Raw genomic sequence first — 53758 nt, forward strand, 5'->3', positions numbered from 1 at the left:
TTTTTGTATCTCAATCACTCTATTTCACTCTAGAAGTGGTAATAACTTGGATCGTGAGCCCCACCTAATCACTTAGAGAAACATAATTTAAAAAGAAAATAAAAACATAAGTGAAAAGGACTCAACCAGATATGGAGAAACTATCATGTTATTTCTAACACCTGAGCTCTGTGCTTTTATGAATAGACTCTTATAGATGTTTCCATCTACTCATATTTGTTTCTCAACTCCTACAAACAAGATGCTTTCATCCACTTAGATTGGTTAGTGCCAACCTTAATAAGCATAAATTTCTAGGCTCTGGAGTTTATTTATTGCAACTAAAAGCTAACAAAAAGTTTCTACCCCACCCCCAAACTTAAATCTAACATTGTCCTCAATGTTTCTAATTAAAGAACAATATAAAAAGAAAAAGTAACACGAGGATTTAGTAAAGAGAGAAGTCAGAAAAAAAGTACATGGGTGAAGTATAACCAAAAACCTACAAAAATAATATACAACATACAAAACTGCCCTCGATGGTCAATCAAGGTAAACAGGGTCCTCCAGAGGGACCTCCTCAACATCACCTATAGGAAAAGTCTCTAAAAAAGGCTTCAAGGTTAACCTTTGAAGAACTATTACCGTCTGGTGTCTCAATCTCAACAACGCCATGAGGAAAAACAATACGAACCACAAAAGGACCGGTGGCAGGCTTTGAAAAGGGTATAGAAATTATCCCCGGCCAAAAGGTTGGTGGGCCCGGAGATATGTATAAAATTATGCGCAATGAAACGGGGGCCTACAGTAATACCGCAAGTGCACGGTCGTCGGTTGTAGCTCGTGCAAGTACGGGTCGATCCACAGAGATCGGGTGTGTTTTGGAGTTTTCTAGCTATTTTGGGTTCTAGTTGCTAATGGGCTATGAAGCCTTTTGGCTTAGATTGGGCTTTGAATACTAATGGGTTTGATAACAATAAAATGAACTGAGCTTGGGCTCAGTTTGGTTTTTGAAGTACAAATGGGCTTTGGCCTTAAACTTAGGCTTTTGATTAAGCCTGAATTGGATTGGGCCTTAATAAACTGGGCTTGTGGTCTTTCAACAATTTACAATGGGCTTTTGGTCTTAGAAACTGGGCTTGGTTTAACTAGGCCTTTGGGCCTTTGAGGAACTGAACTTGAGCTTTGAACTGGACTGATGGGCTTTTGCTTGGCTGCAGGCTTGGCAGCAACAACAGCAGAGGCAACTTGACAGCAGCAACAGCAGCAGCATCTTGGCAGAGGCAACACAGCAGCACTAGAAAGGAATGCAGCAGCAGCACAAGTGCTGCACAGCAGCTGCAGGGCAGTGGAATAAGAGAAGCAACAGAGTTGCAGCAAGCCAAAAAAAGTAGCAGCAATAGAGGTAAATCAGCAAATGACAGAAAACAGTGCAAGATGAATGCACAAGCAACAGAATGTACAAGCAATGAGTAGCAGGGAAGTGAAGAAAATGCACAACAGGAGAAAATAGCAAACAAAAGCAACACATGGCAAAAACAAGGAACAAAGCAAGTGAACCAAGGCCTAAGGCCAAGGGCAGGGATGTGGAGAAACTGAAAGTGAGGAAAACTAAGGCAAGAATACAGGCATACTAAAAGAATGGGAAGAGAATTAGCTTGCTATGAGCACTAATTTCTCCCAATGCTCAATCAACAGTGCAACCTAAGCATACACAAGGAATGGCAAGATAATCAGCTTGCTATGAGCACTGATTTCTTCCATTGCACAATCAAATCAAAGCTTCAAATGTATCTAGCCTAGCATTCCATTAAACTAACAGTGCACAAACTTAACACTAAACTAGACATGGCACTAACAGTGACAAAGCAATGAGGATAACTATCAACAGGAACATCACACATTAACAGTGAACAACACTAACAGGAATTGAAAACAAGAAATTAAAACATACACATTTAACATAAGCACATTAACAGGAAAATAACACTTTTAACATATGCAGTGAAACTAAAATTGAACATTAACAGGAGAACCTTAACAGAACATAGTTAACATGAACATGAAACTGAACTGAAACATGAACATTTAACAGGACATGAAAGTCCTGGATGTCGGCTACTCCAAGCATACTCTCTCACACACACCCATAGTCCCAATTTATACCCAATTACATCATTAGGGTTTTCCCCAATTTTCCCCCAAAATCAGTGAAATTAGGTTTTGCAAATTACCTAATTTTATGGCACAATTTCTCCCCCATGCGTCGACCCATTCTTCCTCTGACTCTCCTGCTCCATTCCCACGCGCCAATTGCTACTCTAGACTCGCCTAATCGATTGATTTTTCTTCTAGGGTTTCAGAGAAAGGTGAGAAGAAAAAACAATCAAATAGGGGGCTAGAAAGAGGGGGGTGATGATAGTAGTGATGGGTTTAGGTTTAGGGTTGGTTTGGTGGTGTTTGGTGGCGGTGTGGTGGTGGCAGTGGAGGTGAAGAAGGTGGTGGTACGGTTGCAGGGTAATGGTGGTTTGCAGCAGGGTAATGTGGAGAAGAAAGGGGCTCGATGGTTTGGGAGAAGGGTGGTGTTTGGTTAGCTGGTATAGGTTCGGTTGCTAGAGTGTTGAGCGAATCTATCGAGTCTTGATGTTCTGTGACTCTGAGCTGCGAGATGCGAAGCTGGTAGGTGGATCGGATGGCTCCTCCTGATGAGGTTGGTAGCGACCGTCAGATTTTTTGATACAACGAAGTTAACGGCTCTAGATGGGGTTAGGTGTTGTAGTGTAAGGCGGAGATATCAAACGTTGATGAACAGCAAGGGAGCGACCGTTGGATTCAACTACCATCTAATCTGAAGGCTTGGAATTTCAGCGCTGTGGTGCTTGGCAGAGGCTTCAGATTTTGATGCTCTATGAAGGAGCGACCGTCGGATGCTTCTGAGAACTGATCTGATGGCTGAGAACGGAGGCGCTTTTGTGTGTAGAAAATGAGGTTGTGCGCACCATTCTTCGTGGTTTCCTTGCGTGATTTCTCCCGGCTTTTCACTACTTTTCTGCTCTTTTCGCTCCGCGACTCACCCGAACTTTATTTATTACCTAAAAATGCAAAATTAATTAATAAAAATATTTATTCTTGAAAACAATGAAAATACAGAATGTGGGATAAAATGTAGAATTAATGCATAAAAGATGAGTTAAAATGCCAACAAAAAGGGATAAATATATACAATATTTGGCACTCATCAACCGGTCCACCGACAACGCAACTTACCCGGGAATAGATGCAAACGAGTGTCATACATAAGAACTTTTTGACCTAGAGAAAATGACGTTCGTAAAATATTCTTAGCATGCACAAGTTTCATTTTGTTCTTATACTCCTTAGCACTATCATAAGCATCTCTACGAATCTCGTCCAACTCATTGAGCAGGGGATTTCTGTGAGCTCCTGCCTTGTCAAGTGAAAAGTTTAGTTTCTTAATAGCCTAATAGGATATATGCTCTAACTCAACAGGAAGGTGACATTCCTTGCCAAATAGTAATCGATAAGGTGACATTCCAATGGGTGTCTTAAATGAAGTACGGTAAGCCCATAAGGCATCAGTAAGCCACGACGACCAGTCTTTCCCATAAGGATTAACTGTTTTCTCTAGAATACGCTTAATTTCCCTTATGGAAACCTCTACCGGACCACTAGTCTGTGGGTGATATGGGGTAGTTACATTGTGGGTAATACCATATTGTTTCATTAAAAGAGCAAACAATCTATTACAAAAATGTGACCCTTCATCACTAATTATAGCTCGCGGTGTACCAAAACATGTAAGTATATTCTCTTTCAAAAACTGGACTATGACCCTGTGGTCATTTGTTTTTCACGGAACCGCCTCAACCCACTCAGACACATAGTCTACAGCGACAAGTATGTAAAGATAACCCAAAGAAATAGGAAATGGACCCATAAAATCAATGCCACACACATCAAAGACTTCAATCACTAAAATAGGGTTCAAAGGCATCATATTTGTATGGTAAATGGTTCCTAACCTATGGAAACGCTCACAAGAAACACAATGACTATGGGAGCCTTTAAACAACGAAGGCCAGTAAAATCCACACTGCAATATCTTAGCAGCAGTCTTCTTAGCACTAAAATGACCCTCACATGCATGTTCATGATAAAAGGAGATAATACTGGACTGGTCACTCTCAGGTGTACATCTCCTAATAATCTGGTCTGGACAATACTTAAACAGATAAGGATCGTCCCAAAATAAATGCTTAGCCTCGGCTAAAAACCTATAACGATCTTTTTTACCCCAATGCTGAGGCATTCGACCAGTAACAAGATAATTTACTATATTTGCATACCAAGGTGATTGGGAAACAAAGAACAATTGTTCATCAGGAAAGCTATCCCATATAGGAAGGGAATCATTAGGGAAACTAACAACTATCCTAGACAACTGGTCTGCTACTACATTTTATGCACCCTTTTTGTCTCTAATGTCTGGACAAAATTCTTGTAATATAAGGATCCATCTAATCAATCTTGGTTTGGTATCCTTCTTAGACAAAAGTTATTTCAAAGAAACATGATCAGTATATATTACGACCTTAGAACCTAAGAGATGGGGTCTAAACTTGTCTAAGGCAAACAAAATGACCAACAGTTCCTTCTCCGTAGTGGTATAGTTCAACTGGGCATCATTCAGTATTTTGATGGCATAGTAAATCACATTAAGTAATTTGTTTTGTCGCTGATATATAAACTTGTCGACCTCAATAAGAACATTCTCGATCACACCACGAGGAATTTTGACGGACCTATCATCTAACTGAAGTGTTATCTGGGTAGGTTTCATTTCACCAAGTCCTAGCTTACGGTACACATGATATGGTAGAAAGTTCACACTGGCTCTTAAGTCAAGCAACACTTTCTAAACACGGTATTTACCTATTGTGCAAGAAATGGTAGGGGATCCCGGGTCTTTATACTTAGGAGTAGTGGTATTCTGAACAATAGAACTCATATGACTAGCTAAAGTCCTTTTATTGTACACTATGTTTTCACTTTCGCGTACACAAATCCTTAAGAAACTTGGTTTAAGAGGGAATCTGCTTAATTGCATCTAATAATGGAAGGTTGATAGTCACCTGCTTAAAAACCTCCAAAATATGATTAAAGCTGGATTCTCTCTTAGTTGAAATCAGCAGCTGAGGGAGTGGGGTCTGGGAACAACATGACCCTCATTGGTATCTTTAGAGACTCAATCAGTCTCTTCATTCTCTGGCTTAGAAGGGTGAACTACATCATGTTCACTATCATGCTTGGCAACCTTGTTGTCTACCATTTTACCGCTCCTAAGGGTTGTTATCGAGTTCACATGGTTTGATGATTTCTCACCAGCTAAAGATATTTGATGGACTCCCCTAGGATTGGGTTGTGGTTGACTAGGAAAACTTCCATTATCTCTCTCATTTAGAATCTTAGCAATTTGGCCAACTTGAAGTTCTAAGTTAGCAAGATTCTTGGCATTATGTTGAAAATTCTGCTTGGTTTCCTCTTGAAAACTAGCCTGTTTCTTTAGTAACATTTCTTGGGTTTGTGCGAACATGTCCTGTCTCTTTCTTAATATACTAAGAGATTCCTCTAAGCTAGTTATTTAATTATCAAAAGTGTATGGAACAGGGCTTGACCTGAAGAGTTCTTATTATAACCAAAACCTGGGGGAGGATGAGAATTACTAGATTGACCTTGATTCTAGCCTTTAGACAAGAGAAATTAGGATGGTTTCTCCAACCAGGGTTGTAGGTCTCTGAGTATGAGTCAAACTCCTGACGGTTTTGAAACCTGGAGTTTTTATCGATAGCACGGAATTTCTCTTCACTAACCTAACCTTTCCTAAACGAGTTATTGGGTTCTATTCCATAACTACAGACTTCAGAGGCTTTAATTCTATCATTAGGTTCAACAAGGGACCTATTTTTAGACTGACCCATTTCCAAAGCTTCTAACCTTCTAGACAAAGCAACAAACTTAGCATCTGACTTAAAACTCGTATCTACCACATTGGTGCTACTTCTATTAACAAGGATTCTTTAGGGGGTTCAACACAAGACTCTTACTGTTGGGATTTTTCAGCTACATCTTCTAACAAAAAAAGATTCATTATCGTTTTTACTCGTGAACCTATCAGCGCACATAGACTCGACCATGGATTTTGTCGAATAGTCTAAACCCTCATAATGAATTTCAACTAGTTTCATTTTCTCGAACCCATGGTGAGGACATTGCGACAAAAGATCATTAAATATCTCTAAAAACTTATAAAGAGATTCTCCTTATTGTTGTATATTGGCACTAATTTTCTGCCTAACAGATGCAGTTCTATGCTTAGGGAAAAACTTCTAGTAGAAAGCAGCGGTAAGTTCGTCCCATGTTTCTATAGACTCAGATGGTAGGTTATGCAGCCATGACTTGGCTTTATCTCTCAAGGAAAAGGGGAACATCCTAAGTTTCAAGACTTCATCACTATGGTCTTTAATCTTAGTTGTTCCGCAAATTTCTTCAAAGTCCCTAACATGAAAATAAGGGTTTTCATCGTCTTTTCCTAAGAATATAGGGATCATCTGAAGGATACCAGGTTTGAACTCATAATTAGCCGTAGAGGCTGGCAATTTAATGCACGAAGCTCGATTGGTCCTAGTTGGGTACATGTAATCTTTCAAAGTAGCCATTGTTGTCATAGCTAAACTACTAGGGTATTTTCTTCACGAAGAGATAGATTCTCAAAACTAAAGTTTCCGAAAACAGGGATCTCAAAAGAAGAGTCTTCAAGCTCCCCGCTTCCACAATAAGAACTACTAGGTTTTTCGCTAATCAATCGACCTAGAGTATCTATTTTCCAAGCCTGCTCTCTAATAACCTCGGGTATACACTAGAAAAACAAAAAAAAAAGAAAAGTCCTAAGGAAGTGAGGTTCTAAGCAAACACACGACAGTGAATCCACCAAAGCAAACCTAAAGATTCCTAGCAAACAACAAGCATGATGGCTTCACTTAAATTGCTTCTAGACCAGCTTCTACTTTTTCGAAAGGGAATTCGTTACAATCTAAACAAACCTCTCTAGAATCAATTTGAATAAAGTGAGTCGAAGAGAAGTAGGGGAAGCTCAGAGGAGCTTTGATACCCTTTGGCAACACTTCCTTGGGTTACAAGGCGGCTCTAATCGATTTACAGTAATCTTCCTGAACTTCAAAGTATGCTTAAAAGAGCAACCAATATTTTTCGAACTACTTTCCTATTAAGCTCGTTATCCTATAGGTCTCGTTCTAGTCAATATTTTAAGCTTGGGTTCGCGTTTGGTATTTTTTTCCTAAGACGGGCAAGAAGAGAACGATGATGAAATCCGAACCCTTACCTTGTATGGCTAGTCCTTGCCCTTTACTAGGAAATTAATATCCGTATTCAGTACGCAACATATATTCACCTTAAGGCAGACAGTAAACCCGCTGACAGGGGATTCGCGGGTGTTTCGAAAAACTTACCTCCCTTACCAGACGGACGAAGAACCGTTGTAGTCGACTCGGGCCACGAATCCCATGTAATGTACGAACCCGAGGGGTTGAGACAATATCGTAATCGTCGTCCTTCTATGCAAACAGTTTAATATCTAAAACTACCCTTCCATAGGGTTTAAAATAAAAGAATAATTTCCCAAAATCCACAGTCCAAAGTCCAAAAATAAAATGCAAAAGAAAAAGAAAAGTACAAGAATATAAGATATCCTAATACAATCTAAAAAAGAAATAAAAACTAAAAATAAAATATAATAACGGGCCCTACTTAGCTGGTCATCCCCGTTCCCCAAAGTTTGATGCTTTCCAGGAGGTCCCAGGTTCAAGTCTCCAATGACGTAATATTGCAGGAATTAACATGGAAGGTAGAGTTGGCATGCCCCCCTTGTGACACAATCTCGCCCCCCATCCCGCCGTTTCGGCTCCCCTTGGAAAGGTTACCCATGAGGCCCGCTGGTAGGCTAGCACAGCAACCTGTTCAATTAATGTAATAGTATGTCGTTGGAGCCTAGCTTGTTAGGCTTCCACCTAGTTTCATGTAATAATCATTATCCATAATGAAGGACGATGTAATTTTAAAAACCTAATAATAAAATGCTTTGTCTTTCTTTTCCTTTTCTTTTAGCCTTTATCTTTGGCTCCTAATCTCTTCGTCACCAAAGTCTTTGGCTTAAATTCTTTTCGGTCCAAACTCCAAACCTGTAGCACAAAGAAATGTACCCAAAGAAACTTAAAATAGAACAAAGAGAAAATAAAAATATAAAAAATAATAAATCTAAAAACTCTAACTTAAAAATAAGTCCGCATCGGCGGCGCCAAAAATTCATATGATTTTAAAGTATTGTAGTAAAAGATTCGTTGAAACTTGTGAAAGAAATAGATTTTAGATTTATCAAAACTAAAGAAAACTCAATCAAAAGTTGATTTCAGGATTTCAAATAGACCAAGGCTCAGGATTCCACTATTCTTTCTAGTTGATTGGTTTAACAATATTATTTCTAGAATTATTATTAAGCTCTTTTTTTTTCATTAATTCACTATTAATCCATAAGATGTCCAAATATTAAATTGTAATCCCTAAGTATGAATTATCAAAGAAATAAATCTAAGCATAACACGTCAAATTGATTAAAAACTAATTAAGAAAACCATTTTTTCTTCTTTTATGTTGATCTTAGTGAATTAAATAAAATAAATAATTAAAGAAATTGTAAAAAGAAATTACCAACCAAGCATGAATGAATAGTTTGCTCTGTTGCCTCGATCACCTGGTACTTAGCCTCTCATCATGTTGAAAAACCTCTCAAAATAATTCATTGATACTCACAAATGTTTTACAATTAATGAAAAGGATAAAAAATGTTGAAAATCGGGTTTTGTAACAATTATAATTGTTACACAGAACGATAATTGGAAAGTATTGTTGTTACTGTAGCGTATACGACTTCCCCCAACTTTCGCATTCGATGTAGCAGTTACGAGAGTTCGTTGGCGTCTTATGTTCTTCGTTTTCTTGGAGAGCAGCAGCAGCAGAAATGTCTGCAACTTGATTTTCTCGACTTTGTGATGTTCCTAACTCTATCCTATCGACCCCAAACTCTCGGTACACCGTATTCAACATCCCAGCAACCTATTTATACCCATATCACGCATTGAATCTCGTCATAACTTCAAAATATTTTCACTTTATTATTTTTATTCTCACGGCAATAATTTGCATTTTTTTATATTCAACGTGTTCTCGGCTTTCAAACCTTCCTTGTTTATCTTCTTCACGTTCCAGAAAAACCTTCCTTGTTTTTCTGCAACTTGATTTCCAATCGTGGGAATAGACTTTTTTGGACCCTTACAAATGCTTAGTCCAGGTTAGATTTGATGATATTTCTTGTCAATTACCTATATGGTGCGTCAATGGGCCATTGCTTTATCGGAGTGTCTTAGCGATTGTTCGTTGAACATACAAAATACGGGTGAAATTTGGTAACTGTGTTTTTCACTACTGTTATCAGTTTTTGGTTTACATTTTCCCTTCAGTTTCCCCACCTTTTCGCCCCTTTGGCTCTATGAACTATGGAGGTGAACTACAGAAGGATTCATACAGGTTCTGTGGCAATATAGTTAGGTTTCCACTGTCTTGGATTTTTGACAAAGTAACAAACTACAATGTACCATATATTGAGCAGTGCAGGTGTGTAAAACCAGTTGGAGTGTGGCTGTGTTGAGAGAACTACAATGTACCATATATTGAGAGACAAGCAGTTGGAGTGTGGCTGTGTTGAGAGAACTCAAAAACCAGTTCTCCTTGCAATTTCCAAAATCAGATGGAGGGTTATGATTGGAGGTTTAGCTTACACATAGCTTGGAGATCAAAGAGAAAGAGATGAACATCTTTGAAATTGTGTATCATAATGACTTCTCCTCTAAAATGTAAATTATTTTTTCTTTGCTTTAGGACCAAAGCAGGTGTGTAAAATAATATTCATTTGTTGCATTAGTTGAACTTCAAAAAGGGATCCTGACTTTTACAATCAAAACTTCGTATCATTTGTTGGGAGTTTGCTACATTGATCACATGCTAAAACTGTTGAAATAGTAGATCTGAAGAAAATTTGAGGATCTTATACTCCCTCCGTTCTTTTTTAATAGGTCAGTTTCTATAAATAAAAGTTCCAAATAGGCCAGTTTCCTAATTGGGAAAGTCAAATGTTATTTTAATTTTTGGGGACCAATTTTCTCTTAACTTCTTTTGATGACAAGTGTCATGTGGACCACTTCACTTTACTTCTTTTGCTAACAAGTGTCATGGGGACCATTTCACTTCACTTCTTTTATTGACAAGTGTCATGAGGACCACTTTCAATGATTAGTTCTCTTAATTTCCTTAAATTTCGTTAAAAACAAAACTGGTCTATTAAAAAAGAACGGAGGGAGTATTAAATTAGAAATGTTTTAATTAAGTTGTTAGTTTGTTCAAAGCATCAATTCCTATTAGGATGTAAATGACGCAAAATATGTAATTGGATTTGGCTGGAGAAAAATAAAAATGGAGCTTACATTTCAATATTGCTAGTGAATATTTTCTAATTATGGGGGTGAATGTGGTGATCTTAGAATGTGTCACGACCAACACATTACTCAGAATTTTCAGATATTGTAGTCAATTTTGTTGTAATCCCCTATTTCACCAGAGTTTATCCACTTTATTTTCTTTCAAATTTATACTCTGACAATGTGACTCTATCTTTCCTACCCATTGGACATTCTTAGGGTATGTCCAGAATTTCCCTGCATAAAATCGATCAATGTTGATACTACATACCTATGGAACTGAGGTATTTCATCCCCATCTCTACCCGGATAGCTGCAGATGTAGAGATCATCAATGAAAATTCATCACTAGTACTGCGTAGTTTACAACATTGCTTCTGATAGAGCCATGTTTGTGCTCCTTAAGCTGATGCTTGAACCCTTAATAAACAATGGAAAGAGAAGCTCTTGATATGTTAGTTGAAGAGTGGAAGGGTGTGGTTTTATAGGTCAACTTCTTTCCCTGTTGCCAACAAGTTCATCGACATGCTAGGAAGTGTATTCATTGCATAGACTATTATTATTTAAGCTTGTTCCACCAAAAGCTGCAATAAGAACACAAAACTGGCACCATAATCCAGTCTTTCCTGTACACAGCCATAAAGGACCATAGGCAATGGAAATTTCAATTACCAGGCTTGCGACATTGGGTTGAAATTAAGGGCATTCTAGTAAATGCCCCAAATTTCCTTCTAAAATCAACACAGCCCTAGAATTTCAGTAAAATTTTTATATAGAAACTGAGAGTGTGAGTAAATCAGATGAGGGGTTGTGATGAGATTCCTTGTCTGATGAGGGAAGCTTTACACATAGCTTGGAGATGTACACAGATCCTTGAAAATCAACACAATGATTTCTCCTCTCAGATTTAAATAGTGATTTCCTCGATTGTACAAGATGTTTTCCCCATGATTATTAGCCGTTAGATTTTCTGTTGGCAACCCTAGCAAGCATTAAAGGTGAACTTAAAACCCTACATATCCCTTGGTTTCCTTTATATATTCTCGCTTCACTTCCAACCAGCCCACCAACTTATTGAACCCTAGCCGTCACTTCACTCGCAACTGCCTTATCCCGTATAACCAGAACCACTAGAAGATATATCTTGTTACAACAAGAAAAAGAAATACAAATGGAAGGAAATCTAGTCGATCGAATCAGCATGTTAGACAACAACACTCTCAATCACATTCTTTCACTTACAGACACTAAATCAGCAGTTCGAACATCTGCGTTGTCAAAGAAATGGGTGGGTTTATGGAAGGATCAGCACAAGTTAGAGTTCTATTCAAGCATGTTTCCTACTGATTTGTCGTTCTTTGCGTTCGTGAACAAGGTGCTTCAAGATCGACAGCATTAAGGTTGTTTACAACGGCGGCTCAGCCTCATTTCCTGATCAAGTTTGTGTAACATCGTCGACGGCATCACCCATATCTCCTCATTTGTTCGCTGTTCTCCCCATGTCCAGTTTCTCAGGGTAAAACTTTATAAGCAGGTCAGTTTGATCACTTGTATTTAGAAATTGAAAAAGAGATGTCATTTGTTGCATAAATCAAGATATGTTGTTACACAATTTTTTGAAAAATAGCCTTTTCCAGTATCATTGATGTTTTCCTAATTCCAATTACTTATGATTGTCATATGCAAAATCATTCCAGTTGCAGGACCCACATTTGGAGGCGGATGACTTAGTTATTCCAGATTTTGGAGCAATGTGAAACCTGAAATATGTGGTGATTGAGAACCTACATGGGCGGGCCTCTGAAATTGCTTTTATCAAGTTTTTGGTTGGGAATGTCTTTGTCTTGGAGAACATATGTCTGAAATATGCACCAGCTGCTGCTAGAGTTGGAATTGAGACTATTCATTCCTTTCACCGGGATTTGAAGCACCTTTATCTTTTCCCACCCAGTTCACCTTTTCCAACATCTAGTTTCTGTTTTCATGACCTATAAGGCTTACTGTATTATCTTATGTACTTTTGAGATGCACTTTTCACCTGTGGTGTAACTTATTATGAATGTAGTGAAGTTGTCGAACTCCACATGAATATTATTAGAGGTTGGTTTATTTGGCATGTCTTGTTTTTTATCATTTCTTTCCCTCTCATGTGATTTTCACATTTATATTTGCGCAAATCAAACTCTGTTTATTTTTTCATCCCCTCCAACGACAACAAACAAGATCACAGCTTGAACTGTGGCCGGTAAGCTGATTAGTCAGTGGCAGTCACTGTAAAGAGTCTTAAGGACGGCTAGCTATGGGTAATCTGGAGTTGAAATTAGATATAATTGGAGTTCTCTCGAATAATTTGACCAGTAATGTGATGTATAGCTGTGGATTCATATATATTGAGAGTGCTGAATGGTGTACGAATGTAGGTTTGTTTTAGAAAATCGAAATTGCAGGGAAGATGAAGTAAAAACCGTAGGCAAATTCAGGAAAAGAGATATCTCCTCATAAACACTGGGAAGCATACAAAATGTTCGACAAAAAGCCTCACAGAAACAGCCCCAACCCTCCATCATTAACTCGTCTGAACTCCACCTCAATTTTTAGTAAATTACACCAGCATCAGTTTGGGTTGACCAATTGTTAGATTTCACCTTCTCTTGTGGAATACCCACGAACTGGTGTCGTGAACTTGTTTAGAGTGGCAATGGCGCAATGCCATGTTGAGTTTTGCAAATGCCCTCCAATAAAGGAGGTAACTCTAACCGAAATATGATGTTAACCAAAATCGTTACTTGACTTGTTTGACTAATGGGTCAACCACCCAAACTCAAAGATGGACAACCTTAGAACCCAAATCCTAAGAGATATCAAAAATCTACAACCCAAACACTAATTTACACTTCACATTGGTTTATCCAAAATTTTAGCTATGCATAACTGGCTTTGATAAATCGAGTCTAAATCTGTACCATTTTCAAAATAGAAAAATCTAATTTGAGTGACCAGAGAGTTAGAACACAAGAGAATATTAGGGGCATTCAAGTAAATTTTAAGAAAATTCCTATATAATGAATCAAACCCTAGAATTTCAATAGAAGGTGAGGGAGGAGGCCGTGTTGAGGGAAAAACCTGGAAACCGGAGTTCTGCTTGAAATTTCCAAAATCAGATGGGGTGTTTATGATCAAATCTATTGTTTGATGTGGGAATCTTTACACATAGCTTGAGGATCTAAGACAAGAGATATCACAGATCTTTGAAATCGGCACCATGACAAATTTAAATTTTAGTATCTTATGGAACAACCTGATTTCGGAAGCAGTACCCATTCATCAAGTAAGTTCTGTAAAATAATGGAGTTTTGATATATTTTCCGGTATGTTAGCCCAGCGTATTATTAACTATCATGTTTGGTTTTGCTACGCAGGGTTGTTCTAATATTCATACGAGATATTGGGTTGGGTCTATCAGGTGTAAAGGGCTGCTGACCTTACCACCAGAATTGATACTTTGAACGGTTGAAATGTTAGATCTGTAAAAATGTTTTAAGTTGTTTGTTAAGTATCAATTTGTATATAGTTTTATAAGCAGTAGGATTTCTACTTGTAGCCTTGGCTCGTCTAAACATAACATGATCAGCTCCGAGACTGGAATTATGATGATGATTGATGATAGTTAGATTACACACATGTCCTGGTGCTTGATAGAAAACTTTGATCAAACTAATCTCATCCAAGTGATGATAATGCTTGTCAATTACCTGCAAAGAAGACTTAAGTTGGTGCAGATCATTTTCTGAATGTTGCATCTTATTTTTTGTAATTGTATACTGCTGTAGCTCGTACGCAACCATGCTTCTTGCCTTAGTATTTTGTCAATGTTTTACCGACTGTAGATATGTTAAACTTTTTGCTATTCTTACTTTTTTTATGAATTCTTTTCATCAACGTATCCATGCACAAAATGAATTTAGGATTTGTTGCAGCTTATCCCTCTAAAGATTATGGTCCAAGATTCCATGTAGTTTTAAATATTAGTTTCTTGGGATGATTCCATGTAGTTTTAAATATTAGTTTCTTGGGATGCATTGAGACCTGAAATAATGGATGCTCGATTCCTCGGCCTTGGACAAAGTTTAGTTTACCCCTCAAGACCACACTTTGGGCTGTCTCGCAGCATTTTGGTTGATTTCAATTTGTGTCCATTGGTCAAATCTTACTCAAGGCACTATATTGTTGTCTTAACTTGAAGAAGAGTAATTCTTAGGCTTTTAATCTCATTATCAAGATTAGGAAATCCTTGAAACTATAGGCAGTACCTGTAGTCAGATACCGGAGACGCTTATTATATATTCAGGTAGATGTAAAGGGTCGGGCTTCTTCGGGCCAGTGATCTTACGCTCTAGACTTTAGTACATTTTAAATTCCATCTGTTCAGAGAAGGAAGAAAAGTGCGTGCTGCTCTAGACCTTCCAATCTATTCAGTGGAGCATATTTTAGCTTTGTCCTGCTCTGAATCTTTCACACTAGTTCAGCAAAGGAATTTCAACTGTTGCTATTTGGATAGTGCTACTACCGCTTTCTTCACTTGATCCAAAAATAGACTGACACCACAACAAAAATGGTAAAGCTGAATCACTCATATAGTACTGCCTACATTTAAGTCAGAACCTAGAAGCATTTGCATCAATTATAACAAAGCAACGCGATAGAAATAGAGCAAAAGAAAATGAATTCCAGCAGAGCATAGATATAAATTAGAACTCCACTTCATTGGGATAAATGGTAGGTCGTATGCACTGCCGAAAAGAAACAATAAATAACAAAAACTGCCAGTGCAAGAACTACTCACAGTATTAACATCCATTTCATTCAGTATGTCTCTCACTGTATAGTGCGCATCTCTTCTCAGATAGGTTCTTCCTTCAGCTTAGTGCTTGCTTTGCCTTTTCCTGGAGCAAAAAACAAAGGGACACTATGTATTAGATGAGACGATTTAGAAATAGTGCACCTTCGTTTTAAACATATTCAATTGCAATTTAACAAAGTATTCAACATTTCATTAAAACAAATGAAATCTAGGACAGACAAAGTAAATCCAGTAAAACTTCTCAAACATTTTTATGTGTTGGAAAATCGGACAAACTCCACTGATATCAGTGCGTATCCATTAAGATCCATTCAAAGTAGAAAGGAAATATGCCCAAGTATGGTTAGACAGACAGTCTAACAGCCTAAAAACTATTCAACTATGCTTTCGTACATTAACCATAGTGGGATTTGTGTAGACACTAGCAAAAATGTTTAACGTGAGCAATAACCACCTGAAAGAACCCAATAAGGCCATGACCAAATCAACAAATCAAAATCATTATGCTCCATTTTCCTGAAATTGAAAATGAATGACTTCCCATTAGCAAATTGACAGAACACCAGAAAACCGAATGCTAAAAACTTGGTTATATTAAAAATACATATTGAAATTCTTTGACATAGTAGACCAGAATGGCATATTGAAATAATGATGCTACAATTGGACTAGTGTACTCCCTGATTTCAGTAAATGGTACAGCCACAGACAACATCAACCTTAACCACTGAAAGTTTTCAAATAAAACTAGCCTTTGCTCTTTCATTTTCGGAAAAAAGGAACTCTCCATATTGAGAGGCAATAGGACCTCTCTTGTTCCATAACCATGCCCGTGCAGTCATAGATTTGTAAATTGCAAATTAATCAGATAACATTTCAAACTATCCAATCAGATAAATTTTACACTCAATTCCTAACAAAATTTCAATCACAGACTAATTTTGATTGCAATCATCTCAGATAAAATGCGTATTTTTTTTGCATGTATTTTTTTCAGAGACTAATTTCAGCTGCTGATGGATACCTAAGCATCCAAATCCTTCAAAGAAACCAAAACCCACGCCTAATTCCAACAAAACGAAAATTAGCAAATCAATTTATTTCCTTGGATCATTTCTGAGAAATTAATGGGATTCATAACAAAATTGAAAGACAAAGATGTGAACCGACACCAAAGCTTCAAAAGATTGAATCTGCATAAAACGTATTTGAAGTGAATAGGTGAACATATCAAATTTACTTACCGGATTAACGGAATTTTACAGTTACAATATGATTTCCTCCGTTAGATCGGAAAATTGTAATCTGCAAATGATTTGACTACGAAAACATTTTATGGGTAATGCATTAATCTGAAGCCAGATTCCAAATCGGATTAAAAGATTTGACAGGAAAATAGAATTCTTTTTTGGGTTGTTTATGGGAAGAAACTTGTTGCTGTCGCTCTTCTTGATGATGATTCGTTTTGTCGAACAAAAATCATAAAAATGAATGATTCGAAGATGGGTTTTGGTTTAGGGTAGATTAATCACTCGAAGAAGTTTTGGGGTTTTTGATTTTAGAGAGAGAAAATTATTAATTTTCTTTTGATTTTAATATCAAGTTCTGTTTGTGGGTTTTGTTACAAGTCCAGAAAACGAAGAAGAAACATTATAAGCACACATGCGGCTAGGGTTTCAGGGGAGGGAAAAGAATTTTAATGAAATTTTTGTTGAAAATTTAGTACGCCAAAACTTAGTTATTCCCGATTGCAATTACGAAACATCTTCACGAGTGCATACGGATCAGTGAGCTGTCATAGTCTGTTGTCGTTAGATTTGAAAGACCAGGTGTAAAAACATGCGGAGGAGATTGGATTTTGCGTGAAAAAAATTTGGTGGGAATTTAGAGCGCCCAAATTATCACGGCAATGGACAAGTGGGGAAGCGACACGTCATATCGTGAGGGAAAGTTTTTTTTTATACTAGCTACTAGTCCAGCCTGCCAAACAGACCTAACAAGCTAGACTAACCCCACTACTAATATAACCATCGTCCCATTAACAAAACCCATTCTCAACTCTATCCGGGAGGAAATTGGTAAACATGGGATCCAACCTTTCTGAATAGAAATAGATATATTTATATGTGACTCTCATTATGGACGAGAGGGGTTCCTTTACTACTATATTAGACATTTGCATTCAACTTTCATTGAGGGATGTTTTGGGGTAAAAAATGGGATGGGAAGAATTTTCCGTAAAAATGGACCATAGTGTATGCACATGTCAATGATATGTGTTCCCCACGTTTATAACTCGGACAAGAGAATTGTATCATTTGTAATCGATCGATCAAAGGGAGACCTTCCATATGGTGGGTTGAATTGCAAATGTAAGTCACGCTCTCTCCACATGACACATATCATTTTAATCTTTTTTTTTTATTTTGTTTCCAATTTACTTCAATTTCATTAAATTGGAATCGTTTTTCCAAAATTGAGTTCATAATCGAACATTGTTGGATCCTAAATGTTCTTAGAAAACATAAAATCAATCAAAATAGGTCATTATCGCTTTCAGCTGCATCGAATTAAAATTGAATAATGAAATCGAATAATTGTTGCTCAAGACCGTTGCAAAATTTGAGTTTTCGGTCGACCTCTTTATGTGCAAACAGTCATGCGGCAAGAAAGAAATCAGTATAATATTCACATGAAATTGAGCAAATTCGAGCAACACTGGATGAAATTGGTTAATTGCACACAGTTGGTGGCACAGATGGTCAAGGAAGTAAGGTGCAAGCTTCAGGTCCTGAGTTCGAATCTTACTTCTTGCACATATTTTATGTGTGTCGTCGTTTCTCCTCTTTGCTCAAGTAATTTTTCCACCCATTCCATGAACTCCCTGGCCACAAACTATGTTATGTTGGAGCGTGATTCTGTTTTATGGCACTGCAACCAAACAAACACATGCCTGAGACTTTTTTATGGCGATTCCAATTGCGGTGCTCAATTAAACTATTGGAGCTAGGCAATTCAGTGCAATTCTCCGGTACAGATTTGGGATTCCTGTCTTCGAGGAGAATGGTGTTTGTCCCTTCTACAAGAGAGATATGGATATTTTTGGTGATCATGCCTTGCATTTTGTGAATGAAGTTGGGCTTAAAGTTAGACATGATTTGGTGAGAGACGTTATTGCATACATGTGTTACCGTGCGGAGGTGCCATCTAGAAAGGAGGTTGACTTGGGGATTCTTGCGAATAATGGCACTACTTTTAGACCGGATGAGATACTTGTGCACAATTGGGATAATGGTCGTGATGTGTGGTTATGCTTTGGAGATTGCTGATCATCTTATACTTCAATGCTCTTTTTCTAAGGAAGTTTGGCTTGGGTTTTTTCACATTATTCTACGAGAAGCTTATAATTTCCTAATCTCCAGGAATGGATTTTATCATGGATTTCTCGTGTTAATTTGGTCTCAGTGGCTCGAAAGGATTTACTCAATCTGACAGTTATTACAATATATGTGGTTCATCTGGAAAAGTCGTTGCATGAAATTTTTTGATCATAAAACTCAGTCACCTAGATCTATAGTTTCTCAAATATTTAAGTTTTGTTATGACTATATAATATGCATTCATCCTAATCCCAGTCTTAATATTTTGCATAATGTTCAGTCTAGGATTCATTGGAAACTTCCTTCTGTCACATGGTTGAAAATTTAACTTTGATGCTTCCACTAACCATTCTTCTAATTTAGCTGGTGTATCTATTTTTGTTCGTAATCATTCGTGGAAATTCGAGGAAGCCATGGCCAGTTTCAGAAGAGCACGAGATATAGATCAGCCGGAAGCTTTAGCTCTTCTCATGGTAGGTCAATGGATTCAAGCTAAGGATTTAAGCAAGATTATTGTGGAAGGTGATAACAAAAGTATAATGAAAGTTGTTCAGAAGAATCATCTGGATAGTGTAAGGTGGAAAGATAAGTGTTTACTAGTTGAATGTGTTTCTTTATTTGATACTATGTGTGACATTGTACTTCAGTTTGTTCCTAGAAGTTGTAATCAAGTGGTTGATGTCCTAGCTAAGTATGCTAGAAGGAATGTATGTATTCAACAATGGTACTCTCTTCCTCCTCATTTCCTTATTCATCCTTTAAACAACTATTTGTGTGAGCCAGTTAGCAGAGAGTAGGTGTTTGTCTGTTGTACTTAGTTGTTGTTGGTCAGCTGCTCGAGTCGGTGTTTTGCTTGTTTCAGTTAGGTGTTTGGGTCTGATGTGGTATGTAATTTCTCCAAATTTGTGTTGTTTTATGTGGACTAAATAAAACTTTATGTTTCTCCAAAAATAAAAAAATAAAAATAAACGGTCTGACATCCGACCCAGGTTGAGTTAGGGTCGATTCGGATCTAGCCGCCAATAGGAACAAACATGTTGTAAGTGGTTTGATCCAAAAGCAAGTCTAATGGGATTAGCAAACATGTGCATTTGCCAATGGGACTAGCAAACATGGAGCAAGTGGTTTGATCTAAGTGCTAATGTCACACTCACAGTGGAATTTAATGATAACTTGCATCATCCTATACCATGACCACATCTCAAATCCAATGGTTGAAAAGTGGTTAAGAATAGTCAACATAGTCACAAGTCCACACAATCATGCAGTCCAAATCCGCTAATCAACTTAACCCGACAGCACTAAAACAGCGCTAACCGGGTTTGGTTGGCAGAACATATTATTAGGCCGACCGACGAAAGCGAAAGACTAACCGATAGCACCGAAGAACACTCTCCAGGGGAGAGTTTTCTTCTCTTCAACTCCATTTTCTGTCTTTTTGCATCCAGAAGAAGAAGAATAAGAACTTGTATGTTTTCTTTTGGATTTCATTTTACTAATTCCTTAATCATTTGATTTGGATTACTGGGTTCTTTAAATTTTTTAATTTGAGCTTGATTTTGATGACCAATTGCTTTGATTAATTTGTTCTAAGGTTTGAGTTCTTCTTCTTGGACCCTTTCAGGTTGAGTAGAACTTTTTTTATTGGGTTTTTAATTATGCGAGTTGTAACTGTTTTATGTTTTTGATTGGGGGTGGTATAGTTTTATGTTTTGTTTATTAGGGTTTTGATTTTGATTGATTGATTGATTGATTTGTTATTAGATTGTGGTTTCGATTCAAGTTTATGTTAGCAATTTTGTGGTTTCAGTTGATAAATTTAGAAGGTACTTTGTGAATTTGGAATTGTTTTGATTTTCAATTTCAGATTTCATTCTGGTTAGGGCGTTTGATTGAACGTATAGCTCTTGTGATTACAGGCTTATTTTTATCAGTTTGAGGATAATCTTTTTGGATTCTGATCAAAGTAGAATTGAGAGTTTATTTATTCAAATTCTGCAACTAAAATGATGCTTGTATATTATCTGAAACAGGTGTATTGAAGGGAAGTTGGAGAATTGGTGAACTCCAGCTACATAAACTGAGATCTGCTCTAAAGCAATGGATAAAAGTAAGCAAATAGTGCATTGTTTCCTAATTATGGGTTTAATTATTTGTCGAACGATAAGACTTAGAAAATACTCTTTATTGTTGTAGCTAGGATATGGTTTTTGTGCTAGAATAGTAATGAAAGCGTATGAGAGTTTTGTAAGTGGGAATCCGTGTGGAGATGTTCTTTGGCAGAGATAATGTGTATGTATCTAGGCCTAGTACATCAAAATGGAGAGTTTAACTTTGAACTTTCTAATATTCCTAACACTAAATAAACGATTATGTTTACAATGGCGATGACCGTTGAGTGGGTATATTTCTGTGTGTTAGATGCTACTGCTGAAGAGAAGACGGGTTTAAGGAGTGGTGTCGAGTTGGTGAAATCTGGTTCAGATAAGCTTCTGAGACCATCCGCCAGATATACAGTGTCTAAAGGTATGTTACTGTATCTGTGTTTTCTTTCATCCCCTTTCGCCGAGTTTGGGCTTCCGATAAAGCTGGAATTTAGTTATTATGGCAGTTCATGGATTAACGAAATGTGCAAAATGCATGAGCCTTTCTTGCAAACAAACTTTTGGATGAGCATAGATGATTTCAGTATGTTTTTTAGATTGAGGTAGTCAGTGTTCTATTGCTGTTAGAAGTATGGACAGTTCAAAAGAGTGGTGGCTTTAGAATATGATGTTGGTCTACACTTGGAGCGACAACCAAGTATTAGCTTTAATATTTTTATACTTATTTACGTAACAACTAATCTTATAATGCTATCACTCTATAAGCATTGTTACTTTCAGAAAAATGTATATTAGATGGCTGAGCGTTGTCTATTGTATTGGATGCAACAGATGCTAGCGATTTCAGTGACCGTGAAAAAGGTAGATATACCCTGATCAAAGATTCAGATGACCACCCTCTAGGATTGTATGACAAACCGCTTCCGTGTTTTGGCTGTGGGATTGGATGGTTCTCGTAAGTCTGTGTCTCGTTCTGTCCCTCTCATTCTGTCTCTCTCTCCTATTGCATCATTATCGATCTAAGCTTCAACTTTCCTGTTCCAGCTTCCTACTTGGATTTCTGATACCTCTAATGTGGTACTACGCGACGATACTCTACTTCGGGAATTACTACCGCAAGGACCCAAGGGAAAGAGCTGGTCTTGCTGCCTCTGCCATTGCTGTGAGTACATTTTCTTCATTCCAGATTATATGAATGCAAGTTCGATTTTGTGCTTGAAAGCAAACTGCCATCTGTGGACTCTAAATAGTAACTAGACCTGTAGTGCGTTCTATGACCAAGTTACTCTACATCACAGGATGGGTTCTTGCTGTCTCACGTTAAGCATGGATCGGCAGAAATGAATTCCCTGTAATGTGCAAGTTTTGTATTTAAAGCCTGTAATATGCTCCTAGGTTGATTGTGGTCCCTTCAGTTACTCAACATCACAGGATGGGTTCTTGTTGTCTAAGGTTAATCAATAGAAATGAATTCCCTGCAATATGCAAGTTTTATGCTTAAAGTTTGTAATATGCTCCTAGGTTGATTGTGTTCCCTTCAGTTACTCAACATCACAGGTTGGGATCTTGCTGTCTCATGTTAAGCTATAGAAAGAATTCCCTGCAATATGCAAGTTTTGTGCTTAAAGTTTGTGATAAGCTCCTAGGTTGATTGTGTTACCGTCAGTCACATGGTTGGTTCTTATAGTCTTGAGTTAAAAGATTAAGTTGTAGACTTTAAAAGATTAAGTTGTAGACTTTTAGCTCATGATACTGCAACACAAAGTAACTGATGTATCTTATCACTTTCTTGACATTCTTACTCATGGCCATCTTCTAATGGTGTTTTCTGTATGGTGTGATTTTGCAGGCTTTGATATGTACAGTTGTGTTGATAGTCACGGCTCTTGTTCCCAGTATATTCTAATAAGATTTTCCTCGCTCCAACTTTGTCTTTGTTCCTTCTTCCCTTCATGAGAGAGCATTCAGAGAGAAGTCAGATGTAGTGATACACATTCCCCTTCATCCATGTATTCTTTTACCGTGAGAGGAAAAAAACAACAGAGAGGGACTTAAGGGTTCCAAGCTTAATTGAGTTTCTGTTCAAAGGTATATATAAAGATGGTGCTGCAAACTGTATATGCTAATAAAATGGCAATCTTTTGTTAAATGTCTTTTGCTGTTTCTAGTTGGTGAAGTGCTGCTATGATCCTTCGATATTACCTTCATTTTTGTTGGGGATATCAGTGGTTGGGAAGGTAGACAGCAATATATCAGAATTCCAGTCCATGGTATCTTGGCAGATGCACTGGCAATACGATCTGAACTGGATGAAAATATTTGTGCAGTTGGATTTTTTGACAGTTTTGAATGTTGATAGCAAATGCCGTTTCTCTCAAGAAACAGAAAACTACACTAGGAACTCTGTTGAAAGACAACAAAAAATTCAAATAGGGAACCAAAACAGGCTCTCAACATGATCGTTCTAAAGATAAGTACAAAACTGGGAACTTCACCAGACCCAATATCCAAAAATCAATATACTTAGTACATTTCATCAAGGAATAGTTCTAGCAATAGAAAAAAGGTCTGAAAATGCTCATCTCATCTCTTTTCTTCTCTTATCATTCTTTTTTCGACAATTTGACAATATGATTTAAATCCAATGTGAATTTTGAACTGGATTGAACCTGCACCATAGAATAAAATCAAAAGGATCAAGTTTTGCTTTAAAAGTTGTATGTAAAGAAAATTTCGGTTTGAAACACTATATCACCAGCTTACCTGCTGCATAACCATTTCCTTCAGCTCTTTCCGACGTTTAGCGTCAATGTCTGCCGCCACACAGTTGGTTTCTATCAAGGAATTTATAACAGCTTTTTGAAGTTTCCGTTTCTCCAAAGCACAATTAGTTTTAGTTTGCTGCTTAAGACACAAGGATAAACAAATTAGCATTATGTTTAAAGGTGGATTATTCTACACAAATGAACGAAATCTACTTGGAAAGAATCTTACCGCTTTTAAGACCGATGTAATAACCTTCTTCCACTTAATTTTCTTACTGCCAATTTCATTTGTGTCTGCAGTTTCCTCATCTGAATCTTCACTTTTCTTTGCAGAACCATTTTCCTTCTTTACCTTTTTCTTTTTTTCTTCAACTTCTACCTCAGTGCTTTCAACTGGTTTACCAGAGTTGCCATTAACAGATGAATCAATTTTCCTCTTCTTCTTCGACACTTTGACAGAGTCAGTAGGTGGGTCTTCTTTAGTAAGTGACTCCTCCTTTGGAGCTTCAACTTTAGAATCAGCGACCTTTGGAGTGGACTCTTCTGCTGGCTTAGGTGGTTGCTGAGAAGCATGGAAAGCTCTGGCTTTGGCCCCGTGTTTTTTTCCTTCAGCATGAAGCAACAAAGTCTGTTGACTAGTGGCGCTAGTTTTGCAGAGGCTGTGATAACAACAGATGAACCGAAAGACAGTTACTACAGCGACTGCCAGAACACTAATAAAAATCACGCATTACACACATCATTGTCATGGATGACTCCCAAGAGTAATTGTTCCATTCAGAGTAGGCTAAAGTAAATAAACCAAAATCTAATTGCAAGATTTCTAATTGATTCAAAGCATTCAGAGGTGCAGTGGTTCTGTAAAACACCAAAATCTTAAACCAATATGACTATATTTTCGATTACGACCTTTTGTAACAAGAAATCCTCACCAAAGTAGACTACAAATATAGATGTTTTTACAAATTGTGTTAGAGATACTTCTACTTCCCCCGGTTACACCATATCAAATCAGACACAAGTTCAAGCTGCGGCTAGAAGCTTTGTTTTGTTCCTGATCAGCAGTACCACTACCTTTTCAGCAATATCTACCCTTTCTGCTAAAAGTAGGTATGACCGCACTCTGGATGTCACGGACGAAGAAATTTCTGCTGCCAAAGAGGGATGACCCTACACTTGGACTATACCTAAGTAGTCAAAGGCTACAGCTGATCAAAATGAATCTACAACAAAGGCAACTACTATTACAAGATACTTCTTCAAAGAACCAAAACCACCAACTCACAAACTACCCATAACAGAACCCACAATAGCTAAGCAGCCTATTATTCTTGCTGCCAAAGAGGTGCGATAAAAATTAAACTATTACAATTTGTAATTCTGTACTTACATATTCCTTGACTACGAGTTACTTCTGAGAATCATACATACCCCAGAACAGAACCCACAACCGCTAGGTAACCTATGGTAACACCCAAATCAAACTCCCAAAAGGGATTCATGACATCGACTGTTAATCTCTTGTCCTCAACATAACAATAGAGCATCCATAAATCAAGTCTTACACTGCTATAAACAGTTCTACATATGCATTTTAGCAACCATGATACGTGCAATGAAAAACATTCCAAACTTACCTACAATTCCACGGGGGACAAGTAGATAAACCCACATTAGTATCAACATCAGGTTTTTTCTTAGCATTCGACTTAGCAGAAGCTGGTGTATTACTCCCAGGCTTCACAGCCCCCTTTGGACCATATTTCTCCTGAAAAACACAAAACCCCCAAATCCATATTCCAATCAAATCATCACAAACTGCACCAAACTAGTTAAAATCAGCCGATTGGGAGGGTCAAAAACAAACCGTTTCAGAAATGCACTGAGTATGAGCTTGAACAGATTCTTGACTAAATGTTACTCCACAATCAATACACGATAACTGCATCAAAATCAATGAATTAACAAACAAAAGTTTAATTAGTAATCAAAGAGCAAAAGTGTGTGTTGTGTGTGTGTGTGTGTGTGTGTGTGTGGTGTGGGGGGGGGGGGGGGGGGGGGGGGGGGGTTCATAAACATAATAATTAGGGTTTCTAGGAAAGAAAACGAAGCACAGACCTTGAAAGCTGAGCAACATCTGAAATGGTTAGGTAACTTAGGTTTCTTCAAATTCTCACCACAATCTTCACATTGAAACCAAACCATTGTTGATTTTGATGATTTCTCTGTGTAAATTTCTTACTCTCTTGAAAACAGGGGAGGAGGAGGAGGTGGACAAGGAGGAGAAAAATTCAAAAAGGTTTTAAGGATTTAGGGTTTCTCTCAATATGTGAGGAGACAAGAGAGATGCAAATGGGCTTAACTTAATGGTATTCGGGTTAAGCCTACTAGTGTTGTTTGGATATTCCAGGTCAAAACCCACTTGCCATTAACACACCCGGGTTAACTACAGAGCCAGGGAGAACCATCGAGTGGTCTGATGGTTCTCGTATTCCCTCTTGCTGCGAAGGTAAGATTTGGACCGTGTAATTTACAAACGAAACTCCAGTTAACAAGAACTTGGATGTAGTTTAGGGACCACTATGCTACTCTATTAAAAAATCAAAGTAGAATGACTAAACAAATTTAGCCATGTCGGGCAAACAATAAATAATTTGGAAGTTTAAGGAAATTTATTACCAGAATTTTCATATGCCACAATTGATAAGGTCAAGCATATTAGTGTCTCCAAGATTTTGAACATGCAATGCATTGGAAAATGGGAGAAAAATGTGGCAATGCAATGGTTGAAAATAGTTCGAGCAGTGCTATCCCACACGACCTTACGGGGAGCTATCCTGTTCAAGCGACTTCTTTATCTTTAGATCATGCTAAGATCCAGATCTAACAGCTTTGAGGTCTTTAGGGAAAGTTGTGGGTCCTTTCCTAAAAGTGGTGAGTCCTCTCTTGAAAGTGATGGATCCTTTCCCGAATGTGAATCTAACCGTTGATTTGATCATCCAACGGTAAAGAATCCGCTTTTGCGGGAAACCATCCCGCAAAGTCGTGTAGGATAGCATTTGTCTTCTCAAATAGTTATTCATAGATCATTTAACTGACACAATTTCTTTTTTATTATTATTATTATTAGAAGTTATGAAATGATTTTACCATATAAATAGGTTTATCGTGACATAAGGTTACCAAAATGACAAAATTTTACTGAAATGGAGATATTTTATATAAGCTACTAGGGCTTAACCCGTGCTGTAACGGCTTGAGGATAATTTTTATTTAGTTATGCATTTTCCGACATATATGAACATTAAATATAATATTTATTAATATCAAGTTTATCCTTCTTATCATTACAAAAGTAAAGAAAAACCCAATAGATATTTTTATTCTTCACTCCACAAATCCTTTTCATCGTTTTCCGCCTTGACATTTTTGCATACCATACCTATTCTTTCTCGAGTTGCATCCTTAATCCAGCCATGAAATTATATCGGAATTAATTTTTACATATCCCCCCCCCCCCCACACACACACAAAAAAAAAAAACATTATTTTATATGTTTTGTAGTTTACAAAGATATCTTATCGATCCTTTGAAATGGTATTACCTTTCTGCATCTTCCTTATTTTAGTGAAGGATGTTAGGATCTTCATGGACCATACGAACCTACTATATATGAGCCCAACCACATAGCACTGATGCTATCCCTAGTTGACCACTTTGGGATAAGAGATGTGCGGTTTTAATACAAAAGGCCTCGGTGCTACGTAAGTAGATACCCAAGCTTATTAAGCTACTCACTAGTGGAAAACAGAAGTTCCGCGACCGTCAGGACAAGTCATATATACGAGTTAAACGACCGGTTCTAACCGTCTCTGTTGGGGTCTCTGATAAAGCATAGCTGTTTATTACGACCCTTAGCCGCGTGTCTCAAAATAATGACTGATTTTAAGGGTAACGAGGTACAGACCCTAAGTCGTGAGTCTCAGATTTATATTATAATATAAAAAAATTGATTCAGATTTGCTGAAATGCCTGAATGGCTAAATCTGAAATAATCTGACTACATCAAGGTCAAGTCAAGTCAAATGGAACTCAAGTCAAAGTCAAGTCAAATTCAAGTCAAATGAAACTCAAAGAAAATCAAGTCAAAGTCGACTCAAATTAAACCCATATTGAAATTCAAATTTAAACTCAAACTTGAAAATTCCACGTTCGTTCATTCATTTTATCCATTGGGTTTAAAATTACAGAAAAAAAATGAAATTCTGGTTCAAGACAATACATGTCCAAGCTAGCTAGTAAGTTCTAATAAAAAGATGCTAAACTAATAGACAATAAGCTAAAAACAACATGTTAAACAACAAAATGATAATCTCCTCCGATGACGATGAACTTAGCCAATACTTCATAAATGATATCAAGTAGAGCATCCATGTGTTGTGTCCTGGTTAACATACGACAAAGAACGTCGTTCCTGCAAAGCAAATCAACAACATCACAATGACTTCGTTCAGCGTCTTTTTTTCAACAACATGTCCAAGCTAGCTAGTAAGTTCAGAACAATACATGTCCAAGCTAGCTAGTAAGTTCTAACAACAACATGCTAAACTAATAGACGATGTTCCGACAATGTGTGATAGGAAAGAATCAAAATGTTTAAGATGCAGAGCTGATGCCAAACCATAAGAAACATATAAAAAATGCCTTGAGAATACCATACCTCTCAATATGGTGTAAGATCCAAAGTAACCAGGTGTTTGAGGGTGAAAACGATTTCTGCTGATTTTGGAAATTTCGGGTGTGTGGGTTAGAAACGAGTTTAAACCCTAAACAATGTACTGCAAGGGAGTATTTTAGATTCGAGAGATCAATCTGTACAAATCCGGACTAAACCAAGAAATGGTTTTTCCAGACTTGCTTCGGTCATAAAGTGAAGGAGAAGGGTTGGTTTTGGGGAGGGAAGCGAAGAGAGTGTTGAGACCAGAATAGTTGATTCTGGAAGAGTAGTTGTTTCACGACTTGTATCAGAAAGTGGGAAGCTAACAGATGGAAAGCTAGCAAATATTTTCTGAGTGTTGTATTCTCCTGACCTGAAATTGTTGTTCGATGGAAATAGGTAAGACCTATTTATACAAGTCGAAATGAAACGTACTCTAGTCTCGTAAGAAATGGAAAACAGATAAGTAATTTGGAGGAGGTGGTAACCGGTAATGCCTGAAATTGATGTTACATAAAAGAAAGCGTTTCACCATTACTCTCTGTATTTACTAACCGCCTCATCCTTATGACACTGTCTTATAACGAGGGTAGTGTACGCCGCACGTTGTAAACCGCCAAACCAATACCCAATGAGCATCCCCCAGTTTGTGACATGTGTTGATGTCTCGAGTGTTATTGTGGAAATCATGTAGCATGTTGTTGTTCGGCAAGTTGAGCTTGGGAGACTTGCCGGCTCGGTGGTGACCTTCGACGGTCGAAATTTTGCATCTTGAGAGGAAGGGTAGCCGTTGATTATTGCAACCTTTCGTTTGGTATCCAGTGGCATGAAAGCATGGCCGGAATGGCTTTAATATGGCCTAGTTTAGGCGCGGCCAAAATTTAGGGTTTTGGCTTTGTTTGGGCGCGACCAAACTAGGGATTGGCGTCGGGCCAAAGGTTGCCATGTGTTAACTGGTAACCTTGGACGGCTAAGATATGCATCTTAGATGGAAAAGTGGTCGTTGATCTTCGCAAGCCTTTGTTTTGGTAGACGCATAGGGAAGGCCGGCATGGTATGGCGCGGCAAGGTGGTTGGCATGACATTGGCACATGTGGCATGGATGGCATGCCTTGGCGCGGTTTGGGCGTGGCTAAAACAAAGGTTTTGATGTTGGGCCAAAGGTTACCATGCGTTGGTTGGCGACCTTGGACGTCTAAGATTTGCATATTAAAAGGAAGGATGGTCGTTGATCGTCGCCAGCCTTTGTTTTGGTAACCGCATAGGAAAGGACGGCATGGTATGGCGCGGTAAGGTGGGTAGCATGCCATTGGCACATGTGGCATGGCCGACATGCCTTGGCGCTGTTTGGGTGTGACCAAAACTAGGGTTTTGGTCCAAGTTACCATGCGTTGGTTGGCGACCTTGGACGGATAAGATTTGCATCTTAGATGGAAGGATGGACATTGATCGTCGCAAGCCTTTGTTTTGGTAACCGCATAAGGAAGGCCAGCATGGTATGGTGGTTGCTATGCCATTGAAACATGTGGCATGGCCGGCATGCCTTGGCGCGGTTTGGGCTTGACCAAAACTAGGGTTTTGGCGTTGGGCCAAAGGTTATCATGTGTTGGTTGGTGACCTTGGACGGCTGAGATTTGCATCTAAAATGGAAGGGTGGACATTGATTGTCGCACGCCTTCGTTTTGGCAGCCGTGAAGGGAAGGCCGGCATGGTATGGTTTAGGCGCGACAAGGTGGCTGGCACAGCATGCCATTGGCACATGTGGCATGGTCGGCATGCCTTGGCATAGTTTAGGCGTGGACAAAACTAGGGTTTCGGCGTTGGGCCAAAGGTTACCATGCGTTGGTTGGTGACCTTGGACGGCTAAGATTTGCATCAAAGATGGAAGGGTGGTCGTTGATTTTCGCATGCCTTCGTTTTGGCAGCCGTGAGGGGAAGGCCGGTATGGTATGGTTTAGGCGCGGCAAGGTGGCATGCACGACATGCCACTGACACATTTGGCATGGTCGGCATGCCTTGGCGCGGTTTAGGCATGGCAAAAACTAGGGTTTTAACGTTGTACCAAAGGTTACCATGCGTTGGTTGGTGACCTTGGACGGTTAAGATTTGCATCTGAGTTGGAAGGGTGGCCGTTGATTGTCGCACGCCTTCGTTTTGGCAGTCGTGACGGGAAGGACGGCATGTTATGGTTTAGGCGCGGCAAGGTGGCTGGCACGACATGCCATTGGCACATGTGGCATGGTCGGCATGCCTTGGCGCGATTTAGGCGTGGCCAAAACTAGGGTTTTGGCGTTGGGCCAAAGGTTACCATGTGTTGGCTGGCGACCTTGGACGGCTAAGATTTGCATCTAAGATGGAAGGGTGGCCGTTAATTATCGCACTCCTTCGTTTTGGCATCCGTAAAGTGAAGGCCGACATGGTATGGTTTAGGCGCGGCAAGGTGGCTGGCACGACATGCCATTGGCACATGTGGCATGGTCGGCATGTCTTGGCGCGGTTTAGTCGTGGCCAAAAATAGGGTTTTGGCTTTGGTCCAAATGTTACCATGCATTGGCTGGCGACCTTGGACGGCTAAGATCTGCACCTCGGATGGAAGGGTGGTCGTTGATTGTTGCAACCCTTCGTTTTTTCATCCAGCGGCATGTAGCGGGTCCGGCATGGAATCGTGGCTGGCATGATTTTCCATTGGCACAGTGGCTCGGCTGGCATGGTTGGCATGCCTTGGCGCTGAGGTGTGGATGACACCGCATGCATTGGCACATGTGGTGCATCTGGCATGGTTGGCATGCCTTGGCTCGGAGACGTGCCTGGCATGGTTTTCCATTGGCACGGTGGCGCGGCTGGCATGGTTGGCATGCTTTGGCGCGGAGACGTGGCTGGCATGGTTTGCCATTGGCACGGTGGTGCGGCTGGCATGGTTGGCATGCCTTGGCGCGAAGAAGTGGATCGCATGGTTTTCCATTGGCACGGTGGTGCGGCTGGCATGGTTGACATGCCTTGGCCCGGATATGTGGCTGGCACGACTTTCCATTGGCACGGTGGCGCGACTGGCATGGTTGGTATGCTTTGGCGCGGAGACATGGCTGGCATGGTTTGCCATTGGCACGGTGGTGCGGCTGGCATGGTTGGCATGACTTGGCGCGGAGATGTGGCTGGCACGGCATGCCATTGGCACATGCGGCTGACGTGGTTAGCATGCCTTGGCGAGGAGATGTGGCTGGCATAGTTTGCTATTGGCACGATGGTGCGGCTGGCGTGGTTGGCATGCCTTGGCGCGGAGTGATGAGTGCTAAAACGTGCATATTTCTATATATTTTTCTTGGCATTTAACTCATCTTTTGTGCATTAATTCTACATTTTATCCCATATTCTGTATTTTCATTGTTTTCAAGAATAAATATTTTTATTAATTAATTTTGCATTTTTAGGTAATAAATAAAGTTTGGATGAATAGCGGAGCGAAAAGAGCAGAAAAGTAGTGAAAAGCCGGGAGGAATTACACAAGGAAGCCGCGAAGAATGTTGTGCACAAGACCAAAAGGCTAGAAGTGGGCTTGAAGAGGAAGAATTGTTCTTAAAGAAGATATGGGCTTGGCATACCCAAGGCCCAAAAACCCTCACCCAAACCCATTTCCAATATCCATACCCGCCTTCATCTTCAGCCGTCAGATTGGATCATCTCAGCATCCTACGGTCGCTTCATCGTCGTTCATCGAAGTCTGAAGCTCATGTCAAACACTACAACACCTAACTCCATCTTGGACCGTCAGTTTTGATGTATTCCATATCCAACGGTCAATCCACATCCATTTACATCACATCGTTGGATCTTTCCCTCATCCTATCATCCTACGGATTCCCCTCACAAAACATCAAGATTTGATGAGTCTGCTCAACACCCAAACAACCAAATACCCTATACCCAAAACAAACACACCCTAGCCAAAACCCATCGAGCCATCTCCTTCTTCCCCTCTTCTGCAACAGCGACGCTGTCTCCATCACCACCACCATAACCCACAAATCACTCAACCACCACCACTCGAGCCATCATCACTTCTAACAACCAAGACCTACCTTTCTAGCCACTTATAACATCACCTCCTAATCGTTTCATCTCACATGAACCCTAGGTTAGGAGTTGATGAAATAGGTGAGGTTAGAGGATAAATCGAAGGCATGGGTAGCATCAGCAGACGAGAAGGAAGCATGGGTGAGAGCTATCAGTCGTTTTCAGAGATTAGGTAAGGATTTTTTGTAAAACCCTAATTTCATAAATTGGGGATTTTTGGGGGAAAGTTAGTGTACGTCTAATTAGGGGCATGGGTGAAAGTTTTCGAGTAGTTTTTAATGTATTAGGTGATTTAATCTCACTTTTTGTCAGAACCCTAATTTCACTGATTTGGGGATTTTGGAATTTTTTTTGTTGTAACTATAAAAGGGTGTTAGGGGTTGTGAAATTCAGCATCTCTGGGCTAGCCAGTGAGCAATATTTGCAGTTCAATATTAATTTCAAAATTCATTTTCAATTCATCCATGTTGAATCTCTCTTATGCATAAAGGTTGAATGTGAATTGTATGCTGTGTAATGTGGAGCATGTTTATACCTGTTAGTATCATTATTACAAGCATGTCCATGTTCTAATTCACTTGCTAGGGTTTATAGGAAGCTCTTGATCATATGCTAGGAATGTTAATGTATTTGTATGTTCTTTTATTGAGCTGAATTTCCTTAGGATGAATGCTTAGCCATTTGGGCTACCTGCTTGTGATCACCTGTGTTGTTAGAAGACAGCTGATACTAGGAGTGGAGCTAGGTCTTTGGCCAAGAATTCAATCCACTAGAGAGATTTCCTTAAGCTAAACTAGCTAGAGGAGCTAAATGCCTGTGATTAGTTGTGATGATTAAAGACAACTGATGCTAGGGGTAATTTGGTTAGGATAGTTAGTAGAATCCTCATTGTAGTCTTTCATGAAAGAACAAGACATACATTGCATTTTAATTTCCTTAGCCTAGGGTCAAGTAGTGGAATCAAAAGCCTTAGTACCTTCTTTTGAATTCAGATAACTTTAGAAATTTAGAAAACTTTAGCAAATCCTCCAAGTCCCTGTGGACAAACCTCTATTTACATTCTATCTTCATCAAGACCCTGTATACTTGTAGGTAAAACATAGGTTGTAGTTTTTAGGTCTCATTCCTTGAGCTACCAAGTTTTTGGCGCCGCTGCCGGGGACTCGGTAGCGGTTTGCTTGTTTTCTGTTTTCTTTCTTGTTAATCTTGCTTGTTCCTGACCTGCAACTTCCTTGTTTGCTGCTACTGTTGCTGCTGCTGTGAAGCTGCTGTTGCTGTTGCTGTGAAGCTGCTGTTGCTGTTGTTGCTGCTCCCTCCTGCTTGTTGCTGCTGTGAAGCTGCTGGTGCAATTCTGCTGAGCTGTTGATTAAGGTTGCTAAGGAAGATCCAAGCCCAACTGGGCTAGTGCAACAAAAAGGGATAAAAAGCCCAAATTTGGGCTTCCCTCCAAAAATCAAGTAAGCCTAACCCATGAGCTAACCCAACTGGGCCTCATTAAATTTCTTTGGGCTTGTATTTAAGTATTTATATTTGGGCTTGTAATAATTTTAGTTTTTCTTTTTCTTTATTTTCTATTTGGGCTTGTAATAATTTTTATTTTTATTTTTCTTTTTCTCTTTCTTTTATGGGCTTGTAATTATTTGTTTGTTATTTTTTCTTTTCTTTTGTGGGATTGCACTTTAATTTGGACTATAGGTTTATATCCCATCCATTGGGCTCCTAACCTTACAAAAACAATTCTGTTGGGCTTAGAGGCAACAAAATTCTGTTGGGTCGTGAGTTAAGATTTTTCTCACCAAAATTCTTCAAAGAACCCAAGAACCAAAAGCCTTTTTAGTTGTTTGGGCTTTGTCCCAATTAATCCAAAAATTTTCTAAAACCTTTGTGAAACCAAAACCCAACAAAACCAAATTTTAGGTCGTGTTTTTTATTGACTGTGGGCTTGTTAGATGTTATTTCATCGATCAATGATCTTATTAGGATATGGTTGTGACCTTTAGAGACCAATCAAACCGACTAATTAGAGTCAATCCAATAGACCCAATTGACATACCCACATCCTCTGAGGAAAACACACCGGACCAACCTGAGATAATGGAAGAACCCCGTAGCCTCAAGGATTACATGTACCCCACAAGGACAAGCCAACCCTCGTGCATTGTTTTACCAGAAGCTACTGGTCATTATGAGCTAAAATCGAGCACAATACAAATGCTTCCCGTGTTTAGAGGAATTGAAAACGAAAACCCTTACCATCACGTGAGAGAATTCGAGGAGATTTGTGGAACTATACGTTTCACTCAGATGTCTGACGAAACCCTAAAATTGAGACTATTCCTTTCTCTTTGAAGGAAAAGGCCAAGTCATGGTGTATGCCTTACATCCACAGTCAATTAGGACATGGGACAACCTCACAAAAGAGTTTTTCAAAAAGTTCTTCCCTAATCACAAGACTGCGACAATTCGTCAAAGTCTGAACAGCTTTGTACAATTAGAAGGTGAAACCTTAGCTAGATATCTTGAGAGATTCAATGAATTGTTGCTTAAGTGTCCCCATCATGGTTTTGAAAAATGGAGACTTGTGCAAATTTTGTATGAAGGTTTAGATGTCTCCACCCGAACAATTGTAGAGTCTATGTGTAATGGACTCTTCACAGATAAAAGTGCTGATGACTCTTGGGCTTTCCTAATTGAAGTTGCTGAAAAAACTCAACAGTGGGAGTCCATTCGTGAACCTAGAAAGACTACACCTGTAGATAAGGTCCATAGAATTGAGTCTGATTTTGAGGGAAATGCAAAAATGGCAGCACTAGCAAGAAGAATAGAAGCGTTAGAACTTCAGAAAAACGTAAAACCTTCTACCACTGCTTTCTGTGAACATGTCGAAATGGCTATCTGTGATATATGTAACGGTTCTGACCATCAGGTCAGTGATTGTCCGGAAATGCATGCATTCCAAGAATCTAGGCTGGAACAGGCACATGCTATGTTTCAAAAACAAGAGCATAACCCTTATTCACAGACCTACAACCCAGGATGGAGGAACCACCCCAATTTTTCATGGTCTAAAGGACCCATTCAAGGAGGACCATCTCAACCCACTCAAAGCTATCAAAACAATCAAGGCTATCAATACCCTAAAAATCCTCAACAGCAGTCGTACCCTCAATACACTGCTGACAAGAAATTGTCTAGCATCGAAGAGAGTATCAATCAGTTGACCCAACATCTGATGAAAATGAGAAAGCAACTGATCAACGAGTCTCCGCTCTAGAACTACAGATGGGTCAAATTTGCGATGCACTGAATACAAGAGAAAAGGGTAAACTTCCTAGCCAGCCCCAACAAAATCCAAAGAGGATATTTCAAGCAGGCACATCATCTTGCAATGAAACCTCACCCGATCAAGTCCATTCCATCACCACTCTCCGAAGTGGTAAGATTGTTGAGAACAATGTAGGCATACCACAATCAAATGAATCTGAGCCAAACATATCATTGCCTGCACCACCAAAGAACACCTCCAACTTAGAAAAGGAGCCTGAGCACATTAGTGAAGCCGACAATCCCACTGTTGTGAATATCCCTCTAACTCCTAATGCTCATGTTGCTCCATATCCTCAGAGGTTAGTTCGCCAACAGATAAGCACCCACTACAATGAGATGTTAGAACTGTTCAAAAGAGTCAACATCAACATTCCTTTTCTTGAGGCAATTAAGCAAATCCCTGCATATGCCAAATTCCTCAAAGACTTGTGCACTCAAAAGCGCAAGATTAATGTGCACAAACGTGCTTTCTTAGCTGAACAGGTGAGTTCCATCATTCTGAACAAAACTCCACCTAAGTTTAGGGACCCAGGTTGTCCAACAATTTCTTGCACTATAGGAAACCACATGGTCAATAAAGCTTTATTAGATCTAGGTGCAAGTGTGAACCTCCTGCCATATTCTGTTTATGCGCAGTTAGGTCTTGGAGAATTGAAGCCAACACCCATAACTCTCCAATTGGCGGACCGATCCGTCAAAGTCCCTCGAGGTGTAATTGAGGATGTTTTGATTAAGGTTGATAAGTTCTACTTTCCTGTAGACTTTATTGTCTTAGACACTCAACCTGTACAAAACCCGGATAGTCACATTCCTGTCATTTTAGGACGTCCTTTCTTGGCGACGTCTAATGCGATCATCAATTGTCGTAATGGAGTGTTGAAGCTGTCTTTTGGAAACATGACTGTAGAGCTGAATGTGTTTAATGTTAGTCAACACATGTGAATCTTGATGATGAGGATGTACATGAGGTCAATATGATTGAGAGTTTGATACAAGATTCATTGACTGGCATTATGTCAAAAGATCCCTTGCAAGCATGTTTGGAAGATGTTAACTTGGAGTTGTATGATGATGAATACATTGGTGAAGTCCAATCTTTGCTCGAATCTGTACCTCAAATGGACATCACTAAATGGCAGACTACAGTGGAACAACTCCCACTTTCTGAGAAGTCTGTTATATCTTCGGATGAGTCTCCTAAGGCCAAACAGGAATTGAAACCATTACCTGATACTTTGAAGTATGCATTTCTAGGTCCTTCTGATACTTTACCTGTTATCATTTCTTCACGATTAAACATAGAACAGGAAAACAAGCTTTTAGGAGTACTTGAGGAGCAGAAAGAAGCCTTAGGATGGACCATCTCAGATCTCAAAGGGATAAGTCCCACCATTTGCATGCACCACATTAATCTTGAAGAGAATGCCAAACCATCTAGGGAAATGCAAAGGAGACTTAATCCTAACATGAGAGACGTTGTTAAGAGTGAGATCTTGAAGCTACTTGATGCGGGTATCATATATCCGATTTCAGATAGTAAATGGGTTAGTCCCATTCAAGTTGTGCCTAAGAAGTCAGGCATTACTGTAGTTCGGAACGAAAAGAATGAGTTAGTCCCTTCACGTACAACCACAGGATGGCGAGTATGTATCGACTACAGGAAGTTGAACACAGTAACAAGAAAAGATCACTTCCCCCTTCCCTTCATAGACCAAATGCTAGAACGTGTGTCTGGACACAGTCACTACTGTTTTCTAGATGGCTTTTCCGGTTATAACCAAATTCACATTGCACCGGAAGATCAGGAAAAAACTACATTTACGTGTCCATTTGGGACATTTGCTTTTAGACGTATGCCCTTCGGGCTGTGTAATGCACCTGCTACTTTTCAGCGTTGCATGATGAGCATTTTTTCAGACATGATAGATAGTTTTCTCGAGATCTTTATGGATGATTTCTCTGTGTTTGGTTCCTCTTTTGATGAATGTTTGGACCATCTGGTCCTTGTGTTGTCTAGATGTAAGCAAAAGAATCTGATTTTAAACTGGGAAAAATGCCACTTCATGGTAAACTCCGGCATAGTTCTAGGACACATCGTTTCGGAAAAAGGAATTGAAGTAGATAAAGCTAAAGTCGACCTCATTCAACATTTACCACAACCCCACTCTGTGAAGGGGATTCGATCATTTTTAGGTCACGCTGGGTTCTACCGGCGATTCATCAAAAACTTTAGCCAAATCTCAAGACCTTTGTGTAATCTACTTGTCAAAGATGTTGTCTTTAACTTCGATGCTGCTTGTGTGAAGGCATGGGAAGAACTCAAGACTCTCCTCACCTCAGCTCCTATTGTCCAACCACCCAACTGGGAACTACCGTTCGAACTCATGTGTGATGCCTCTGATTATGCCGTTGGCGCTGTTTTAGGACAGCGTGTTGATAGACTACCATATGTGATATACTATGCTAGTAAAACTCTTAATGATGCTCAACTCAACTATTCGACTACCGAGAAGGAGTTACTTGCCGTGGTATTTGCATTAGACAAGTTTAGATCTTATTTGATAGGATCTAAGATCATCATATACACTGACCATGCGGCTTTGAAGTATCTTCTTTCTAAGAAGGATGCTAAAGCTCGCCTTATTCGATGGATACTCTTATTACAGGAATTCGACATCGAAATCCGTGATAAGAAAGGTTGTGAGAATGTGGTTGCTGATCACTTGTCCCGATTAATAGTGAGTCTATTGATGAATCTGAGCTGATTAGAGAATCATTCCCTGATGAACAATTGATGTCTGTGTCAAACCTTCCTTGGTTTGCCGACATTGTTAACTACCTTGCTACAGGTAGAATGCCCTCACATTGGTCGAGACAAGACCGCTCCAAGTTCTTGGCTGAAGTTAAACATTTCCTTTGGGACGACCCATATTTGTTTAAGTACTGCCGAGACCAAATCATTAGGAGATGTGTACCCGACATGGAACAGAAAGATGTGATATCTTTCTGTCATGACCAAGCATGTGGAGGGCATTTCAGTGCCAAGAAGACCGCTGCAAAGATCCTGCAGTGTGGGTTTTACTGGCCATCGCTGTTTAGAGACTGCCATGAGTATTGTATTGCTTGTGAGCGCTGTCAGAAACTAGGAAGTATCTCGAGGAGAAACATGATGCCGTTGAATCCGATTTTGATCGTTGAGCTATTTGACGTGTGGGGGATTGACTTTATGGGTCCATTTCCTATTTCTGAAGGAAATTATACATCCTAGTTGTTGTTGATTACGTTTCGAAGTGGGTTGAAGCTGTTGCAACCAAGACGAATGACCACAAGGTGGTACTCTCATTTCTGAAGGAGAACATATTTTCACGTTTTGGTACCCCTAGAGCTATAATCAGTGACGGTGGTTCACATTTCTGTAACAAGTACTTTGAGTCTTTAGTACGCAAGTATGGCATAACCCACAAGGTTGCAACTCCGTACCACCCTCAGACAAGCGGACAAGTAGAAGTTTCTAATAGGGAAATTAAGCACATTCTGGAGAAGACGGTCAACCCGTCAAGGAAAGATTGGTCATTGAGATTGAATGATGCTTTGTGGGCCTATAGAACAGCTTATAAGACACCAATTGGCATGTCCCCTTATCGTCTGGTGTATGGAAAGCCATGTCATCTTCCTGTGGAATTAGAACATCGAGCTTACTGGGCTATCAAGAAACTTAACTTTTCTCTCGACAAGGCGGGTGCACAACGGAAACTTCAACTCAATGAGTTAGAAGAATTAAGGAATGAGGCTTATGACAGTGCCAAGCTGTATAAGCAAAAGATGAAGTTGTTTCATGATAAGCGTATTCTGCGCAAGTCATTCACACCGGGTCAGAAAGTTTTGTTATACGACTCTCGGCTGCATCTTTTTCCAGGAAAATTGCGGTCCCGATGGACCAGCCCGTTCCTAGTACGCACGGTATTCCCTCATGGAGCTGTGGAACTTGAAGATGTCTCCAACAAGAACATTTTCAAAGTGAATGGGCAGCGATTGAAACCGTTCCTTGAACCACTTCCGCCTGACATTGAGGCAACTGATCTGGAGGATCCCGTCTATGCGTCCTGATTGGTCCACCCTTGTACATAAACCAGGTTGAACGTTCCATTTTATTTTATGTTTTTCCTTTTCTGTACAGTTCTTTCTTTTGCACTATTTAAACATTGAGGACACTGTTTAATTTAGGTTTAGGGGTGATAATCAGTATATACCCTTATAACATGCTATAATTGAAAACAAAACTCCTCCCTCTTTTTGAAAAAAAATGAAAAATCAAAAAAAATAAAATGAAAAAAAAAATAAAAAAAATAAAATCATAAAAATGGAGCTCATTTACCTTGAAATGTTGACTCTTGTGCAAATATGTAATTTTTAGGAGTCTTAGTCTAGATATTTAGGCACCCCTGATTCTAGCACAATTCACATAGTGATAAGAAACTTGCACGCGCACGATCTACCAATACATGTATAGCCTCATCCTTGAGGTGTTCTATCGGAAGTTTTAGTTGCCAATCACTTTAGAATACTGAACGAAACTTGACTAGCTTGTTCTTTGGTTGGTTGGGATAGAAGGTGGAGGTTACATTAAGAAAAACAACCATCGAATTTAACTGGGTGCATCAAAAAGGGATACCTCTTGCAAAGTGTCATGTAATTTTTTGTTTCTTTTTCCTTATGTATCAAAAGTGTTTCCTTGTTCCAAAAAAAAAAAAAAAAAAAATCAGAAAAATACAAAAAAAAATCAAGTATTCAAATTCCATTTGTGTCATGTAAAGAAAATAGTTCTCTCTTATCCAAAAATAAAGAGAGTAGTAAATAAGAGTCATGTAAAGAGTCATTTTGTTGTTTCATTGTAATAAGCAAGGAAGGGTGCAAGCCATTGATGTACAACGCGAGTAATTGTGAATACCTCCAACTCATTCACAATTCTCGTAAAGTCCGGACAGCTAGCTAGATTTCGACCTTGGTTCTTAGCCTGAGAAACTATCTCTTGGTGATTAGTAGTCATAACATCTGATCTTTCTTTACACATGTGTAGATACACTTTACACTCTTATCACATGTCTTTATTTGTTATCAGTGCTAGGATTGTGCCTTTGATAGCTAGATTGACATCTCCATTTTGCTGTGAGCTTAAACTGTCTTGCACATGTCACATTTGATGGAATCTGAGCTTATATTTTGTCCTAGAACTTTGTAGGTACGTTCTAAGCAAACCTTCACGAGACTTCACTCGTCCACTAGGGACACTTAGTGGTTCAAAAGGCTTAGTGCATACGCTAAATGCATTCGAGAGACCAGCGACAGTGGTATAGTTAGGATTTCCTTAGTTTTGTTTTACTTGAGGACAAGTAAAATTGAGGTTTGGGGGTATTTGATGAGTGCTAAAAAGTGCATATTTCTATATATTTTTCTTGGCATTTAACTCATCTTTTGTGCATTAATTCTACATTTTATCCCATATTCTGTATTTTCATTGTTTTCAAGAATAAATATTTTTATTAATTAATTTTGCATTTTTAGGTAATAAATAAAGTTTGGATGAATAGCGGAGCAAAAAGAGCAGAAAAGTAGTGAAAAGCCGGGAGGAATTACACAAGGAAGCCGCGAAGAATGTTGTGCACAAGACCAAAAGGCTAGAAGTGGGCTTGAAGAGGAAGAATTGTTCTTAAAGAAGATATGGGCTTGGCATACCCAAGGCCCAAAAACCCTCACCCAAACCCATTTCCAATATCCATACCCGCCTTTATCTTCAGCAGTCAGATTGGATCATCTCAGCATCCTACGGTCGCTTCATCGTCGTTCATCGAAGTCTGAAGCTCCTGTCAAACACTACAACACCTAACTCCATCTTGGACCGTCAGTTTTGATGTATTCCATATCCAACGGTAAATCCACATCCATTTACATCACATCGTTGGATCTTTCCCTCATCCTATCATCCTACGGATTCCCCTCACAAAACATCAAGATTTGATGGGTCTGCTCAACACCCAAACAACCAAATACCCTATACCCAAAACAAACACACCCTAGACAAAACCCATCGAGCCATCTCCTTCTTCCCCTCTTCTGCAACAGCGACGCTGTCTCCATCACCACCACCATAACCCACAAATCACTCAACCACCACCACTCGAGCCATCATCACTTCTAACAACCAAGACCTACCTTTCTAGCCACTTATAACATCACCTCCTAATCGTTTCATCTCACAGGAACCCTAGGTTAGGAGTTGATGAAATAGGTGAGGTTAGAGGATAAATCGAAGGCATGGGTAGCAACAGCAGACGAGAAGGAAGCATGGGTGAGAGCTATATCAGTCGTTTTCAGAGATTAGGTAAGGATTTTTTGTAAAACCCTAATTTCATAAATTGGGGATTTTTGGGGGAAAGTTAGTGTACGTCTAATTAGGGGCATGGGTGAAAGTTTTCGAGTAGTTTTCAATGTATTAGGTGATTTAATCTCACTTTTTGTCAGAACCCTAATTTCACTGATTTGGGGATTTTGGAATTTTTTTTGTTGTAACTATAAAAGGGTGTTAGGGGTTGTGAAATTCGGCATCTCTGGGCTAGCCAGTGAGCAATATTTGCAGTTCAATATTAATTTCAAAATTCATTTTCAATTCATCCATGTTGAATCTCTCTTATGCATAAAGGTTGAATATGAGTTGTATGTTGTGTAATGTGGAGCATGTTTATACCTGTTAGTATCATTATTACAAGCATGTCCATGTTCTAATTCACTTGCTAGGGTTTAGAGGAAGCTCTTGATCATATGCTAGGAATGTTAATGTATTTGTATGTTCTTTTATTGAGCTGAATTGCCTTAGGATGAATGCTTAGCCATTTGGGCTACCTGCTTGTGATCACCTGTGCTGTTAGAAGACAGCTGATACTAGGAGTGGAGCTAGGTCTTTGGACAAGAATTCAATCCACTAGAGAGATTGCCTTAAGCTAAACTAGCTAGAGGAGCTAAATGCCTGTGATTAGTTGTGTTGATTAAAGACAACTGATGCTAGGGGTAATTTGGTTAGGATAGTTAGTAGAATCCTCATTGTAGTCTTTCATGAAAGAACAAGACATACATTGCATCTTAATTTCCTTAGCCTAGGGTCAAGTAGTGGAATCAAAAGCCTTAGTACCTTATTTTGAATTCAGATAACTTTAGAAATTTAGAAAACTTTAGCAAATCCTCCAAGTCCCTGTGGACAAACCTCTATTTACATTATATCTTCATCAAGACACTGTATACTTGTAGGTAAAACATAGGTTGTAGTTTTTAGGTCTCATTCCTTGAGCTACCACGGAGACGTGGCTGTCATGGTTTGCCATTGGCACGGTGGTGTAATAATTTAGGGTTTGGTGTACGAAGGTGGTGATGGTCAATACTAAGGGTTCTACCGTGGAACATGACACATATATATGTAAAAAAAAAGGTACCCTGGTAATTCTTACATAGGCGTGTTGAATGATTCAATAAATGCGCTAGTGGTCCCAGTGACGTCACGTCAGATGTAAGGTTTTACGATTTTATCCCTAAGTTAAAAACTACCATCAACACCAGTATATCAAGAGAACCTACATATCAAAACACAACAATTCAGAAGGGATAGGTAACAGTCCTGAATAATACAACCTGCAAAAATGAACAGTCCTGAATAATACAAGCTGCAAAGATGAACAACTTACTCTCAAAGAAGCACATGACATCTTACTCTGCAGTTGAGAAAACAACCTCACAACCCTTGTCACCACTTTCCATGACGAATCTCAGTACATCACTGCAGGCCCTAAGCACAGAAACTTCATTAGTGATGCATAAAGAGCTTTATGGATCCACAAATAGGACCTCTTCGATAAAAAATGCAAAATATTATTACCATACACTTCATATTCTTTGTCATATTATAAATTATCACTCACATAACTGTTTTAGTAATCTTATCTGCCTATAACATAGTCAAAGAACAATTGAGAAAACTATTTCACATGTTTAAGCTCTTGATGGTTATCAACATGGTAGTAGACTTTAGAGTAAATCCTGAGCTTAATAGACACAAACACAACATTCAAAGAAGAAATAAGCTAAAGAAAAGGTCTAACAACTTACAAGCCTGAAACTAAGGGTACATAAGTTGACAAGGTTACTAAATGGTTCCAGGGAAAAGAAATCCAAATTTGGCACAAAAGATAAAGGTCAAGGAGAAACAAATGCGTCCATTTCTGAAACTTACATGCACTAAAAGACGAGATGTTGCACTATAGATTTGGCCATTTGTCCAAAAGAAACCAAAAATATTCCACTCGGCAGCTGTTACAAACACAACACAAATTTATGAGTGTCCATACCTATAAGTACCAATACTTTCAATCCTTACTGAAAGTTAAGATACACAATGAAAGTACCGTGTATACTTCTTTATAGTAAGGGAAATTCAATAAGAAAAAGGCTTCTAGGTCATTGGAACAAACCTTTATCAAGATCTGTATCTTCAAAAATTGCAATTGGACTTTTACCACCAAGTTTCATAGAGACAGGCTGCCACACAATCACAAACCAAATGAAAAGGTTTGAAAATATTAAAAAAAAATTGACCAATTGAGTTGCAGAGGCCATCACCTTAGAACCAGTTGCCGAACTTCCAGTGAATGCAGCTTGACATTGTATCCGCAGATTCATTGGACCTAGAAATATAACTTTTAAGAAAAATATTGCTAAATTGGAAAGAAGAGAAACATAAGAAATGCAAAAAACAAGTTGAAGCACAGTGTAAGCACCTTTCAATAGACCATTCGAAAGTCGGATCAGCCATTCTGTTGACAAAAATATTTACCTTAAAGACACCAGACATCGAATGTTTTGGCTAGGAGGACATGCTCACGTGTCTGTCCACCTTCCTCTGAGGTGGCCTGCCAATCACACTACATACTTTGGATATCTCATCCTCTTCACTGCATAACAAAAGATAAGCAACAGCTGGTGAGCTTCACATTTGGTAACCTAGTTTAACCTTAGAAACACTACAAAAAAACTTGGTTATTCAACATAAAGTTCTCAAATGTCTTACAAATGGATCCTTCACCGGGTCATGACAAAGACCACAATCATTGCCTCACCATTGCCATTATTCCTTTGCGCTGCACTTTGGGAGTAAATCACTAGGTAAGGATCACTTTGGTGTTGGGACTTAAGATGTTAAGATGTTACAAAAATCATGTAACCGTTACAAGTAGAATCTAAAGGAGAGCATGGGACTTAAGTGTTAGAAGTGTAATTATCTCTATTTCTTTTTTGTGTCACAAGAGTGTTGTGAACTCTTCTTTGGTTACTTTTACTGCTTTCCCTGCCTTAGGATTAGCATGTGACCCATATACTGTCTTTACTTTGACTTCCTTAGGTTAGCATGTGACTCTTGTACTTGTGTTGCTTCTATTTAAGGCACAACTCTCTCCTTGTTTCAGTATGTTTTCAATACAACAACCTTTATTTACTTGTGAAACTCTGTCATGGTATCACGAGGGTTGATCCTTTAGGTTTTTCTCTCTACCATTTCTTCCGCCACTACACCATTATTACTTCTCAACTACAACAACATCATTACTTCATTCTCAACCACAAATATTCATCACTTGTTACTATCAGTACTACACATCATCAACACCATTACTACCTCAACCACCTCTACACCACTCATTCATTATCACTTCTTCAACTACTTATATGTGATTAGTACTACACAGTACACATCTTTATCTTTTATCAGAACATCATATTACCTTTCTCATCTTTCATCAACCTCAGATCTTTCTCTGTGGATCTGAAGTTACCTCAACCATGTCTGATGAACAACCTCACTATGAAATAACTACACAATTTCCTTTTTCAAATATCACACACTTTATTTCTATAAAACTTGATGAAACAAACATGATCTTTTATGTCCTACCGTATTTCAACATTAAGTTGTGCGGTCTTAATTTAGGAGATTAATATTAGGAAGATGAAAATTCGCACAACATCCCTCAGGAATTCAGCAATTGGTGTTCGCAATTGTTAATATCTTAATAATGATACTTTATATATCCCTTTAGGATCGATGGGAAAAACTAAATTAATTGGCTTATATGATTCTTTTAAAGAAAATAAAGATATTATTTTCTTTGTTAAGGAATCCATGGTTTCCCGTAAGAAATGGAAATCAATGTTTTATTAGCAGAAAAAAAAACCATGATTGGTAACAGTTTGTTTGTCTAAACGATTATCGTTAAACTACGAGGAAAAAAAATGGCTTAAGTTTCTTAAAATGCCAATTTTAAAATCTCCTTCCGTAGAATTGATGGAAAAATGCAATACCAGTTCTCGTTTGTACGATTCATGAAAGTCGCATTAACGGAGCAAGAAAAAAAAGTATTGTCCTATTAGACATCGCATAGGGAGAATCCATTTTGTGGTTAAACTGATGGTTTCTTGTAAAGAAACTAGAAATAACCCGTACCGTAACGGCACGTCATGAGACGATATAATATTTGGTCATAATGATTCAAATAAATACTATAAGGTATGATAAGACTTATTTTGATCCATGAGAACTTTTAGTTATGAAATCATAGATATTTGTCACAAAATAATTATAAATTGGGTACTGTTGATTTGATCTGTGATAAATGTATAAGTATGTATTATATTACCCCAGTCTTTTAAATTGTTGGTGGTGCACGTTCAGGAAATAAACTACCATATGTCCTCCTCTGTTTGAAGACCCTAATTTTAGCTTTGAATAGGACATAATTTGTGTTTTATTTACTCCATATAATTTAAATATGGAACTTGGCAAGGTTTAGGATTCTAGTACTAACAAAATCCTTCGGGTTTAATATGAACCCATGCACTCTAGGATGCTTGCACGGTAATTATGACACCTAAAAGTTTCCACTAAACATTGAAAACACGAGTTTGTCAAATAAAAATCGACACTGGAACATAAAAAGGTACTCAACTGTAATCTTTGTGCACCTTTATTTCAGAAGCACAGTTAGTTTACACATTTGCTCAACATCAGACTCTATTAGAATTAACATGCATACACATTATTGTTCGAATTTTCTCTTGATAGTACCTTATCATATTTAACTGGTTGCCAAACGAATTTTTCTTTTCTTTCTTACGTGGATAAAGATTCTAATGTTGTTCTTTCTTTATAGTTTGATGAATGATGGCTTTTATTACTGACAATAAGTCTTTATTTATTTATTTTTGTCACATTTAATGTTTTCTTATGATCATAATGATGAGTAAATCTAATCAATGTATATTTATAACTGAAGGAGGTTACAAATCTTACATCCGTCGGATATCTTTGATTGGGATGAGACTGGGATGGTCGGATGCAACGTTTGTCTCTTAAAATGTTATCCGACCGTGCAAGCTCAAAAATCCCTTCTATTTTGTATTGTAGATAAACCGGATAAAAAAAATCACATGATCTTTTTCCAATGGACAAAGATACCAATTAAATTGGACGTAGGTTTTTCAACCATGCATGTGAATAACTACCGTGAAGGTAATCAATCTGCGATAAAAGTGATAAAGGTTTGATGGTGATAAAGGTTGCGTACAAGGATGATTTCGGATGGGAATGGACTAATGGTATGTATGACGGTGAAACCAGTGTTGTATTTGAATCTAAACAAAGGCACCAAGCCACCAACACATTTTTTTCACAAACTTTCTGCCTATGTTACCGACAACTTTGCGTACGTACTATAGAGTTCCACACGTGCGCTTAGATCCACGGCTATTGGCAAACGTTTAAGCAATCATTTTCTTTACACAAAGCAGTTGTGGCGCAAGTCAATCTGAGAGATTTTGTGTGTTAAAAACTTATATGCATCATCCACCGTTTTCTTTAAGACCTTAAGCAAAATGAAGTAGCCACTAGGTCTAGATCTATGATATGTATAGCATGTCCATCACAGACATGCTGGAGAACCAACGTACTCCCAGCAGGAGAAAAACTAATCACATTGAGAAACACTTAGCAGACACGAATACATCATAATGTCAAATCAAAATTTTGATTTTTACTGTTGCAAGGAAGATGACTAAAACATATTATTCAGTATAAATAAAACTCTAATCTTCTTATACATATCATTGTGTATTGACCATATGAGTCAAACATCAATAACACAAAGATCATGAGATAAAGAGAAAGAGGAAATTGAAAAGAAAAAATGTTTTTCTAAAAGTCAAAAGACACATCCATTGTAAAAATAATTAAATTAGCTAGTAGAGCAACGTGCATGATAACATTTTATAAACAGAGAATATAGAGAAGGAGACATAAAATAAAGGGGAAAAAGAGAGAGAAAAATTCCATTCATCGGTGTGTAATACAAAGTTTTAGTATCCTATTTTAGCGTTTACATACTTGGTTCCCAAGTAATAGGGTTCCACTAAAGTGGACATCTATATAATAAACTGCAGTTTATAACACTCCTCCTAGATGACCACTATATCTAAGCTATTTGTCTCATTAAAACCTTATCAGGAAAATTCGAAGGGAAAAAAACCTGATTGAGGGGAAAAGAATACAATTATGAGAAACAGAGAATATGGAGAAGAAGACACAAAATAAAGGGGAAAAAGAGGGAGAGAAATTTCATTCATCTGTGTGTAATACAAAGGTTTAGTACCCTATTTATAGCGTTTACATACTTGGTTCCCAAGTAATAGGGTTCTACTAAAGTGGACATCTATATAATAAATTGTCGTTTATAACACTCCCTCTAGATGACCGATGTATCTAAGCTAATTGCCTCATTAAAACCTTATCAGGAAAATCCGAAGGGAAAAACCTGATTGAAGGGAAAAGAGTACAATTATTAGAAAACTTAAATATAATTGGACATGCATATGTTGCCTCATTAAACCTTGACAAGGAAAAACCTAGTGGGACAAAGCCTTGGCGAAAGAAAAAAGAGTACAACGTGATAGTCCAGTAAAATACAATTTAAATATTTGTTTGCAAATCTTCGAGTCGACACTTCCCAATTTCGATAAACGAACTTCTTGAATGCTGGAGATATCAATGCTTTGGTGAGAAATCTGCCAGTTGATGAAGTCTTATTTTGTGTTAGTCTTATAATAGTTGTGTTCTCGAGTCATCATGTTTATTTCAATACAGTAAGTAACTGTGTCTTGGATTGCTAATTTCTTGGAGATGATTTGCAGATGACTTAAACATTTATATAATAAGGAATGCAATCTTTGTAAACCGTGGCTATAATGTTCATGAATTGATTCGAGTGAATCAAACCGATTTTGTTCTTATATACTTCTATGAGAATATAGCAATTGAACGACTCTTTAACTAGTTTCATTTGAGTCATTTGAACTAGTTGTAGATAAGATGAATGTGGTTGATATGAGAGCTATCATATGGCTAACTTCGGTTGCCCATTGTTGAGCCAACATGGACGTACACGTTTGGGTATGGTTACATAAACCTAAATGAGGGTACATTTCATTTGTGTGTAACAAGCTAAGTTCGATCTAACGGTTGAAAGATATTAGCTTGGTTATATCAGGTTTTTTATCTAACGGGGAATATTGAATGCTTTATTACCAAGCACTACACGAAATCCAGGATTTTCTAACGCCTGGATTTCCAACATTTTTTTTCCCTAACGTTAATTTGACGTTATTAACCTTCCAACGTTTTTTTAACGTTAGCTTAATTAGGATTCGTTAGGGAATAAACCTAACTTTATGTACATTTACATTCCTATCCCTCCATAATTATTCCATCTTACTCTTTTACCCTCGATAATTGCGAGCCCCACCCAGTATATTACTCTTTTACCCTTGATAATTGCAATCCCCTCCCCACCTAGTATTACTGTAGCAGTCTACTAACATTTCCCTTTTTAATCTTAACGATTTTTTTTAATACAACTCTTCACTTTAATTATCAAATCAGAAAACAGAACAAAACAAAACACAAAATTATTAAAAACATGAGAGAGGAAATTTGCTAAGTCTAGTCATTCTTTTCTCAGTTCTCAAACAACATCGTTTCTTCCATTAAAAGTGTTTCTGAACAAAAAAAATCTCAGAACTCACAATTTTTTTCTCCTAATTAATTTCATGCAATTGAAGATGATTATGAATGATTTGAGTCGATGGGTTTTTATAATTGAAGAAGATGATGATTGATTTCCCCTAAATGTTGAACTTTTTGGGTTATCTCCTCTTCTGCTTCACTTTCTTCTCTCTGTAGTCGCACCATCAGATGTGATATTCGAATCATTCCTATGTTACCTCAAAACCCTTTTTCGGGTTTCCATTTAATCTCATTACCAGGGGGTTAGTCCTCGGGAGAGTTGACTGTATTTTGAATCTTGAGATTTTGAGAGAGTTTGAAAAAGTATTGGGAGTTTGAGAGAGTTTGGTGTTTTTGAGTTCAGGGAGTTTGGAGGAGTGTAGGGAGTTTGAGAGAGTTTATTAGAGGGAGTTTGAGAGAGTTTGGGAGAGTTTGAGAGAGTTCATTCCTAACTCATTTTCTTTAATAAATAAAAGAAACAACAAATCCTCATTTACAAGTAAAAATGATCTTTAATAAAAAAAAATGATCCTATCACTTTATCAATGATATGTTATTGTTGTGCAACGAGATGATTTTTTTTCTTTTTTTTTCATTTTTAACGGTCTACGTACAATTCTTTCACATGGAAATATGAACTAAGCCATATTGACCATAAACATTTTTGATTTTGTCCCAACATATTGCTTCGAATAAATACTGAAACTGTTAATGACAAGTTGAAATACAGAAAAATTTCACTAAAAGGATATCACCAGAAATAAGAAAAATGTATAGCAGTGAACCATGCACAGTATGCACATCTAATGGTCAGCAGTCCGGAATCGATCATACAAGATGAATGTAATCTAATGAAAGAAACTGGGCACATATCTGATAAAACACAAGCATATTTTATTTATAAAATTTACATTTTTCGTAACAAGCACTTCACTTGTGGATATCTCTTGGATACATCTCCTAGTCTCTGTCTATGATGTCTGGAATCTAAAGAGATAAGGAATGGGGGTGGATGCAAAAGAGACAGTTAACTACACTATCTAACGGGATTAAACTACCAACAAGAAAAGAAAATCCACAATATGTTGTGCAGTACCTACCAATTCCTTGGTCTGTTATACTCTACTGACTCGTATTCCAAAGGCACTTGAATGTTCCAATTCCTTGAATGTTGTGTTCATATTACCATTCAAATTTAAATCTCTTTTACATTCATTTTAAGGCGTCCGGTAGGCATGCTTTGTAGGTCTCACCAAGCAATGAGTCAATCTTAATTGACAAAATCCCACAAGAAAAATGGAGCTGACAAGATGAAAAAAAGCATACCTGAAGAAGCGTTTCCTCCTCCACCTATATGTACATATTTTTTTTTGACCAAACTCCTTCCAAATCTCTACTCTTTTGTGAGATTTGTGTACAGACAAAAATACACCATCAACTCTTCAAAACTCCCCAGAACAATCAAATTCCTAGTATTTTAGGTTTTACCACTAACATGGAGTTTAAGAGCTTTTTTCATACTCTCTCATGACTAACGGGTAAAAACCCAACTACACTCAAATTCCCCGACTCCCTTGAGGACTAACATCCTGACAATTTTCTTATTTATCGATGACCTAGATTTCGATTTTGGCTTTTTGATTGACAAGTTTATTTGTGTTTGTTACAGTTATCTGCGAAAATAGGGAAGATGATCTATTACTAGCTTCCTTAAATCGAGTTTGCTAGCCAGGTTATGGCGAGTCTAATCTGGTGGAGGAGATATTAACACGATGTTGTTTATGAATCTATTTTAGCTACTTCAATTGATCTCTGTACCCAAATTTATCTCCGAATGCCAAGTGATTCTGGTAAGAGTTTGGACTCAAAAACTCCTCTCTTTTTACTGTTGGTGCAATTGAATGTTTTTTTTATTTGGGTTAGATTGAAATTATAATTGGAATTAGTGGCCATTTTGGATTACTAGATTTGGGTTCGTTTTTGTCTTAAGCTTTGCATGGTTATGTTCGATTTTGGATTTATTAGATTTTCATCCATTCTTGTTGGGGAAATTGGGGCTTAACATTGGGAAAAGATAAGAATTTTGGTGGGGTGATCAGTGATATACTTGTGCAATTGGGTAGTAAATTAGAGTTTGGTCCAAAAGCCTTCAAGTATATTAACAAAATTCATATTTATGAGAGTTTTTTCAAGGAAACCTTGAACATCTTTGAGAACATAACTCACTGCCAGAAGTGAAATTGACGTGCAGCATAAAAGCTGAATAACACAAGAAATTTATGAAGTCTTTGGCAGATGCAATTCTTTCTGATATGTCAAGCCACCTTTCTTTTTTCTCTTGTGCATTCTTAGACATAAATCCTAGGAGATAGAGGTAGCAAAGAGTGAAACTAAGGTTTGCATAACGTTGCAGGAAAGTGATGGAAGGTGCTCACTGGTGATTCCAAATCTCCTGTTTCTGGAAAGGATTCTAGCCATCGAGAAGAACGGGAACATTAGAGTCCTGCTGCGTCGTCTAAAGGTACAAAAATCTTTTGGAATGATGATTTCAATTTCACCATCTCTTGGAATGTGGATGAAATATACACCATCTATTGCAGTGGCGGGACGAGAAAATGAATATTGGGGTGGCTTGAAAACAAACTGGTTTGATTTGGGTTGGCTTAGGCCTAATATTTGGGCTTGATTTGTTATAAACAAACACAATTACACTACAAAAGAACGATTTTTTGGGACCATGATTTTTTTTTTTGGGGACCATTCTATTGTTAGTAAGACATTTAAAAGTAAATCTATGTGACCCCTTATCTAGATATTTATATTAATACCTAAACTACCCTCCTGATTTATTTTGGGTAATGATTAGTGAAATCATTAGTGAAATGATTAAGCTAAAGAAGTAGAATTATTGAGAGAGTAAATTTAGAGAAGATGAAGAAGAAAAACATGGAAAATATTATTTTTTTTGAGTACACTAATCTTGAGTATTCAAGTGATGATTCAATTGATGATAGCACATCTGAATCTTCATCTCCTTCCTCTCCTAGAGTGTTTGTTAATCTTCACAATGATCTGGGTATGAGTTATTTCTTAGATGGTGATTGTATTCTTCCCCAAAAATCTCAAGATGAAAACGATGGATTTTCCAACCACAACCAGAGGAAGAGCATTTGGGTTATCAGATATGCTTCAAACTTAGATAATGTTAGTTTAATTGCTCCAAACATTCAAACAATTGATTTTTTTTGTAGATTTAGGCCAGTTCGGTTACCATATGTCAAGAACATGTAACCGAACACACCTGAAAGTGTAGTTCGGTTATGTTTTCCAAATAGGCAGGTTACCGAACTCGCTCGTTAATGGAGGTTTTGGTCGTACAGTGTAATGTTCGGTTTGCCCGCAATGTAACCCAACTTTAGGGTCTAGAAGTTCGGTTGCGTTGCAAACAATAACTAACCGAACTTTACGTGAAAAAAAATTTTACCAACTGTACATAGTTCGGTTGGTACGCAAAGTTCATACCAACCAACTGTTCAACCGAACTTTACGTTAAAAAAATTTATTCCAAGTGTAAGAAGTTCGGTTAGTTCGCAAAATTTAATCCAAAAGTGTATATGACCGAACTACCGATAAAAAAAAAATCAAAGTTACAATGCTATATTCGGTTACCTAGTATAAAATGGTAGGTAACCGAACTTTGAACTTAACTATTTATTTGGGTACATCTTGTGTGTTCGGTTACATATCAAATTGCTCTACCAACCGAACTTAAAGTTCGGTG

The 53758-nt window shown here is 38.2% G+C and overlaps 2 protein-coding genes and 2 long non-coding RNA genes across 4 annotated transcripts; 1 reads left to right on the forward strand and 3 right to left on the reverse strand.

Annotated features, from left to right (window-relative positions):
• Window positions 1-15303: 15303 nt before the first annotated feature.
• LOC113294711 lies at window positions 15304-17062 on the reverse strand. The gene is made up of 3 exons (XR_003332681.1): window positions 16710-17062; window positions 15920-15981; window positions 15304-15547 (listed from the first exon to the last, which is right to left on the reverse strand). It is a non-coding gene; the product is annotated as an uncharacterized LOC113294711 (long non-coding RNA).
• Window positions 17063-20176: 3114 nt separating this feature from the next.
• LOC113294710 lies at window positions 20177-23099 on the forward strand. The gene is made up of 6 exons (XM_026543088.1): window positions 20177-20313; window positions 20879-20955; window positions 21267-21371; window positions 21782-21905; window positions 21995-22112; window positions 22800-23099. Exons 2-6 carry the CDS (start codon window positions 20946-20948, stop codon window positions 22854-22856), a joined length of 414 nt encoding a protein of 137 aa, XP_026398873.1. The 5' UTR covers window positions 20177-20313; window positions 20879-20945; the 3' UTR covers window positions 22857-23099.
• A 253-nt stretch (window positions 23100-23352) lies between these two features.
• Window positions 23353-26010, reverse strand: LOC113294709 (UBP1-associated proteins 1C-like). Its single transcript, XM_026543087.1, has 6 exons — window positions 25834-26010; window positions 25583-25657; window positions 25353-25483; window positions 23945-24374; window positions 23714-23851; window positions 23353-23619 (listed from the first exon to the last, which is right to left on the reverse strand). The coding sequence occupies exons 1-6, from the start codon at window positions 25918-25920 to the stop codon at window positions 23554-23556; spliced, it is 927 nt and encodes a 308-aa protein (XP_026398872.1). The 5' UTR covers window positions 25921-26010; the 3' UTR covers window positions 23353-23553.
• A 17298-nt stretch (window positions 26011-43308) lies between these two features.
• Window positions 43309-45081, reverse strand: LOC113293845. Its single transcript, XR_003332610.1, has 7 exons — window positions 44941-45081; window positions 44651-44824; window positions 44493-44557; window positions 44345-44411; window positions 44107-44183; window positions 43562-43653; window positions 43309-43450 (listed from the first exon to the last, which is right to left on the reverse strand). It is a non-coding gene; the product is annotated as an uncharacterized LOC113293845 (long non-coding RNA).
• Window positions 45082-53758: the final 8677 nt, after the last annotated feature.

Source organism: Papaver somniferum, chromosome 7 (genome assembly GCF_003573695.1).
Source record: "Papaver somniferum cultivar HN1 chromosome 7, ASM357369v1, whole genome shotgun sequence".
In the NCBI taxonomy this organism is placed as follows: Eukaryota; Viridiplantae; Streptophyta; class Magnoliopsida; order Ranunculales; family Papaveraceae; genus Papaver; species Papaver somniferum.

What these genes read in the sequence shown, in the direction of transcription:
- LOC113294710 (XM_026543088.1), top strand. An exon ending in CAGATATACAGTGTCTAAAG is followed by an intron (nt 21,372 to 21,781) that starts GTATGTTACTGT and finishes TGGATGCAACAG; the next exon opens with ATGCTAGCGATTTCAGTGAC. An exon ending in TGTGGGATTGGATGGTTCTC is followed by an intron (nt 21,906 to 21,994) that starts GTAAGTCTGTGT and finishes TTCCTGTTCCAG; the next exon opens with CTTCCTACTTGGATTTCTGA.
- LOC113294709 (XM_026543087.1), bottom strand. Translation starts at nt 25,920, where the DNA reads ATGGTTTGGTTTCAATGTGAAGATTGTGGTGAGAATTTGAAGAAACCT. An exon ending in GATGTTGCTCAGCTTTCAAG is followed by an intron (nt 25,658 to 25,833) that starts GTCTGTGCTTCG and finishes ATTTTGATGCAG; the next exon opens with TTATCGTGTATTGATTGTGG. An exon ending in TGTCCCCCGTGGAATTGTAG is followed by an intron (nt 24,375 to 25,352) that starts GTAAGTTTGGAA and finishes TTGTTATCACAG; the next exon opens with CCTCTGCAAAACTAGCGCCA.